Genomic DNA, 72,089 nt, shown 5'->3' on the forward strand with positions numbered 1-72,089 from the left:
CCATCGAAAGGAAACCAGAGACTGGGGAAAGACTACCCAAACAAGGAGGACTCCATTTTTTTTTTTTCTTTTCAAACATTTTTTAAACTTAAAAAAATTTTTTTTTAAAATTTTCACTTCTGAAACATCGTTGGTTTTTTTGTTTTCCATTTTTACCTGTTTGTTTTATCAAGTTTTTTGTTGTTGTTTTGGTTGTTCATTTTTCTGGGTTTTTTCCTTTTTATTTTTTTCTTTTTAAAATAATTTTTCTCTGTTTTGAGCATCTGTCTTCCAGCATTTTTACTTTATTTCTCTCTTTGCATTCTCTTTCTTTAAAAATTACTTTCCTATGAATAACACCTCCACTCTTTTCTGCTAACTCTCCATTGTCTATCATTTTAACCTTGTTCTTTCTACTGATACTACTCTTCTCCACATTTCCACGTCACTGAAACTAAACCAAAATCACCACCCCCCCAATAGATTTTACTCTATTCTCTTTACTACCTCTAACTTACCATCCTGACTTACTGCCTGGACCTCCAGGTTCCATTGACTCCTGCTTATTGGATAGAGGGTATCCCTGCTTAATCCGAGTGAATCAAAGGGGTTCATAGAGAAAGCCAGTCCTAAAAGAACTTAATATAAGAACAAGAATTGCTTACAGGGTTGTAACAGTAAATAAGCAACTACTGAATACAGGGCCCAGGATCAGTTGTTACACTGAAATTGTATTCTTTAGGAACACCAAATCTAATTTTATAGACAGGTATATAAGGTATCTGTATAAAATTGTGTACTTATAAGATTTACACAAGAGTGCTTGGTAAGGGCTGCTTTGGGTTTTAAACGGTGCTCACAGGTGCTGGTAGACTGGCATTCCCAATCCAAATGGGCAGAAAGAACACAAGAAAGATGGCAAACAATGAAGTCTTATACCCCACTCAAAACAAGCAGGAAGCAGAGCAGTCAATTAAAGACAGAGAAGAGAACCCCCAAAATGCTCTACAAAGTCTACTGATAAACATGATAAATGAAAAGTTTGGATCTCTTCAGTAAATTATTCTAAAGTGTGAGGAGGCAAAGCAAAAATTAATGGAGAATTTCATGGCATCCACAAATAGAAAGATTAATGAGCTTCGAGTCAAATGAAAAGATAGCTACCCAGCTTAAAGATTTGAGAGACAACACTCAAAACCAAAGTAATGAAGTTAATGAAGTAAACAAGTCCATACAGGACCTAAGAAATGACATGGAAACCATCAGGAAAGACCAGTAAGAAGGAAAAGAGATTCAAAATCAAGTAGCTATACAGTCCTGACAAACTGAAGCAGAGGATCAAATCTCAGGAGCTGAAGATTCCCTAGATTCTATTGAGAAAGATAAAAAATCAATACAAATACAGTCCAATCAACAAAACAGATCACTACAGGAGATTCAAGACACAATCAGGAAGCCCAATTTAAGGATAATAGCTATTGAGGAAAAATTGGAAAAAGAGGTTAATGGGATTGGCAACCTATTTAACAGAATATTAGCTGAGAACTTCCCAAATATCCAGAAGGAAAGGCCTATACAGATACAAGAAGCATTTAGAACCCAAACCAACCAGACAAGAATAGGACATCCCACCGACACACTGTGATCAAAACAGGATCAGTAGAGTACAAGGAAAGAATCCTTAAAGCTGTTAGGGAGAAGAAAACAATCACATATAAAGGAAAAGCAATCAGAATTACCCCAGACTTCTCAGCAGAGACCATGAAAGCAAGGAGAGCCTGGAATGAAGTACACCAAACCCTAAATAAAAATAACTACCAACCAAGAACTCTGTACCCAGCCAAACTCTCATTCATAGCCAAAGGTCAAAAAAAATCTTCCACAGTAAGGAAAAACTGAAACAATGTATCTCCACTAAACCAGCTTTACAGAAAATCCTCAAAGATGTACTATACAGGGAAAATAATCAAGATCCCGATACAGACAGAGAACGGAACCCTAAAGAGTAAACATCAGATCAATAAATGGGAAGACACAGCTTTAAACAAGACAGTGATAATGAAAGGAACAAACGATCATCTCTCAATCCTAACTCTCAACATTAATGGACTTAATTCTCCAATCAAACGACATAGGCTCATAAGTTGGATCAAAAATCAAGATCCATCTTTCTGCTGCCTCCAAGAGACACATCTATCCAGCAAAAGTAAACATCTTCTAAAAGCGAAAGGCTAGAATCAAATCTATCAAGCAAATGGCCCCCATAAGCAGGCTGGAGTTGCAATCCTAGTATCAGACAAAATTGACTTCAAATTAAAAAAGGTAAGAGACAAAGAAGGTTACTACATACTAGTAAAGGGATCTCTCCTACAGGAAGATGTAACCATTCTAAATATCTACACACCAAATGCAGGAGCACCCAACTTCATCAAACAAACTCTACTGACTCAAAAAACACTCATAGACCCAAACACATGGATAGTTGGGGACTTTAACACTCCACTATCACCTCTGGACAGATCAACATGCCAAAAACTGAACAATGAAACCACAGAACTAAACAATTGCATAGACCAACTAGACTTAACTGACATCTACAGAATATTCCACCCAGAAACAACAGAATACACATTCTTCTCTGTAGCACATGGAACATTCTCCAAAATAGATCACATCTTAGGGGACAAAGAAAATCTGTACAAATTTAGAAGTATCAAAACCATTCCCTCCATTCTCTCAATCCACAACGGAATAAAATTAGAGCTCAACTCAAACAGCCACCAGAGAAAATCCTACAATACATGGAGATTAAACAACACACTGCTGAACCATCTGTGGGTCATTGAATAAATTAAAATAGAAATTTAAATGTTTATGGAATTCAACCAAGATGAGGACACAAAGTACCAGCTCCTTTGGGACACAGCAAAGGCAGTACTCAGAGGAAAATTTATATCTCTGAGTGCATACACCAACAAACTGGAGAAACAGCAACTCAATAATTTAAGGAAGCACCCTAATTTCCTTGATGAGAACAACAAGCCAAACCCCAAGTCAATAGACGGAAGCAAATAATTAAAATGAAATCAGAATTACATCAATTAGAGACCAAAAAAACCCATCAAAAGAATCAACAAAACAAAGAGTTGGTTCTTTGAAAAAATCAACAAGATAGACAGACCCCTGGCAAACCTGACAAAAAACGAAGGCAGCACACTCAAGTAAACAAGATAAGAGATGAAACAGGTAGCATCACCACAGAAATAACCGAAATTCAGAAAATAATAAGGGACTATTTTGCAAACCTTTATGCCAACAAATTCGAGAACTTGGAAGAAATGGATGATTTCCTAGAAAAAGTTCATATTCCCAAACTTAACCATGAAGATTTAAACCTTCTAAACAGACCCATATCCAGTGTGAATTAGAAATGGCAACAAATGATCTCTCATCCAAGAAAAGCCCAGGTCCAGACAGATTCACTGCAGAATTCTACAAGGCCTTCAAAACAGAACTCACACCAATATTTCTCAAACTCTTCAATGAAATTGAAAGAGAACGTTCACTACCAGACACATTCTATGAAGCAAGTATAACCCTCATCCCAAAACCAGGCAAGGACTCATCACGGAAAGAGGACTATAGACCGATTTTCCTGATGAACACTGATGCAAAAATTCTCAACAAAATTCTGGCCAGTCGACTTCAACAGGTCACCAAAACAATCAGACCACCACGATCAAACTGTGTTCATCCCAGGGATGCAAAGTTGATTTAATATACGCAAGTCAATTAATGTAATCCACCACATCAAATGGAGCAAGGTAAAGAACCACATGGTTTTTATCTCTGGATGCAGAAAAAGCGTTCGATCAAATCCAGCACCCATTTATGCTAAAAGCCCTGGAAAAACTGGGATTCCAGGGAACATTCCTGAATATAATCAAGGCAGCTTATGACAAACCAACAGCAAGCATAACTCTAAATGGTGAAAAACTAAAGCCATTCCCTTTAAAATCAGGAACAAGGCAGGGATGTCCACTCTCTCCCCTTCTCTTCAACATAGTACTAGAATTCCTAGCCAGAGCAATTAGGCAAGAAGAAAACATAAATGGGATCCAAATAGGAAAAGATGAAGTTAAACTTTCTCTCTTCGCAGATGACATGATCCTATACCTAAAGAATCCCATAGACTCTACCCCCAAGCTAATAGAGCTAATCCAAACCTTTGGCAAAGTTCCAGGACATAAAATAAACCCTCAAAAATCAACAGCCTTTCTCTATGCTAACGACCTGAAGACTGAGGCTGAACTCAGGAAAGCAACTCCTTTGGCAATAGCCCCCCAAAACATAAAATACCTAGGAATAACCTTAACAAAAGAAGAGAAAGACCTCTTTGATGATAACTTTAAAAACTGGAAAAACGAAATTAAGTCAGAACTAAGGAAATGGAAAAACCTCCCATGCTCCTGGATTGGGAGGATTAATATAATCAAAATGGCAATATTGCCAAAGGCTATCTACAAATTCAATGCACTACTCATTAATATAACAACACCATTTTTTAATGAAGTAGAGGAAGCAATCCAGAAATTCATATGGAACAATAAAAGACCTAGAATAGCAAAAACACTCCTAAGCAGAAAGAACAGTGCTGGAGGAATTACAATACCCAACTTCAAGCTGTATTATAAAGCTATAATAATAAAAACAGCTTGGTATTGGCTCTGGAACAGGCCTGAAGACGAATGGAACAGAATTGAAACCCAGAATTGAACCCACAGAACTACGCCTACTTAATCTTTGATAAAGGAGCTAAAATAATAGTTTGGAAGAAAGATAGCCTCTTTAACAAATGGTGCTGGCAAAACTGGCTCAACACATGAAACAAATTAAAACTAGATCCTTATATATCACCCTGCACCAAAATCAATTCCAAATGGATTAAAGACCTCGAAATCAAAACAGACACCCTGAAAACACTAAAGGAAGGAGTAGGAGAAACACTTGGGCTCCTTGGTGCAGGACAGAACTTCCTTAACAAAGATCCAGAAAGGCTACAAATCAAAGAAAGGTTGGACAAACGGGACTGCATCAAACTGTAGAGCTTCTGCACGGCAAAGGACATAGCTCGCAAGATAAAAAGAAAGCCCACAGACTGGGAGAAGATCTTTACCGGCCATTCAAAGGACAAAGGCCTCATATCTAAAATATATGCAGAACTAAAAAAATTACCTTCCTCCAAAACAAAACCACAAAGAACCAATAGTCCCCTCATCAAGTGGGCTAAAGACTTACAAAGAGATTTCTTTGATGAGGAAATGAGAATGGCCAAGAGACATATGAAAAAGTGCCCTACATCACTGGCCATAAAAGAAATGCAAATCAATACAACATTGAGATTCCATCTCACCCCAGTAAGAATGTCATACAACAAGAAAACTAACAATAACAATTGTTGGAGGGGATGTGGCCAAAAAGGAACCCTACTTCATTGTTGGTGGGAATGTAAACTGGTTCAGCCACTCTGGCAAGCAGTATGGAGATTCCTCAGAAGGCTAAATATAGAACTTCCCTATGACCCAGCAGCCCCACTTTTGGGTATCTATCCAAAAGAACACAAACAAAATCACAGTAAAGCCACCAGCACAACAATGTTCATCGCAGCACAATTTGTCATAGCTAGAATCTGGAACCAACCCAGATGCCCCTCAGTAGATGAATGGATCAGGAAAATGTGGTACATATACATGATGGAATTTTACGTCTCTATCAGAAAGAATGACATTGTCCCATTTGTTAAGGAAATGGAAGGAGTTGGAAAAAATTATACTAAGTGAAGTGAGCCAGACCCAAAGAAATATGGACTCTATGGTCTCCCTTATTGGGAATAATTAGTACAGGTTTAGGTAAGTCATAGCAGAGGATTATAAGAGCCCAATAGCTGTACCCTTATGAACACATAAGATGATGCTAAGTGAAATGAACTCCATGTTATGGAAACGATTGTTATATCACAGTTGTAACTACTTTCAACGTCCCATGTGTATCTGTAGCTTCTATTATTGATGATGTTCTTGTATCATCTTCCTGTGTTTGTACTACACTATCTCTGTAATCTTATCTGAGTATATTGGAAACCGTGTATACTGGTATTAGAATTAGGAAATTGAAAGGGATTACCAAAATTTGAGAGACACAGGGTAAAAAAAGACAAATAACTACAAAAGCAATACTTGTAAAACTGTTTGGTGTAAGTGAACTGAACACCTCAGGGGGGGAATGGGAAAGGGGGAGGAGAGAGGGGGGTATGAGGGACAAGGTAACAAACAGTACAAGAAATGTATCCAATGTCTAACGTATGAAACTGTAACCTCTCTGTAAATCAGTTTGATAATAAAAATTTGAAAAAAAAAGATTTAGAAAATTAATCATAAGAAAAATGATCCATTTAATTGCTTTATCTGAGCAGCACACTAACTATGCCTTGTTTCATTTCATTTTGTTACCAGAGTTTTGCTTGAATAATACAGTTTTCTTCCACCAGGGGAAAGCACATGTCTAAATGGTGAAGAGCATACCCAAATTGACCAAACAAAGATGTGGCAGGCTGTGAACAGATTTGTCAGTGTTGGAGTCCCAACTCCTGTTCCTTAGGCCATACCATTTAAATAAAACTTTATTGGAAAATTTGAAATTCTATTAAGCATTTTCTGACAAAGTATATATATTGGTTTCCATGTAAGATATGTATTATTTTCTATTTCCGAGTCTCCAGAATATTCTAATTTGCTTAGAAATTTGCAAGTTATCGCAGTTGAAGAAATCTACCTTTTAAAATATACTTGGATATCAAGCAACTGGACACAAAATGTGAATTTCATATGATTCACTTCCCACACAAAGTACATTCCCTAAAGTTTTGCCATATAGATTCTTTGGTGTCAGGAGGATTCATCCACAAGTTAACAGGTGAATATCTTTTTCTTTTGTAATTTAAGTGTAAAATCATTTGTGTAAACACAAATCATCTAACTAATTACTAATAATAGTAATCTTCCCAAGTCCCAGCTCCTCTTCAGCTCAGCCTCCTGAGATCTCTTCTCCCTTTGATGTAAAAATTCTCTGAATACATTTTCCTTTGGGACATGTTGGGGATTAGGAGATATCAACAGTGGGAAGTGATTACCCTCGTGACTGACACCTAAGAACTGAAGAGTTGTTAGACAGTTTTGTAATTACCCATGCTTCAAAAACTGTTTCCATAACCGCCCCTTTTAATCCGATTATAACCCCAGTGAGGCAGGCATCTGCATTCCTACCTTTCAAAGAAGGAAATTTAAGGAGCAGTGATGCCAGGAATCAGTTAATTTAGTAATGCCAAATCTAAAAGCACATACTTCAATGTTCTCACAGGGATGCCAACCCATTTAAACACATATATGAGGCGTTACAGTGCACTTGGCTCTGCCTCTTATCCAGCTTTGCTGACAATGTTGGTTCTGTCCAGATGGAAGGCATGGTTCTCTGAGCTCCTAGGAATACACACTGTCATTTCACTTCATTGGGTGTTGTATATTTTTGCTTTGAGTATTTTTAGTTGCTCCCTATTTTCCATTGAGACTCTCATTTCTTTTATTTTTTTTATTATAGTTGTACAAAGGATTTACCATTTAACAAAGCAGTTTTTGAATAAATGCATCTCAATCAGTGTCACCTCTTTCAACATTCTCACCCATCCCTACCCCCCAACCCCGCTCCTCATTCTTCTTAATTTGATACTAAGGACATTGAACTCTTCCTCTCTTTTCTTTTCATTCCTCCACTCCTTTTCCCTTGATCCCACCCCACCCCTTTCAAGTACTAATTTTCTGGTGTTTATTTTGTTGGCTTTGCCTTTCCAAAGAATTAATTACACTATTTGGGTTCTCCCTTCAATCTACTATATTTCAGTTATACACTTGCATACCACCCAATATATTTCCTGTAAGTTTATACTTTATATATCCTTAGGTCCATGATGATATTTAAGACTTCTTTGATTCACTCAAAATACCTATTGATGGAAACAAAAAAATCCCAAAATACTTATTGATTGATTGGCTGATAATGGATTGAGTCTTTCTTTTTTTAAATTTTTTTAAAATTTTTATTGTCAAACTCATGTACAGAGAGGTTACAATTTCATACGTTAGGCATTGGATACATTTCTTGTACTGTTTGTTACCTCCTCCCTCATTCTCCCCACCTCCTTCCCCCTTTCCCTTTCCCCCCATGAGTTGTTGAGTAGACTTACACTAAACAGTTTTGCAAGTATTGCTTTTGTAATCATTTGTCTTTTTTATCCTGTGTCTCTCAATTTTGGTATTCCCTTTCAGTTTCCTAGTTCTAATACCTGTATACACGGTTTCCAATGTACTCAGATAAGATTCAGCAATGGTGCAGGTACAACCAGAGAAAGGGGATACAAGAGGACCATCAACAATAGAAGCTACAGTTTCACATCGCATGTTGAAAGAAATTATAACAGTGATATAACAGTCGTTTCCATAACATGGAGTTCATTTTACTTAGCATCATCTTTTGTGTTCATAAATGTATAGCTATTGGGCTCCTGTGATCCTCTGCTATGACTAGCCTAAACCTGTGCTAATTATTCCCTATGAGGGAGACCATAGAGTCCATGTTTCTTTGGGTCTGGCTCACTCACTTCACTTAGTATAATTTTTTCCAAGTCCTTCCATTTCCTTACAAATGGAGCAATGCCATTCTTTCTGATAGAGGCATAAAATTCCATTGTGTATATGTACCACATTTTCCTGATCCATTCGTCTACTGAGGGACATCTGGGTTGGTTCCAAATTATGCTGCAATGAACATTGTTGTGCTGGTGGCTTTAGTGTGTTCTTGTTTGTGGTATTTTGGATAAATGCCCAAAAGTGGAGCTGCTGGGTCATAGGGGAGCTCTATGTTTAGCCTTCTGAGGAATCTCCAAACTGCTTTCCAGAGTGGCTAAACCAGTTTACATTCCCACCAACAATGAAGTAGGGTTCTCTTTTGGCCATATCCCCTCCAGCATTTGTTATTATTGATTGTCCTGAAAATGGACATTCTTACTAGGGTGAGATGGAATCTCAATGTTGTTTTGATTTGCACTTCTTTTATGGCCAGTGATGTAGAGCACTTTTTCATATGTCTCTTGGCCATTCTCATTTCCTCATCAGAGAAGTCTCTTTTTAAGTCTTTAGCCCTCTTGATGAGGGGGCTATTGGTTCTTTGCGGTTTTGTTTTGGATGAATTTAATTTTTTAGTTCTGCATATATTTTATATGAGGCCTTTGTCCGTTGAATGGCAGGTAAAGATCTTCTCCCAGTCTGTGGGCTTTCTCTTTATCTTGGGAGGTATGTCCTTTGCCCTTCAGAAGCTCTGCAGTTTGATGCAGTCCCACTTGTCCATCCTTTCCTTGATTTGTCGCATTTCTGGGTCTTTTTTTAAGAAAGTTCTGTCCTGCACCAAGGAGCCCAAGTGTTTCCCCCGTTCCTTACTTTAGTGTTTTCAGGGTATCTGTTTTAATTTCAAGGTCTTTGATCCTTTTGGAATTGATTTGGGTGCAGGGTGATATATAAGAATCTAGTTTTATTTTGTTGCATGTATTGCACCAATTTTGTCTTTTTTCCATCCTATTTTTTTTTAGCAACTTTATCAAAGCTTAAGTAGGCATAGATATGTCTGTTCATTTCTAGGTCTTCAATTCTGTTCCATTGGTCTTCAGGCCTGTTCCGGTGCCAATACCACGCTGATTTTATTACTATAGCTTTATAATACAGCTTGAAGTTGGGTTTTGTAATTCCTCCAGCATTGTTCTTTCTGTTTAGAATTGGTTTTGCTATTCTAGGTCTTATATTGTTCCATATGAATTTCTGGATTGCTTCCTCTATTTCATTCAAAAATGGTGTTGGGATATTAATGGGCATTGCACTGAATTTGTAGATAGCCTTTGGCAATATTGCCATTTTGATTATATTAATCCTCCCAATCCCGGAGCATGGGAGGTTTTTCCATTTCCTTAGTTCTGCCTTAATTTAATTATTCAAGCTTTTAAAGTTCTCATCATAGTGGTCTTTCTCTTCTTTTGTTAAGGTTATTCCTAGGTATTTTATGTTTTTTTTTTTTTTTTTTTTTTTTGGCCAGTCCTGGGCCTTGGACTCAGGGCCTGAGCACTGTCCCTGGCTTCTTCCCGCTCAAGGCTAGCACTCTGCCACTTGAGCCTGAGCACTGCTTCTGGCCGTTTTCTGTATATGTGGTGCTGGGGAATCAAACCTAGGGCCTCGTGTATCTGAGGCAGGCACTCTTGCCACTAGGCTATCTCCCCAGCCCGTATTTTATGTTTTTTGAGGCTATTGCAAAAGGAGTTGCTTTCCTGAGTTCAGCCTCAGTCTTTGGGTCATTAGCATAGAGAAAGGCCGTTGATTTTTGAGGGTTTATTTTATATCTTGCAACTTTGCCAAAGTTTTGGATCAGCTCTAGCAGCTTAGGTGTAGAGTTTATGGGGTTCTTTAGGTATAGGATCATGTCATCTGCGAAGAGAGAAAGTTTATCTTTTCCTATTTGGATCCCCTTTATATTTTCTTCTTGCCTAATTGCTCTGACTAGGAATTCTAGTACTATGTTGAAGAGAAGGGGAGAGAGTGGACATCCCTGTCTTGTTCCTGATTTTAAAGGGAATGGCTTTAGTTTTTCACCATTTAGAGTTATGCTTGCTGTTGGTTTGTCATAAGCTGCCTTGATTATATTCAGGAATGTTCCCTGGAATCCCAGTTTTTCCAGGGCTTTTAGTATAAATGGGTGCTGGATTTTATCGAATCCTTTTCTGCATCCAGAAATAAAACCATGTGGTTCTTTACCTTGCTCCATTTGATGTGGTGGATTACATTAATTGACTTGCGTATGTTGAACCAACTTTGCATCCCTGGGATGAATCCAGTTTGATCATGGTGTATGATTTTTTTTGATGACCTGTTGAAGTCGACTGGCGAATTTTGTTGAGAAATTTGCATCTATGTTCATCATGGAAATCGGTCTATAGTTCTCTTTCTGTGATGAGTCCTTGCTTGGTTTTGGGATGAGGGTTATACTGGCTTCACAGAATGTGTCTGGTAGTGAACGTTCTCTTTCAATTTCCTTGAAGAGTTTGAGGAATATTGGTGTGAGTTCTGTTTTGAAGGCCTTGTATAATTCTGCAGTGAATCCGTCTGGACCTGGGCTTTTCTTGGATGGGAGATCAATTATTGCCGTTTCTATTTCAATGCTGGTTATGGGTCTATTCAGAATGTTTAAATCTTCATGGTTGAGTTTGGGGATATAATTTTTTTCTAGGAAATCATCCATTTCTTCCAAGTTCTCGAATTTGTTGGCATAAAGGTTTGCAAAATAGTCCCTTATTGTGTTCTGAATTTTGGTTGTTTCTGTGGTGATGTTACCTGTTTCATCTCTAATCTTGTTTATCTGAATTTGCTGCTTTCATTTTTTGGTCAAGTTTTCTAGGGGTCTATCTATCTTGTTAATTTTTTCAAAGAACAAACTCTTTGTTTTGTTGATTCTTTCAATTTTTTTTGTCTCTAATTCATTTAATCCTGAATTGATTTTAATTATTTGCTTCCATCTATTGATTTGGCTTGTTGTTCTCTTTCGAGAAGATTAAGGTGCTTCCTTAAGTTGTTGATTTGCTGTTTCTCCAGTTTGTTGGTGTATGCACTCAGAGATATAAATTTCCCTCTGAGTACTGCCTTTGCTGTGTCCCAAAGGAGGTGGTACTTTTTGTACTCATCTTGGTTGAATTCCATAAACATTTTAATTTCTGTTCTAATTTCTTCAATGACCCACTTATGATTCAGCAGTGTGTTGTTTAGTCTCCATGTATTGTAGGATTTTCTGTGGTGGCTGTTTGAGCTCTAATTTTATTCCTTTGGGGTCTGAGAGAATGCAGGGAATGGTTTTGATACTTATGAATTTGTGCAGATTTTCTTTGTGCCCTAAGATGTGATCTATTTTGGAGAATGTTCCATGAGCTGCCGAAAAGAACGTGTATTCAGTTGTTGCTGGATGGAATGTTTTGTAGATGTCGGTTAAGACTAGTTTGTCTATGCAGTTGTTTAGTTCTGAGGTTTCTTTATTCAGTTTTTGGTGTGTTGATCTGTCCAGAGGTGATAGTGGAGTGTTAAAGCCCCCGACTATCAATGTGTTTGGGTCTATGCGTGTTTTTAGAGTCAGTAGTGTTTGTTGATGAAGTTGAGTGCTTCTGTATATTCTGTGTAGATATTTAGGATGGTTATATCCTCCTGTAGGAGAGCTCCCTTTATTAGAATGTAGGAACCTTCTTTGTCTCTTCTTACTGTTTTTAATTTGAAGTCAATTTTACTAGGATTGCAATGCCAGCCTGCTTATGGGGGGCATTTGCTTGATAGATTTGATTCCAGCCTTTCACTTTTAGAAGATGTTTACTTTTGCTGGATAGATGTGTCTCTTGGAAGCAGCAGAAAGATGGATCTTAATTTTTGATCCAACTTATGAGCCTATGTCATTTGATTGGAGAATTAAGTCCATTAATGTTGAGAGTTAGGATTGAGAGATGATCTTTTGTTCCTTTCATTATTTCTATCTTGTTAAAAGCTGTGTCTTCCCATTTCTTGATCTAATATTCTGGATTTTTACTTAGGGTTCATTTCTCTGTCTATATTGGGATCTTGATTATTTTCCCTGTATAGTACATCTTTGAGGATTTTCTGTAAAGCTGGTTTGGTGAAGATACATTGTTTCAGTTTTTCCTTGCTGTGGAATACTTTTATTTGACCTTCGGCTATGAATGAGAGTTTAGCTGGGTATACTATTCTTTGTTGGTAGTTATTTTTATTTAGGGTTTGGTATACCTCATTCCAGGCTCTCCTTGCTTTCATTGTCTCTGCTGAGAACCTGGGGATAATTCTGATTGCTTTTCCTTTATATGTGATTGTTTTCTTCCCCCTAACAGCTTTAAGGATTCTATTCTTGGGCTCTATTGATCCTGTTTTGCTCACAATGTGTCAGTGGGATGTCCTATTCTTGTCTGGTTGGTTTGGGTTCTAAATGCTTCTTGTATCTGTATAGGCCTATCCTTCTGGATATTTGGGAAGTTCTCGGCTAATATTCTGTTAAATAGATTGCCTATTCCATTATCTTGTTTCTCCAGGTTTTCCTCAATACTGATTATCCTTAAATTGGGCTTCCTGATTGTGTCTTGAAGCTCCTGGAGTGACCTGTTTTGTCGGATGGATTGGTTTTGTATTGATTTTTGGTCTTTCTCCATAGATTCTAGGGAATCTTCAGCTCCTGAGATTTGATCCTCTGCTTAGTCGGCACTGTAGGCTAGCTACTTGAGTTTGAATCTCTTTTCCTTCTCACTGGACTTTCCTGATGATTTCCATGTCCTTGCAATAATTATCTCTTAGATCCTGCATGGACTTCTTTATTTCATTAACTTGATTAATTTGGTGTTGAGTGCTGTCTCTCAAACCTTTTAGCTGGGTAACTACCTTTTTGACTCTTTTTTTTTTTGGCCAGTCCTGGGTCTTGGAACCAGGGCCTGAGCACTGTCCCTGGCCTCTTCTTGCTCAAGTCTAGCACTCTGCCACTTGAGCCACAGCGCCCCCTCTGACCGTTTTCTATATATGTGGTGCTGGGGAATCGAACTGAGAACTTCATGTGTAGGAGGCAAGTACTCTTGCCACTAAGCCATACTCCCAGCCCTTGTTTGACTCTTGAAGTTCAATTATCTTTCTATTTGTGGAGGCCATGAAATTCTCCATTAATTTTTGCTTTGCCTCCTCTTGCTCTAGAATAGTTGACTGAAGAGATTCAAACATTTCATTTATCATTTTTATCAGTAGTGGTTGTAGAACATTTTCAGGGTTCTCTTCTATGTCTTTGACTGACTGCTCTGCTTCCTGCTTGTTTTGAGTGGGAGATGAGAGTCCATTGTTTGCCATCTTTCTTGTGTTTCTTCTGCCCATTTGGATTGGGAATGCCAATCTACAAGCACTTGTGGGCACCGTTTAAGACCCAAAACAGACCTTACCAAGCACTGATGTGTAAATCTTAGAAGTTTACAATTATATACAGATACCTTTTATACCTGTATATAAAATTAGATTTGGTGTTTCTAAAGAATACACTTTTGATATAACAACCAATCCTGAGCCCTGTATTCAGTAGTTACTTATTTACTGTTACAACCCTATGAACAATTTTTGTTCTTATATTAAGTTCTTTTTGGACTGGATGGCTTTGTCTTTGAACCCCTTTGATTCTCTCCGATTGAGCAGGGATTCCCTCTATCCAATAACCAGGGTCAATGGAAACTGGAGATCCTGGGAGTAAGTCAGGAGGGTAAGTTAGAGGTAGTAAAGATGGCTCCTTTGTCCTTGCTTTTCCTAGCCCCGCTTTAGTTCCAATCTGGTCTGACCCAATGCCAGTGGCAAAGATGGTGCTTTGCTCTGGTGGTGGGGGAAGGGCTACCTTCAAGAAGCTGCTCTGTGGGCATGAGTGAGAGTGTCTTTCGTGGGGTGCTCACACTTTCTCTTCAATTTCAGCCTGTCCATTCTCAGCCTGCGATCTGCGTGTGTCTATCGCCGTCTGGAGGATTTCTCCCTGCTTGTGGTGTGCTTTAGGTGCATGGAGTGTGGGGCACTGTGCTGGCACCGGCACTGGCGTGGCAGCGTGTCACCGCCTGGATCTCAAATCTTTGTTTTCAGAGCAAAGTCGATTTTTCCTTCCTGGCCAGAATCCCTGTACTGTTATAATTTACTTGGGCTGTCTTTCTAGGAGTAAAAGTGTCTCTGGAGTGGGAAAACTGCAATGTTGGAGGGAGCTCATCTAGGGCTCTGCTGCTCCTCCACCATCTTCCCGGAAGTAGGACCTGGATTGAGTCTTTCAAAGGCTATGCCTGCTTGTCCACTATACTGTATAAATTTATTTCTGGACACAGTAGACAAATTCTCCATACTTTCCCTACTGTACATTATTGGAAACTAAAAGTAAATACATGCATTTATACATACAGATAGACAGACACACAATATTTATATACAAATATGCATAGTTAGAAAAATAGCAAAGAGTGGTAAAGACAATACTGAAAGTTAAAATAAGATGCTTGAGAGTGACCGACTCTTCTGTAATTTGAATGAAGAACTGTGAGGTAGCAGCATTGAAGTTGACAATAAAGATCTGTTTATTTCAATTCAATGTATTAAGGTGATACTTCTAATAAAAGAAACGTGAAAAGTATTTATTATGCAATTTTTGTATTTGAAAGGCATGGTCAGTGATATACACAAGGAAGGGATATATTTGGCATCAAGCAAGTATAAACAACAGGTTCAATACTGAGACAATGTAACTCCTAGAGAATCATAAAGTAAGCTGCCCATATGGAAGCCATAACTCTGCATTGTTTCGATTATTTAATTTTGATTTAAGTTTTTGTTTGTTTGTTTGTTTCTTTTTTTGCTGGTATTGAACTCGGGGCCTCATACTTGGTCAGCAGGTGCTCTACTTCCTGAACCACATCTTTGTTTGTCTAATAGGGTGTGGTGTTTTTGTATGGCGATAGTCTTGATTGCCAGACCTTGATCTTCCAATTTCAGTCTTCTTTTTATCTGGGATCACCAGTGCATGCCATTATGTCTGGCTTATTCGTTGAGGGAAAGATCTTTTCTTTTGGCCAGGCTGATGTTGAACTATAATCCTCCCAAACTCTGCCTCCTATGTAGTTTTACAAGTGCAAGTCGCTCTTTCTTACTTTGTTCATTGTTCTTTTGTGTTTTTTTTTGTTTGTTTGTTTTTGTTTTGCCAATCCTGGGGCTTGAACGCAGGGCCTGGGTGCTATCCCTGAGCTTCTTTTTTCTCAAGGCTAGCACTCTACCACTTGAGCCACAGCACCACTTTGGGCTTTTTCTGTTTATGTGGTACTGAGGAATTGAACCCAGGGCCTCATGCATTGCTAGGCAAGCACTCTACCACTAAGCCACATTCCCAGCCCACTCCCTACTTCATTCTAACTAATTGATATACCATTTTCAGAGTAAAATTTTTATCCTCATTACAATCTGATTACCCTATACCTTAGTCTGTGCAAGTACACCAAGAAGGAGGAATAAAAACCAAAATCAGTTTTGTTGCTTTATTTAGAAAGGATGCCATCTCTATGGACTTGCATTTGTATCTTATTAGTTGGAGAGGTAATTTTTCAACTGAATACCATGCTGTCCCATTCAAAATCCAAGTTTTTACCAATAAGCAAGATGGAAAAATCACTCCTGCATTAGTTAGAATAGTAGTCAAATATTCCTCAATGTAAGCCATTCCTACAATTTGGGGAACACACACACACACACACACACACACACACACACACACATTCAGCTTTATGTTATTACTGACATCTTGAGCTATAATCTTTATGAGTACCCCAGAAATAAATCAGGCTAATTTTTCCAGCAAGCTATAACTAGAAAAAAAAACATTATATTGGCATGTAGACCTTGATAACTGGGCCCTGGATCAGTTAATGTTACCTTCAGATGAAACAAGAAGATTCCAACTAGGAGGGAATCACTTTTGTCTTAAGCCATGAGTATGCTTTTCTTTCTTACTCAGTTGGTGGGGGTTTCTGCAACCCAGGACCACTATGCCTTCAGCCTGTCTCCCATTAAATGGCGATCTGTGAAATCTTATTGGTCTGCATCTTTTATGTCTCATGGCACTGTGAAGCTTGTTCTCATGTGCTGAGATTGGGCTGTATGAAGACTCTGATAGCAGTCATCATTTCTTTTTGAACTCTCAGACGACACACTTGTGTATTTTCTGGAACTTTGCTGCATGGTAAGTATTGCATGGGGCACTGTGCATATAAAAATTAATATGTTCATGCAGGAAAATTTTTCTAGTAAGTATTGAATGGTGCCTAACTTTATATAAGAACATAATGTTGGATTACTTAGTTATTATTCATTTTATTATAAGAAACACATGAACATGTAAAAGGAGAAGTAAAAAAACACTGAACATTAAATATTCCAGTTAGCTTTTTGGGTATTCCAAAATACAGACTTTATTTCCAAAATCTAAGACTCTTTATCAGTTAGTTGAAACTACTGCTTTCCTGTACATGTCACTGAGGATTAACTATTTCTGCTTGCCATTGGGAATTAACTACTTTACTATTTATTATCAAGATGGATGGCTTTTAATGTCTCCTTAAATTAGGCTGAGCCACCATCCAACCGCCACTTTCTCATTCAAACCATGTTGGCTGAAGCTTTTGTGTAAGGTGTGTCTCTAACTGAGACTGTCACATTTTTGTACTACTTTTATGAGGCTGCAATTCATCTGTTCAATTTGGGAATGGAAGAGCCCTTCGGGAAATATAGATGTGGTAGAGGTTTTGGTTGGCTGGTAATTTGTTTTTTAAGGGAAAATTGATGTTCACAACAGTCCTTGAGTCAAAACACTGCATTACAACAACGGTCATATCTTAAATCTCCTGCACTCCAAAGGCTTAAATCACTTTCTTAGAGCAGAATAGTTACACCATTCCCTTAAAGCTCTTTCTAGATAAATTAAGCATATGCTCCTCATAGTTAACAGTCTTGGAAAAACAATGGATGAAATATCATCTTCATATTCTGCTGGCTAATAGAGGGGAAGGCCTAATTAACCCTCTTGCCCACCTCCTAGTTACTGTTTCAATCTTCCAGATGAATTAAAATCAAGAGTTAACACTTTTCTCTTTTTCTAATACTTTATCTTTATCCTAATATCATGGTGTCTTGATTATTGCAGCTTCATAATAAGTGTTGAAAGTGATGTGCCTTCTTCCTTTGCTTTGGAATCGTGTTGTTGACTATTTTAGGTCTTTTGCATTCTCATATAAAGCTGGAATCAGATTGTGAGTTTTTACATAAAGCTCTCTTTTCATGGAGATATCATAACTGAAATGTCAATTTGGAGAAGACTAACATCATAAATATTATAGACTCCTCTCACCCATGAATACAGCACTTTTCTATTTACTAAGGAATTCAAATACTTGCCTCAGAACTATACTTTTGAGAGGATAGATTTTATTATTGTTTTTCATAAGATTCAATAAGTTTGGTGCTAATATAAATGACATTAGTAAATACTTTCATTTTCAAATTATTTATTCCTTGTTAATAGAAATGGAGTTTTTTTTTTTTTTTTTTTTGTAGATGCTTTATTTCTTTTTTGTTTTGTTTTTGTTGCCAGTCCTGCACCATGGACTCAGGGCCTGAGCACTGTCCCTGGCTTCTTTTTGATCAAGGCAAGCACTCTACCTCTTGAGCCACAGCGGCACTTCCGGGTTTTTTCTATATATGTGGTGCTGAGGAATCGAACCGAGGGCTTCATGTATACGAGGAGAGGACTTTACCACTAGGCCACATTCCCAGCCCCTGGATGCTTTATTTCTCAGTATGCCACCTTGCTAAATTCGCACTTTATATCTAAACACAGTTTATTAAACTTCTTAGGAGGCTGTATATAGACAATTTTTCCATCTGTGAATAAAGATTGCTTTACTTTTTCCAATGTGGATGTCTTTTATTCATATTTCCAGGATTGCTGTGTTCATAAGAACTTCAGCCCAATGCCGAAGATAAGTATTGATAGTGGACACTGTAGCCTTGCTTCCCATTCTAGAGGAAAGTTCCTAGTCTTTAACCATTGAATATGATAAGCTCAGATTTTTGTAGATACAGTCATCACAATGAAATCCATCTTTTCCTTCTTTGCTAAGAATTTTATTCAAAACTGAAAGGGTAGGCACTAAGTGGCTCATAACTGTAATCCTACCTACTTAGGAGACTGAGATCTGAGGGCTAAGGTTCAAAGTCACCCCAGGCAGAAAAGTCTGTGAAATGCAGTCCTCCAATTACTCAGCAAGAAACTAGATGTAAATGGTAGAGTACCAGCCTTGAACAACAACAACAACAACAACAAAAAAAAGTGAATGTTTGCGGTATTGAGTGTCAGCCCCAGTACCAGCAGAAACAAAACCACAACTCTTTTTTGTTGTTGCTGTTGTAGTAAAGGTGATATACAGAGAGTTACAGTTACATAAGTTAGGTAATGAGTACATTTCTTTTGGTACAGTTTCTCCTCTTCCCTCTTTTTCTGTCAGCTTTTTTTCCCCTTCTGGCCCCCTCCCCCACAAGTTGAATAGGTCATTTTCAACATAGTATCTAGAGAGGATCTGCTGCATTCGTTCCTCCTTTGTGGCAAAATTTCTGTGCTCTCCCTTACCCTCCCCTAAACAGATAAACTTACACACAAGACAAAAGGTACAGAGAACAAAAACAACAACAAAGGAGAAAAAAAATTTTCCCCAAATGCAAAGCAAAATAACAAAAATCCTCTTGTTTCCATTTCTTAGAGTTCATTTAGAAAAAACATCTTTTATATGATCATATGCACATAGCTCATGAGCCTTTCAAAACAGCAACTGTGAATTGTTGGGCTTTGTCAAATGCTTTTCTATAAGGATGTTTGTATGTTTTATTTTTTAAGTCTTTTAATATAGTGAATTTCACTGACCTTCCTATATTAAGGCTATTTGAAGTCAGTTCATGTAGTTCTCTTTTGAAAGATGAGTACTTATTATTTCATTACTTATTTCATGTGCTACTTATTTCATATCTCCTGGGTATTAAAGTATGTCCAATTCCAGGTGCTTAGGATCTATGGTAAACAAAAACAAAGTCTCCTTTGTTGGAGAGATTTTATTCTCATTGGATAAATAGTCAAAAGACCAAAAAGAAAAAAAAAAAAAAAGAAAAAGCCCCAAACAGATAGTTGACATGTCTAGTCTTGGTAAGGGGAATTAAGGAATAGACTGAGGAAGAAGGGTGAATATATCAGAATTGAGGTTGGTGTTATGTCCTCATTACAGAAGGCAGCCAGGAAGTGCATCTGTGATAGTGAGGGCTTTGAACCATCCCTTAGATAAGGCGAGGGGCGAAAACCATCCAGACATCTGGAAGAAATGAATTTCTAGCAGAAGGATGAAGTGAGAAGGGCATGCTTGATGTGTGTATGAAACCACAAAGGGGTCACTGTCGATGATTTAATGTGTGGGAACATTCCCTGCTTGGTTCGTGTTAGTCACACAAATACCAACTGAAGTTGAACAGTGTAGCTCCATGTTTGAAAACCCAAGCAGGTGTCACTAAATGGCATTCAAGTACAATATCCAAATCTGCAGAAAAATCTTGGTATATACCTATTAAGTCTTTCTAACATTGGTATGATTCTTTCAAAGTCTAAAGTTGAGACATGGGCTGGGAATATGGCCTAGTGGCAAGAGAGCTCGCCTTGTATACATGAAGCCCTGGGTTCGATTCTCCAGCACCACATATATAGAAAATGGCCAGAAGTGGTGCTGTGGCTCAAGTGGCAGAGTGCTAGCCTTGAGCAAAAAGGAAGCCAGGGACAGTGCTCAGGCCCTGAGTCCAAGCCCCAGGACTGGCCAAAAAAATAAAAAATAAAGTTGAGACATAAGAAGTAGAGTGTATCAGCATTAATATGTATAAGTATATAGCTGAATTATTCTTGGTCATGCCTTATTACTTAGTTTATAATGTTTGACTATTAAATTTTTCTATATGAGTATTTAGGTTTTCTTGATCAAATATTATATTACTACTACTATTATTATTATTTCAACATCTGGAAGTTTTGATTTAAAGTTGAATTGCAAATTCATAGGATCATTTTTACACATTTCCAAGTAGGATCAATCATTCAGATTGGAAGATGTTTTGACAATAGGAAAGCTTCTCAAGACAAGTAAGTATAATTAATACATATTTTAAAAATGTAATTCTTTTTCTTAGCTGTAACTTTCTGGGTGTTATGAATATTAATTGTGAGTTTTCAAGAGGAGGTGATTCCGCTGGAAATAGAAGGTCTACTTGCAGTTCTTAGAAGCCCTCCACCAGTTCTCAGCCCTCCACCACAACAAACCTAGAGAAAACCTGCCCTGGAAAAGCCAAGGACATTGTGTCTGCAGGCTTCTTTTTCAGTGAGAGGCAGCTGGGGCCTGGATGGCACACCATGGAGTCACAACCAAAAGGTCGCAAATAATACCATTAAAAATTATTAGAGAAACTTATAAATTTTTATCACTCACTGCTTTTAATTAACCTTTAAAAGCCATTCATGTAGGCATGCATAGGTCCTGGCTTCTGAATAGAACTGGATTTAATACAGCTCTGTTTTCTAATGAGGATTAGTGGCTGCCTCTCATACTGGGTGGTTATGACATTTAAATTTCAATAGTTCCCTGACTATTCAAAGTACTATTACCTGAGCTTCTAGATGAGTCCTAGGGAGAAAGTGGGCCTTTTGATTTCTTAATCATTTTTCATTTTCTCTCAGTCATTTCATAAAATAACTAATATTTTAGGTATGATTCATATAATTGCATCAACAATCAGTCCAGTACCAGAGACTATTTTAGGTTTTCTATTCATATAAAATAAATCTCTACAATAAGCTACAGAAATTATCTTCTATTGCTGCATGACAAAGTGCATAACAATTGAGAACAAAATATTTATTATTATTAAGTGGTTCATCATCTTACTTAACTGATCCTGCCTCCCCCAGCCCTCCCCGCCTCTCCCCGCCCCCACCCCCCCAGTGCTGTCTCTTAGCAGATTTACTCAAGGCTAACACTCTACCACTTGAGCCACAGCACCACTTCTGGCTTTTTTTTGAGTATTTTATTGGAGTTAAGTGTCTCATGGAGTTTCCTGCCCAGAAGGGCTGAGAACCACGATCCTCATATCTCAGCCTCTGGAGTAGCTAGTAACTGGTGTGAGCCATGGGTGCCCAGGGTTTTGTTGTTGTTGTTTGTTTGTTTTTGTTTTTAAACTTTTGTACTATTCACCATTCCACTGTCTGCTTCTGAGTTTAAGTGTTTTACATTTGTCATATAATTGGGATCAGAAAGATATTCTGGCTTATTTCACTAGTGCAATATTCTCCAGGTTTACCATTACCGTCACATAATAGAGATTTCCTTTCTTTTAAAGGTTGGATATTATTCTATTATACAGAGAGATGACACTTTATTTATTCATTCATTCACTAAACAGACATCTCAGTTACTTGTATTTGTTGGCTGTTATGAATAATTGTGTAACTGACATAGACATGCAGACTATTTTAAAATGAGGATTTAAACTTTTTGGATAGCTAGAAGTGGAATAGCTGGATCATATAGCAACTCTGTTTTTTATTTTATTTATGTGTGTGGAGTGTGTGTGTGTGTGTGTGTGTGTGTGTGTGTGTGTGTGTGTGTGCGTTACAGCCTATCTTGCTTGGCTTTTTCTCCTCAAGGCTGGTACTCCACCACTTGAGCCACACCTACACTTCTGGCTTTCTGTTGCCTAATTGGAGATAAGAGTCTCACAGACTTTTCTAGCAGCTCTGTTATTAAGTTTTAGAGAAACTCCATAATGTTTTTTTCATAGCAGGCATATTGCTTTCATTCTGCCAACTACATTCTTATGAGTATTATGATTTTTTAAATAATATTTTTTCTGTTTGGTACATTTACAATTTCATGTTGATCTTATACTAATGTTTCTTACTATAAATAAAAACTAAAAATGAACCAAAAGCTTTATTTGCTAATATGTATATACATATATGCATATACACATGTGTAAAACATACTCACATACATACATTTCTCTTCAATCTAGTTCATTTATTGTTTTCTTTCATTTGTGGTGCCAGGGATTGAACACAGGGCACACAGCACATGATAAATAAGTGTTCTAACATTTGAGCTATGATGCCAGCCCTTTGCTTTTATTTTGTTTTTGAGACAAGGTCTCATTGCTACCTCTAACTGAACCGTTCTCAATTTTGTTATCCTTCTGCCTCCATTCCCCAAGTTCAAAGTAAGTTTTGTTTCTGTTTTTGTTTTGCGGATCCTGGGGTCTGAACTCAGGGCCTGGGCTCTGTTTCTTGAACCATAGCACCACTTCCAGTCTTTTCTGTTTATGTGGTACCGGGGAATCAAACCCAGGGCTTCATGCATGCTAGGCAAACATTCTACCACTAAGCCACATTCCCAGCCTTCTCAGTAAATTTTTGATGTGGTAGGTATGAGAGGGATGGGGAAGAATGATGAAAGGAGTGACACTGATTAAGATTTAATGTATTTATATGCTACTTTATTGAATGGCAACTTCTTTGTAAAACAACTTAAATTAAAAAAAATATTGTCAAAGTGAAGTACAGCGAGGTTACAGTTTCATCCGTAATACAGTGAGTACATTTCTAATCCAACTTGTTACCTCTTCCCTAACCCCCGCCGCACCCCCCGCCTCCCCCATGAAGTTGGTTTACACCATAAAGTTTTATAAGTATTTCTATTGCATTGGTTTGTCTTTTTATCCTTTGTCTCTGGATTTTGGTGTTCTCTTTCCCTTTCCTAATTCCAATACACGTATATACAATATCTAGGGTGTTAAAAATCAGCTACAGTGCTATCGGGAAAAAACACGTGAAGGGAGTACAGAAAAAAAAATTAAAAATTTTGCTAATAATCTGGGCTCATATCTTAAAATACACTTAAATGTTCACTTAGCATATTATAACTGATGTAATGTAACAGGAAATCCCACACCCACATATGTTAGAAACTAAATGCACAGCTAAAATAACCTTAGTATAGGGCATGCCAATGTTCCCATGCTCTATGGGATCTAGTAGCCATGGACATAGTATGCATATCGGGATTTCCCAGGAAAAGGGGAACAGAGGCTGGTGTGGCTTATAGGAAGTTTAAAAATGTTAATAACAATGTGGTTTCCACAAAATCTTGAGAATCTGCCAGGGTTCCCGTCAAAGCCTGACTCAGGAAAAAATAGTCTTACAACAATTTCCCAAGACTAATAATTTTATTATCTTTTAGAGTCTTCCCTCAATTCTTCCTCTTTCTATCATTATGATAATACTTACTGAAAAACGAGTGGAGTTCTATTCTGATTTCATCCTGTTTGCATTCTATCTCTTTTTCTATAATATTTTACTACGAGATAGGCCATACTCAGACTGAAGCATTGCACGTTGACATTCTACAACCCAAAACCTTAACTTGTTATGTGATTGTCTCACCCATCTTCCTTCGTTTATCTTACCCTGCTCAGGTTAAAGGCTGAGGCTGATGGAACTTTCTAGGTAAACACACACTTCCTAAACATTAGAATAAGTTAGCTTCTCAGTGATTACTTGGAAGGAATTAAATCTTATAGGTAGGTCTCTGGACTCTGGGCTTAAAATGGATTCAATTTCCACTATTTTAATTCACTTAGCCTTTTGTTGAATATTAGGTTTATATAATGCCAGCCTTCCGAGCAACTTAACATTTTAATATCTTTTAATAAGCTGAATCCTTCAGTCAAAAAAATCTGTCATCATTACAAACATTTGGCATTAGTATTATGCTTATGTGGTACATAGTATAATGTTCATGGCAAAGGGAATGACTTCATGAAGCATAGGATTTACTGCTTTCCCAATGGGAATCCACACATCCAGGATAGCTGTCCCTCTTCCCATATGAGAGGAACACGTGTGAACCTCATTCCTAGCATGCATGCTGCAGTGTCTATGGCTGCATGTCTTTACTGGTGGCAAAGAGTGACTCATAAAAGGGAGATCTAGTATTTATAATTAATCTCAATCACTCATGCAGAGCTGTGTTATTTAAGATGGATGACAATGTGAAAGGGTGCTAGGTAGGACTAAAGTGGATCATGTGGCAGGGGATAAGTTCCTGGGGCAGAGAGTACCATTTTCAGTTTTATGGTAAAATAGTGGAAGCAAGTGTCCATTTGCTATAGCAATTATTACCATAGGTTTTTTTTTTTCCTACGTAGTCTCTGAAGGTATTTACCAAAGATGAATGGCATCCTGATTTTCATCAATGATGATAGTGGAAGAATGAGCACAATGTGTCTATGTGGTCTCTTTCTAGGAGACAATACTTATATATTCCATGTGGTATGTTAAAAGTATATTTGATTACTGTACAGACACTTCAGTGCTGTGTTGATCATAGTGTTCTGTGATTTACTCACTTTCTTATTAAGATCCTATATACACAGTCTAGCAGCAGTCCTTTTTAATCAAGAAAGCCAGACTACCCAAAGGTTAGGAAATGAATACAATTAGTGTAAACTCTTTTAAAACTGAATGAGTAAATTACCATTTAATTGGGTGATTCAGAATCTGGATCAGCGCTCATTCAATTAGTATTTATGAGCATGGAAGGCTTTGCATAATCACTCTATATTTGTAATTCTTGCTTTCTAAAACAAGGTTGAAAGAGTTTTCACTACAGTCATCTCCAAAGAAAAGTACATTTTCTTATTCTTCATTTTCATATTTTTTTAAAGGTCACCATAAGACCCAACCAACAGCATTTCCTTTGTCTTAAAGAGTCCTGGGTATTACTATTTTAAGACATTTAGAAATCCATTCTCCTTCTGTTTTTAATATTATTAATTACATTATTAATCATGAAAGTATCTAAGGCAGGTAAACCCTAATTTCTTTAAACACAGATCATAAAATCAGTCAAGGCTGGCTCAAGTCTAAAAACAAGTCCAGTGCTAGGTATTGGTTGTATTTGTGAGCATTGGCGACTAATTCTATCTACATCCATAGAACCTTCCTCCATCCTTCTTCAGATTCTGAGTTGACAAATAAATATAATCCAAGCTTCATAGTTATTTTAATTCCCTGTCTGCTTCCACCTAAAAATAGTACATGCTATCTTTGAGGAATGCAAAAAAATAAAAGTTAGTTATAAATTGGGTAAGGAGAAAAGAAGTGGATGGAAAATAAGAAGTTTTCATTTCTTGGTATAAAACAGATGCACTAAAGCTGTGCTATTTCCTGGACTTGACAGAATTGAGGTTAGAAATTCATCTCTGTGCTTCCTAACCACCAGTGAGAAGATGGAGACACAATCTTTTATATATGCTCAGTATTCATCAGAGGAAACAACCCAGTGGTTAGAGAGAACCATAAATATCTCTGGTAGATCTTTGTCTCATGGGAGGTGAGGATATGAGAAACAGAGCCCTGCTCGTAAGCAGTGAGACTACAGCAAAACAATGTCATGGGCAGCCATTGCTTTCAGTTGAGCTTCTAAACTAGTCCCCCAAAGACTATCTCAAATGGAGTTGTCTGGGTCCATGCTAATGAATTGCCACATAAACAAATGAGAACTTTAAGCTAAAACAGAGAAGGTTTTTTTTTTTTCTCCTAAAATATGAGATTCAAGTCTACCTGTGTCAGTATAATAATGAAGAAGAAAAAGTAACCTATGGTTGACCTTTTCTTTTTTGTAATATTTCCTCTCCTTGTCCTAACCTTCTACATCCCATTGTTCTGCAAGAGCTATAATAAAATAACACATGTGAATTTTCAGGTAGTTCATTTAGCCTTGCAGGAGAAGCCTGTTCTGTTCCAACCCACTACATGCTTTTGGTATCTGAAATTGGAGAGTAGTCCTGTGGGTTTAAACTCTCAGTCTGCTGGATACAATGCTGTTCTTCAGGAAAATAAAGTGCAAACCAAGCTGAATATGTAGACACCTAGATAGAAGAGCTGATTGATGAGTGGGGAAAACCCTCCATGTTTTAAGTTTATGGTGAGTCAGAGTGAGAATGGGAAGATTTCCTTCTTTCTATTTCAGAGTTTAAATTGAAAACAAATGATTTCTAACATGCAGTAGTATTTCCTCCTCTACTAATGTCTGGATTCTATTCTTATGAATTAATAAATTAATGAACTCGTGAATAAGAAAAGCTTTTCTTATTATAATTAGTAACAAATGAGAAGGATTTTTATGTTCCTATAAGATATGAACATTGATATTAACAATTCAGCATTCTATCTGGGAAACCCCACCAACTAGAGAAAATTGCAGGCAATATAAAGGTGTGTTAATTGCCAAGTTACTAAAATTTAATCTAGAGTGATAACCATTTGGTTTTTATTTATTTTGTAAATGATTCACATTTCACAAATATGCCCTCTGCTCGCTATAAAACTCCTGTGTTTTCTGTCTAGTTGTCCTTGTATCTGTCTCTGATACTATAAATATTTTTTCTTGCCTTAAATAAAACTTTCATTGTCAAAGCTCTTTCTACAAGATTGTTGCTATGATCCTTTAGCAATTTTGTGGGTTTGTACAATTCCTTTCAAGATGAGTGGAACACAATTAGGATGCTCTCATTCTAGAAATAATTTAACAAATTCTTAACCTAGACAGGTGAGAAATCAATTCCTGAATAAATGTCTTTCACTTTATATATATCAATACCTAAGTGCCAAGTTCAGCATTACCTCAAGCATTTAGAAAAAAATTAAGATAATTAGAAAAAGTACATAAAGATGCTATTCAGGCAGTGATCCAGAGATGCTTCAGTCCTGTGTACAGCTGTATTTCTTGCTTGAGAAAATCCTGAGGAAAATGGGTGAGTGAGAAAAACAATAGTAGCACTTCATTAATTTGTGCACCAGAGACACACATTCAATGTAGTAAAGCTTAACAACACATTTCGGCAACTCAATAAATCTCAGCAACTTAGTAATGAAGTAAAATATAGTATTTCATTTGGATTATTCCTTTTTCTAAACTAGCTGGTATTTAGTGGCACTTGTCAGAATCAAGATGAAGGTACCAGAAGATAGAAAACAGCACGAATATAGTTTAGTTTGTTCTGAAGGTCTAATACTGATCTGTGCTGGAAATTTATGCAGGGGGCAGGGAGGGAAGGAAGAGAGAAAGAGAGGGAGAGAAAGAGGGAGGGAAAGAGAGCGGGAGCGAGGGAGAACTAGGGAAGAAGAAAAGAGAATTGCAAGTCAAGGCTGTCCCTCTGTCCATGATAATGTCCAGCAGGTGTCGCTGTGGCGTGAGTCCCCAAAGGTTCTTGCACTGATAGTTTGGTCTGCAGATGGTAGCATTAAGGAAGTGGAAGCTTTTAGAGCTGGGACCTCCTAGAAAGTGGTTATGTCATTGAAAGCACCATTGAGACAGGGTAGCACAAATCAGATGTTGTTCTCCGGAGACCGTGGTTAGTGCCAAGAAAGTGAACTGTGTAAAAAGAACAAATGTAGCCAACTACATCCCTTCTTCTATCACTTTGTAATCTCTCTGCTTGAATCCCCAGCACCTCTAGGAACCACCACCTTTCGAATCCTTTCTACAGGCCGAGTAAATGTGGTCTCTCAAGCTCAGATTCTATTCATGTTTGTTTTCAGATAGGGTCTCATGCTTTTGTGTGGACTGGCCAGATTATGATAATCCTCCTACTTATGTCTCTCAGCCCTAACAAGCTCAAACCACAGTTCTTATCTGTACCTTACAAGTAACTGAGATTACAAACATGAACACTGGATTTGATGTGATTATGGATCATATGTATACAATCCTCCTGTTTTCTGTTTGACATATCTTCTCTATTTTCCTTTTTCTTCTCTTTTTGGTGTATAAGTAAAATACTTTCATCATGTCTTGGTAATTAGTTCCTTCAGTGACTACTGGATTATTATATCTTTTATCCTGAAATTAATTATTATATTACATTATATTATTATTATCATTATATTATTATTAATTATTATATCTTTTATCCTTAAATTAATCTGTTTAGCAAAGATTGATGATACTAGAACCTTAATGTGTTTTAACATGAGTTAACTCCAACTATCTCTACATTTTTGCCATCTGCATTTTAGTTCTAGATATACTGTAAATCTTAGAAAAAACTAAAGTCAGTCTTTATATGGTCAACATTCTTTTACAATTACCAGAAAACACACACGTCCTGTGTTCCTTAGTCTTCCACAAACTCCTGGTTTCATATGGAGCTATCTTCCTCCCTGGTGAACAGCATCTTCTGTTTACTAAATTCTGCTGGTACTAATAATGTAAGTTCTTATTTCACTCATTTTTCAGAAATTGTCTTTATTAATTTTAAAATTGATATTCTTACTGGGGATAGAATTCTAAGGTGACAGTCATTTACTTTCAACATTTTAACAATGTTACATAATACTGTAAAAAAGCCTACTTCATAATATCTGTTGAGAAGTAATCTCAGTTTTATTATTTTATTATAGCTAACATTTCATTTTTTGGCTAAGTTAAACGTTTTTTTGCCCTTTATTTAAGGAAGTTTTCCTATGATGTACCTAATATAATTTTGTTTGTATGGATCTGACATAGAACCTCAAAGGCTTCTTGAGTCTTTGAGTTGGTATCTTAATTTAATTTGTTTGAGAAAAGTATTATCTGCTATACTTCAAGTATTGCTTTTGTCTGTATTTCTCTATTCTGTGTGACCTTAGTTAATTGTGTATCAATCTATTTCACATTAATGGGTTTTTAATCCCAACCTTCTGGGGTTTTGATTAGTTTTTTCATTTGTTTAATCTAGTGAGATTAACCAAGAGCCTCTCAAATCCATGGAAATGATATGTTTCTATTTATTCAGGTCTTTAAAATCTCCCTCAATAATATTTTATTCTGTAGATATTATAAAAATTTGATTATCCTTACCTTTACTTTACATTAGTGCAAATTTCTTTAATGTCAATGTTTGATTTTTTGAGAGTATTTATAAATGTATTAACATACTAGTCTTTTACTTTTCAATTCTAGTAAAACTTATTAGCTCCAGTAACTTTTTTTAACATCTGAATTTTATGTACATAAGATCACAGAAAAATTAGGATAAATGAAGAATGCTGCATGTGGCTCAGATCAGGGTGGTAAGCTGCTCTGAGTATCCCGATTTCGGATATAGTTTGCAGATAAAGTCTACTTTTGATGGATTTAATGAGAAATGTGTAAAAAAAAGGGTGATTTTTTTGCCTGAACAACAGGGATGAGGAAAAGTGGCTAAGGAGGTGACAGGGGAAAGATTGGGGTTCATTTTTGGCTATTTATTCTGTCTAGACTATACCAAAGCAGAAATAATATGATACGTAAGTCTAGAGTTCAAGGGAAAAAACTGGCCTCCAGATTTGCATTTGAGAGTCATGATCGTATAGCTACTACTGACAACCCCTTGCCTGGCTGAACTCATCAAGAGAGTTAATTTGTGGACTAAGGATTGAGTGTTGGGTACTCCAACATTAAGAGTCAGGGTGAAGAGGAAGGTCACCCGAGAAACAGTAATCAGTGACAGAGAAGAAAGGCAAAGGAACACAGTCACAAAGAAGAGCATTATCAAATGGGCAAATCTATGATAGGTTAAGTGAGAAGGCACTGGAAAAGTTAGCCCTTGAATTTAGTGATAAGGAGTTAGTCCATCTACAGATGCAAATATTTGTTGTGGCATTGGTGGCATCTTCTAACTTGTCATTCTGTTTGTAATATTAACTCTCTGATCTTTTCTTCTATGACTCTTACCGCCACTCCCCCCACAGAGCCATGCTCTTCCTTGAGTATGTTGGGCACACTCTCACCTTCGCACGTTTCTTTGCAGTAGTTATGGCCTCTGCTTGAAGTGCTCTTACCACAGTCACATAGTTGGCCAACTTTCCCAACCCTTCATCTTTTTCAATGCTGCAATTCAAGCACAGCCCATACCTTTTGCCATTGAAAACACCTCCTTACTTTGCTGTACATTTTCTTTTGGCACACAGAACTTATAGCTTTTTAAAACACTACATAGACAGTATCTGTTACTGTTTGCTGAAAAGAGACTCATGAGAGTAAATGTATTTGATTATTTTATTCCCCATTATATCCTAACAGAATTACATTGAATTATGTGTTGAAATTAATTTGCTTAACTTCATATAATGACCTTACAGGACCATAGTGAATACATATTTTCATACCACTTGGGATGACTGAACACATCCCTCAGATAACATGTACATTCAGTGTGGGCTTAGGTTCGCCACTTCTGACTTAGCAGTCCCTGGATGCTAAGTTCTAATTAGAAGCTCAATAACTTATATAACATATTAACTTATTAAACATATAGTCATATTCTAGAGAGTAATTTTCTAAAAACTTATGTTATGGACAGTATAGCACAAAAACACAATCTCTAAAATCTTACTAGTGCACTAAAATATGAATAAGAGAACTTCCAAATTTACAAGTACATTTACTAGTACTATGTACTAGCATATTTCTTCTAAGCCTTAGACCTTCATTGAAATCCCAAATACAATGATATCTTTTTGAAGGAAATTCAGGTCATAAGTGTTTCATCCTTTCTTTTCAGAAGATTTTTTGGAAGAGGAGCAAATGACATGTCTCATTTCTCTTTTGAATATGTGGGACCACAAATTCAGGTTTTTTTCTGGCCTCTAAGGAATTCTTTGGAGTCTAAGCCACAGTGCTGAGTTAAAGTAATAGGATTTTAACATCTCTATGTGGTACACATTTTTTCTAATGCCACTGGAATCACAAAAGTGGTTTACAAAGTAGATAAAATATTGCCATTCCATTAACATATGTTGTGCAGTACTAGAATATCTTTCAGAAAGCCAAATGGTATTTTACACAAAGTAATAAAGTGCATAATCTGCTTTGGGTTGCTACAACTGGATATATAGCTATAGAAATGGAACTCATTGCCCATGAATGTTAATCCACCATCCATTTTCATGGAGGCATAAAATTAAAATCTCCATCACAATCACATGTTTTGCAAATGCAATCTGTGTATAAAGCTCTAAGTGGATAACTTGCTATTTTAAAAACATGTTCAACTTTTTTCCTTATTATTTGGATGGTGGATATTGATGTCTTATCTTTTTCAATCTTAGAATTTGTGCTTGGACTTGTCTCTACTGAACAGAAAACAGCAAAGAACGATGGAAATTCCAGTACTGGTCAGGATGTAAGTACTACTCCAAAGCTTATATGCCTTGATTTAAACAGTAATGTATGTTCCATATGCAGCTCACTGCTCCCTCTCAATCTAAGTTACTACTTTTCATTTCATCATGATTTTGTGAATCCCTTGTTCAAAATTGAGATGTCTTAAAATGTTTTCAGATACTGCTGGATGGCAAGAACAACCTTTGCAAAAGGATGTTTGGGGGAAAAATGTAGGGAGGCGAAGTCCTTTTACAAAATGATGTAGGATAATACTGACTTACACGTACCTCTCTACCTATGTTGATATCTTCACCTATTCCTACCTGCACCCATCCCTACACCTGTCTACTTCATGTCTATATCTGTAATAACCTATATGTTAATGAGAACCAATTAAAATGTAGGCTTTTAGAAAGCACACTTTTTTCTTACGCAAAATAAAAATCATTGCTCCAAGTTCTATAGGGAAATCTCTATTTATAAATTAGATATCTTTTTTGTGGACCATAATGAATTATTTAATGGAATAAAAGAATTCCATGGGAGAAAATATTTTTAACATGTTAGCAACTTTAGGGTACTTTTGAGAAGCCATCATGAGTAGTGGTGTTATTTCCACTCTGTAACTAGCTTTAGAATAGGTTAACAGGTAGTGTTACTTGACATTGATGCATGGAATTGAGCTAGAGAGTTGGAGAAACCCTGTGGTCTCCCATCATGTCACAGAAAGGGCCTGGACACTGACTGATGGACAGAAGGGCTGAGGGGGCAGGACTCCTAAGACAGCTCTCACCCATTTATTCAACTTTTAGAATCCACGTCTAAGATATCACACACATTTCTATTATTTTAGTATATGATCTTGATATGAACTCTTTTACTTTGTTAAAAAAAGATATTTATCTCATAGTATAACAAATGGAATAGAAACCTCTCTAAGGAGCACATGTGTGAAACTCAATTTTTTTTTTTTTTTTTTTTTTGGCCAGTCCTGGGGCTTGGACTCAGGGCCTGAGCACTGTCCCTGGCTGCTTTTTGCTCAAGGCTAGTACTCTGCCACTTGAGCCACAGCGCCACTTCTGGCCATTTTTTGTGTATGTGGTGCTGGGGAATTGAACCCAGGGCCTCATGTATTTGAGGCAAGCACTCTTGCCACTTGGCCATATCCCCAGCCCTTTTCTTTTTTCTTTTTTTTTTTTTTTTTTTTTTTTTTGCCAGTCCTGGGACTTGGACTCAGGGCCTGAGCACTGTCCCTGGCTTCTTCTTGCTCAAGGCTAGCACTCTGCCACTTGAGCCACAGCGCCACTTCTGGCGATTTTCTGTATATGTGGTGCTGGGGAATCGAACCCAGGGCCTCATGTATATGAGGCAAGCACTCTTGCCACTAGGCCATATCCCCAGCCAGAAACTCAACTTTTAAGAGAAACAAAAGCAAGTACCACTAACCTTTCATCAAAATAATTGTATTTAGGAAACAATATTACTGTGATCTTTGTCTAAGACAACTGGACAGTGAGAAATTCTGCCTCAGGATGAGTTCAGGGAAAAGAGAGTTTTGGATAAAGACTAATATCAGGCAATTAATTATTTGAGGAAGTGTTCAATTGCATGTATGAATTATTTTTATGTATAATGAATTCCTAACATTTAAGCTAATTGATGATGAAAGCCACATCTACCCATAGGTAGTTGAAAAATATTTGTGAATATTCAATTTTCTCATTCCAGAACAAAACCATTTATGATTTAATAAAATGTTCCATAGTACATATCTGAACAATCATAGAACTCTAATTGCGGGTAAAATGTATGATACATATATTATATAGTATGTAATATTAACTATTAGTACTGACTGTCTCTAGTAGCATAGTATTTCCTTGTGTGTAAGTGATTAAATGCAGAAAAGTATGGTCCATGAAATGTTGATGTTTTAAAATCATCCCTAGTGTCAATGTATGTATTGTTAATGGTCATACAAATACATGTAGGTAGGAATATAGATATGCCTAAAGGTAAAGTTATACATATAGATACTGGTCACTGTTATTCTATACCATTCTATATGATAACAATTATAAATAAGACTTTTTACATGATTTAAATATAAGCATCTTCAATTATTTTACCTCCCTTCTGTGATACAACTGTACTTGTAAGATCTTATAATTCGAAGTGTGAACCCTCAAAATCTACAGCTTACTTGGGCTGATGCTATCAATATTTATTTATTCATTCACCAAATCATCTACTTTACAGGAAACATTGTATCAGTCTCTAGGAATGCAAAAGTAAAAGTCTTATTTCTCTGATTGGCAGAGAAAACAAAAATTAAAACAGAACATATCACAAATAAGCAGGGAGAATAAGGGCTATGATTCTGTGCCTGGACTTTAAAAATAGACTCAAGTCTACCAAATGGAAGGGGCAGAAATATTTTCTTCTTGGGCTGGGGATATGGCCTAGTGGCAAGAGAGCTTGCCTCGTATACATGAGGCCCTGGGTTTGATTCCCCAGCACCACATATACAGAAAACAGCCAGAAGTGGCGCTGTGGCTCAAGTGGCAAAGTGCTAGCCTTGAGCAAAAGGAAGCCAGGGACAGTGCTCAGGCCCTGAGTCCAAGGCCCAGGACTGGCCAAAAAAAAAAAAAAAGAAATATTTTCTTCTTGCAATAACCTTGGTGTAGTAGGTATCACACTCACTTTTTGGGATCCAAAAATTTCCCTTTCCTCTAGCCAATGGATGACAAAATGATATCACAATTTGGTGAGATCATTTTCTCTCTTCTGAAATGGTTTCATAATTGATTTGGTAGGTCTGGAACTTGGTTCTGAAATCTAGCTTTCCATCCTAATCATATTTTCACTCCAAGTTCTTTACTTGCAATAAACCATGACTAAAAACATCAATAAGGATGAGAATATATTTGCAGTTGTAGCTCACCTGACTTCTTAGACTCAGTGTAGAATCCATTACAAGCCATAAATCAGAGAAAACTTGTCAGTGGAATCATCTGAATAATTCTGCATGGGGCCATTCTCCCGTCAGGCTGGATGGTGACTCCAAGTTGAGTTAATTCAAGTTGGCTACGTCCCTGGTCCCCGAAGAGATAGTCTATGAATCAGGGATTATAGCAATGATCTCTGAGTGACTTTTGTGAGGAATCTAATGTACTGGCCATGTAATATGGACAAGTACTAAGTCATATCACCCCCCAAAAGTGCAGTCACCAATTCCCCTCCAACTATGTTTAAGAAGATGGGATTTCCAAGTGATGAAAACACAAATGATTGCAGATTATGAAAATAAAGCATGAAGTTCATTGCATATAAAATTGTGTATATTGGGTGATTGTCATACAAATGACTTATATGGCCGATTGGTAGAAACACAAGTAATGGTTTGATATAAGAAAAGCATTTCAGTCCTTCATAATTATGATCTTGTATTAATTGTTATGACAAACAGATTCATTACTTTGTTCAGTTGAACACATTTCCAACATGATTTAATCTTGACCTTATCTAGTCAACTTTCACAAGCTCTGTTCTAATGAATATTTATGTCTTGCACAGTCTCATGGGGTGAGGATGTCATTTATGAGATCGTGTAACTGTCTTTGACTTCCAGGATAAATGTCAACAAAAGTAACAGCCCTATGAAGTGGGAGGCACATGAACTGTTTTCCTGAGAAGAGACAGGGAGGTCATTCGGGGAGAGCCAAAGCTCTTTGGTGACCTGCAGAAAACAGCCACATAATTCAAAGGAAATGTGAATTTTGGGCTGTCTTTCTAGGAGAATACATCAATATTTCATTGAAATTAAAGATTGAATCTGTTGTCATAAAAGAAAACCAGAACAGGAGAGCAGGTATTTGTGGCCTGGGGAAGAAAGAAGTAATGGAAATGCAAAGGGCGAGGACAAAGAAGATTGCTAGGAGTGACCCTTATTATCTGTCATTTGCCATGGCATTGAACCTGAACTTCTAATATTCGATTTCTGGAAGGTCAGTGCTACTGCTCTCTGTTCAATCTTAAACTTGTCTGTTATATACTTGACTTTCTTATAAAAAGAAAGCAATGAGAATCTTTCAGCTCTGCAAAGTTTTATGAAAGTACAATTGTAATGGCATCGGAGGGAGGGGGCGATCCCCCATCCCTCCAAGAGTCCACCACTCAGAGACAGTCTCAAGTAAAAAGATGGATTTATTGGGGGGAAGTTCTGGTTGGACCTGTCCCAGGTTTCAGTAAAACATATAACACAGGACAGTACAGTAGCACAGAGACTTACTTCTGGAGAATTTCCAAGTACCAACACACCAATTCAGCTCCAATGGAGAGCTGAATTGGGACGCCATGGGGATGACAGACACAAGACTCAAACATGTGGCATGGTGTAATGGCGCCTGAGCTGGCCTGCTCCCAAATAGGTTCAGGCCAGGGGGCTGGGTCACAGGAAGCTCCCAGTTCCAAGCACTTGACAGACATGTTCAGTAACCTATAGGCCATGTGCCCATCCCTGTCTCTTGGGATTCAGGAACTCCCATTACCTGGGGATGGGGTTTCCCTGGGGCTTCCCTTCCTGTAGGAATCCAGGCACACCCATCAAGAGTTGGCAAGCTCCACTTTTGGGCATCTACCCAAAAGACCACAAACAAGAACACAATAAAGCAACCAGCACAACAATGTTCATTACAGAACAATTTGTCATAGCTAGAATATGGAACCAACCCAGATGCCCCTCAGTACACGAATGGATCAGGAAAATGTGGTACATATACACATGGAATTTTATGCCTCTATCAGAAAGAATGACATTGCCCCATTTGTAAGGAAATGGAAGGATTGGAAAAAATTATACTAAATGAAGTCAGCCAGACCCAAAGAAACATGGACTCTATGGTCTCCCTCATAGGGAATAATTAGCACAGGTTTAGGCTAGTCACAGCAGAGGATCACAAGAGCCCAATAGTTATACCCTTATGAACACATAAGATGATGCTGAGTGAAATGAACTCCAGGTTATGGAAACGACTGTTATATCACTGTTGTAATTACTTTCAACATGCCATGTGAAACCATAGCTTCTATTATTGATGATCCTCTTGTATCCCCTTTCTGTGGTTGTACCTGCACTATCTCTGTTTCTTATCTGAGTACGTTGGAAACTGTATAAACTGGTATTAGAACTAGGAAATTGAGAGGGAATACCAAAATCGAGAGACACAGAGTTAAAAGACAAATAATTACAAAAGCAATACTTGCAAAACTGTTTAGTGTAAATGAACTGAACAACTCATGGGGGGAAAGGGAAAAGGAGAGGAGGAAGGGGGGAATGAGGGAGGAGGTAACAAACAGTACAAGAAATGTATCCAATGCCTAATGTATGAAACGGTAACCTCTCTGTACATCAGTTTGGCAATAAAAATAATTTTAAAAAAAGAGCTGGCAAGCTGATTTGGGGGGGAAGGGGCACTATTGTTTACAGGGAGAGGGAATCTTCCCAGGCCTCTGAGCAGAGGGGGCTGGGGAGATAGTGGAGATGGAGTCAGCTTCTCTCCTTTTTCACTGGCCAGATCTGACCTCCATATTACATAATCACCAATTGGAAAGCAACATTCTTGATTTTATCCCATCCTTTATTTACCAGGCCAATGCTTTGATTGAGATTTCCTTCATCAAAGCAGTTCAGGCTAGGACTTGAACTCAGGAACTGGCCAACACACAGTGAGGCAGGGGAAGCTATGAAATGGCAAAGAGAAGACAGGTGATACTAGTGTGTTGTTATCATTAGGAACTTCAGGGCTCTATTTTTCTGGTGCTCTTCAAGAAGAATGGACAGTCTGGGCCTCCATCTCCCTTTTTCCTGAGGATATTTCCTGAGGATATTTGGTAAGGGTATGTCCTAGTGCAAGCTGGCAAACCCCTTGGGGTGTTAGAAAGTAGAAGCAAGCGTGAAGGGAGAGGACAGAGACCGGAGACTGAGACTGAGATAGAAAGACAGACAGACAGACAGACAGACAGACAGACACACACACACACACACACACACACACACACACACACACACACACCAGGTCCTGGTAGTAGAAAACTATTATTTGAATAGAAAGTCAGGCAGACAGAGGGCCATATAATTCTAGATATTTTTATCCCCATTACTTTTTTTTTTTTTTTTGCCAGTCCTGGGCCTTGGACTCAGGGCCTGAGCACTGTCCCTGGCTTCTTTTTGCTCAAGGCTAGCTCTCTGCCACTTGAGCCACAAAGGCACTACTGGCCATTTTCTATATATGTGGTGCTGGGGAATTGAACCCAGGGCTTTATGTATATTCGGCAAGCACTCTTGCCACTAGACCATATCCCCAGCCCCTCCCTATTACTTTTAAGCACAATTAGAAGAGGAGAATTTTCTAATTCTTCCCTGGTTCTGGTTTCTGCTGTTGGACAAATCATATAAGTGTTATTCTCTAAATGCACATTTCTTTTCATTTAATAGTTCTGTGACACTTTTCACTTCAAGTTTCTCATCTGTAACATGTAGATAAGGAGTAACATATAAACAGGGCTGTCAAGTGAAATACAGAAAGCAGTGAAAATTTGAATTTCATACAAGCAACAAATAAGTTTCAGTATAAGTATGATCCACACAACATTCAAGATTCCTAAAAAGGAAATGTTGTTTATGTGAAATTCAGTTTTAATTGGACTTTACATTTATTTGCTAAATCTGAAAATTCTAACTTCAGTCACACTATATAAAATATTGGTCTATAACAAATATTACTGAGGCTGTAATAGAAATTATTGTGTACTGAAACTAGTATTGCTTTAAAATACCCTTGGGATATTGAGGATTTTTTCTGAATAATTATTTATCTGTTGTCAAAGTGATGTACAAAGGGGTTACAGTTTCATACGTAAGGCAGTGGGTACATTTCTTGTACAATTTGTTACCTTCTCCCTCATTACCCCCTCCTCCCTCCTCCTTTCCTTCTCCCCCCATGAATTGTTCAGTTGGTTTACACCAAATGGTTTTGTAAGTATTGCTTTTGGAGTCATTTGTCTTTTTATCCTTTGTCTCTCGATTTTTGTTATTCTCTTTCCCTTCCGTAGTTTTAAGCATCAATATTCTTATCTAGAAAAGAGTATTAAAACAAGCCTTGGGAATTTACTGATAAAAAGTTTAGGACAAAGTTAACCAGCACTACCAAAATAGGAAAGATTATGTTAAATGTTTGTTTCCATTCTTGTTGGAAGGAAATTATCTCTGATCAGTAACTCAAATATATTTTTGCACATTTTCATTTGATGATTGGGAAGATAAAACTTGTTAAACAGAAGAATATTTACCTTATTTTCTTTGTTAAATATAGTTATCTTCCCATGAATTTACTACATAATTGATTTCTATCTAAATTATTTTGGTCAAAAATCAATGTCTTGGTTTAATTTATTATAATCCTCCTCCTCCTCCTCCTCCTCATCAGTATGAATTATTGTTGATTGCGGGGTTTGAACTCAGGGCCTGGGCACTATCGCTGAGCTTTTTCACTCCAGTCTAGTTCTCTACCACTCTGAGCTACAGTGCCACTTCTAGTTTTCTTGTGGTTAATTGGAGATAAGAGTTGCCCAGACTTTCCTGCCCAGTCTGGCTTTGAACCACAATCTTCAGGTCTCAGCCTCCTGAGTAACTAGGGTTACAGGGGTGAGTCACTAGCTCCTGGAACTGGCTTGGTTTTTAATAGATTTGATAAACTGTTTTTATTCTCCAGTGACATGGTTGTAGAAAATACCAAAGTACTTGACATTTGGTATTAGGAAATATTAAAAAGTAATTCCTTCATCTGTCAGTGAAGCATAACAGAGCCACAGGAAGTGAAAATGGCCAACAGACACATGAAGAAATGCTCAACATCTCTGTCCATGAAGATAAAAGCAATTTGGGGTGTTATGCAAGTATACACAAATGTATTAACTGAAATATTGTGGATTAAAGGGAGAACTCAAACAGTGTAATTTCTTGGAGAAGCTAAGTCACAGCCAAACAATATAAACACCAAGAAATGTTTACTCAGAAGAAGGGATTAGGATCAAATTAGGGGAGTAGACAAATGAAGAGTGGAAGGGGAAAAGAATGCAGTCATAAAATTCAATGCATATCAACAAAAATAAAAAAAAAAACATTGAGGAAAGGGTTGGGGTTAGGATGGATGGGGAAAAATCTGAAAAGAAGTGACTTTGATCAAGATGCACTTCATTCATAAACTGCTTTGTTGAATGGCAACTCCTTTGTACAACTACTTAAAGATGATAAAAGTGTGTTAAAATTACCAAACTTCTTTTTCTTAAGGTAAAATGTAGGGCACTGAGTTGAATAGTCCATTGTTCTTTCTGAAGGCTAAGCAAAGGAAAGAGATATGGAAAAGAGTTAAAAATTTAGAAAGTATCAAGGATATAATTGGTCATTTTATAGTCACAGAGATTTCCGGACATTTTTGTAGGACAAGGCACCTAGACCTCTATGAAAGAACCAATGTAATTTATTCATTCTAATAGTTGTCTTTTAACTGTTAATATAATGAAGCATAACTACGATAATATTATATTCCTTCAAAAATACTCTATTCTATAGATATATTGAAAGTAGCTCAAAATGAAGAATGGCTGAGTAAACATTTAATGGAGAACCTGTTTTGTGCCAAACATTGTGTTGCATTAAACTTACAGAGTAGATCTTACTCTACCTTTAAGGATCTCATTGTCTCTTGGATGAGATCAGCCCATTAACATGTGATTATTACATGAGATAACAAATGAACAGTAAGAGATGTGCTTGAGGTACTAAGAAAACATGGTATGGGCTACCTCTACTAGGTTTAGGTCATCTTGGGAGAAGTAAAGACATATGTCTAAAAGAATAGGTAGCAAGTACTCAGGTTAGCAAGAGGGAGCCAATGGCAGCAGAAGGAGGATATTCTTGGCTGCTTGACCTCTAAGAGTCCTTGGAGGCCCTGCACTTCTAAGCACATCAATATAATTAATTTGTTTTTGTATTCCCCAAAGTCCTACTTGCTAATAAGAAAAGTGGGAAAAAGTTAAAACAATTAACATCTAAAGAACTCAAAGCCTAAATTAGCAAAGGATTATTAATAGATGTATATGCTTCATTTAGCTAACTCCTTTGCAGAGTAAGATACACTATGCAAATAATATTTCCCATTTAATGAATGTTGCTTATTAAAATAACACTGATATATTTCTTATTATACATTTTTAAAATACATAATTTTATGTCTTGTATGTTTCTACAGAAAATATGTCCAGGAAATTTTTGCTTTCATAGATGTGTCAAGTTGAATACTTGTTAGTTTACTAGTGTCAATCCATCCATCCATCATTGGTTCCCTCCCTCAATTGTAAGCCACCTCTCTTTCCATTCATGCTTGCTTAGTCTCCAATACTCTTCTACTACTTTTTCCAGGTTGCTCTTTCTGATCTATGATGGCATTGAAACACTGGAAAAACCATTAATTTTGCTTTTTTGATACCATTTATAAAGATCTAACATTTGTAAGGATAAACAAGGAAGAAGAGCTGGCATAAATATATTATGCCCACTATATGTCAAGCCTTAGCTCAGCACTTTCCTGGTGTATTAGCTTGCTTGAGCTTCCCTAACTAAATGCCATAGACAGTTTATATTTTAAACAATGGAAATAAATATTTACAGTCTTCCAGCCTGGGAGTCTCAGTTTTAGGTCTACAAGGTGATTTCTAGTGAGAGTCCTTCCTGTTGAGTGGATGGGTAGGCTTCCTTCTACATGATGGGGAAGGGTAAAAGAGAAAGGGGGAGGGACATAGGGGCATTAGGAAGAATAAAGAGGCAAATATAAAGTGTGGAGGGGGAGAGAGAGAGAGAAAGAGAGAATGAGAGAGAGAGACAGAGAGAGACAGAGACAGAGAGAAGCTCTCTGGTTCTTTATAATGAAGACACTATTTCTGTTGAATCATACTTCATCTTCGTAACTTCATTTAATCTTTTTCTCCTCTTTGCATTAATATCTATTAATTGTGAAAAATAATGGGGCTCATTTTGACAATTTCATACATGTATATGTCTCTTCGCCTAAGAACATTAATCCTATTGGTCATGCTCTGCCAATATGACTTCATGTAATCTCAAACATAAATGCCTTACCAACCAAGGTAAGTGATGTGGTGGGTTTTTTTTCATTTCCTTATTGTTAAAATTATGCACAGAGGGGTTACACTTTCATACATAAGGCAGTGCGTACATTTTGTGGTAGGTTTTATTATTGTTATTTTTCTCTTTTTTTTTAATTGTGCATGGTAAAGAGTTTCATGAGATTTCCATATATACACACAAAGTACTTTGATAAACCTGTTGTATTATTTATTCTATCTCACACTTCCATTAATCTTGAGATTCAGACATCAATATTTGCATATTTAGATGATGATTAGAAAGTCAAAGAGTGTATTGATATTTATAGATGCATTTTGAGTCAGACTAAGGGTTAAACCCCGAGATTTCCCATCTCTCTTTGTCTCTTATTTTGCCATTTAACTAGACTTTTGGAATGGCACTAAGTTTTCCAGTTGTTTAAATTATTACCCATAGCCTTAGCTTGGCCTTCTGTATTGCTAATCTCTCATCTTAATCCGAATCTGTCATGACGTCAGATATCCTATCTCTAAAGTCACTCTCCAATCAAACCTATGACTGTCACTTTGATCATGCCTAACTTCTTTTCTATGTCAAGTGCTTAGTACTGAATGCAGTTTCTTGACTTCTGGCTTATATAATAAAGTTGCCAGAAGGTTGACCTTCAGATAAATTTGGGCAGTGAAAAGAGTTCTATCAGCTACAGGGCTCAGTTTGCTTTCGGTTCATGTATACTAATTTTGCTAGTGACTTCGTTTATTTAAAATTACATTCTTTCCTTCCTCTAAAAATGCCACAATGAAAATTTCTTTCCCATGTTTGTAGCCTCCAATTTGCTTGGAAATGATGCTGTGGTTTGGTGTAAAGTCTGCCTTCTCTCTTTGAGTGATTCCTTTGGGACTGGTTGTTCATTAAAAAAAGAAGAACATTTTGCATTTTTACAGCACTGTGCACTGGACCATGGAGGGACAGCAGATGTTGCTTGCATTTCTACTCCCACACAACCAAATGTGAATAATCTTGGTGCTCCTGGCACACTTGAACCTCATATAGCATCTTCGAGCAGTGACAAAGACTTCAACCTACCAAATGTTCATGAAGAACAAATTCAAAGAGTAACAGTTATTGGTAGGATGAACTTCCTTTAGTGAAAGAAGCTCTAAAATTGAATTGGGCAATCCTTGTTCTGTCATAAACCAATGTGAGATTGGGTAAACATGAAATTGTTTTGTATGCTTCAATTTCCTTGTATGTAAGCTAGGGATAATTGTATCCATTATACATAAAATGGCACTTGATATATACTTGGCACTCAACTATTAAATTTGAGTTTTATAAGAAGCACTTTCATAAACTAACATATTTGAGATTAACAACCTTTGACACATGCTTTTATTTTGACTTCAAGATATAAGTTTTCTATCTTCTCACTAACATGCTAGTTTTAAATTTTTCTGGGAATAATCCTGTCAGGGATTATTTACTTGCCTGTTCATCTTTTGTAGATAGACAAATAATAGTGATAGATGATATATAGATGGTAATTTATTAATTTGTATAGTTAAGCACTTTCATGATGTTCTTCTAGGTGTTGGGGGTAAGGATATATAAAATTTGGGTTCTATCCTTCAAAATACAATGCTGCTGATAATGATACTATGTGCCAGGAATTTATTTGCACAATTTCATTTCATCTTTTCACCATTCATTTAAAAAGGCATTGAGCTGATTTTTGCTAAAGACCATTTGAAGACATTGATTTAAAAGGGCATTGAGCTGATTTTTGCTAAAGACCGTTTGATTTCATACTTCTGCTTTGACTTCATACTTTTGCTTTCCCATGCTAGACCCGTAGTTTAACCACTGCAAGTGCTGTCTTGATTTTTCTCTTATTTTTCCTGAATTGTCTATGTATCTTTATCATTTGGATGACTTATTTTCTATCATGACCTGTTTTAACATTCTTTTACTATTGAACTTTTTTCTATTAGGTTCAAGTTAGATTAAAGTTAGTTTAGCTAACTTGAATTTACAATTTTACCTTAAAAAAGTTCACTTCCAGATTTTTTTATCCTAATGTAGCTCTTTAGCATTTAGATTTTCAACCTCAATGATTTCCTTTTTATGCTTTTAGTGAAGTTTGTAATCGTCTGCCATTGTCTGCAGTTTAATTCTTGGACCACTGTTTCCTGGCTTCTCTCTGGATTTCAATGCCTCTCAACTTTCACTGAAGCAGTATGTACAAAAACATTAAGGAACCATTCTACTTCTGCTATAATCTTTATTATTTTTTCCTATTGGCTATTTTCCAATGTTACCTTATTCTTGCTTTGCTAGGGGCATTTGATACATCATTAGCTTAATTACTTGAGATGCCTATACTTGTTTTGGTTTTGTTATTCATGGGGCTTGAACTCAGGGCCTGAGAACTATCCCTGAACTCTTTTGTTGTTTTTTTTCCAAATTTTTATTATATAACTGATGTACAGAGAGGTTACAGTTTCACACGTTAGGCATTGGATACATTACTTGTACTGTTTGTTACCTCGTCCCTCATAACCCCCCACTCTCCTCCCCCTTTCCCTTTCCCCACATGAGGTGTTCAGTTCACTTACACCAAACAGTTTTGCAAGTATTGCTTTTGTAGTTGTTTTTCTTTTTTTACCCTGTGTCTCTCGATTTTGGTATTCCCTTTCAATTTCCTAGTTCTAATACCAGTATACATGGTTTCCAACATACTCAGATAAGATTACAGAGATAGTGTAGGTACAACCATGGGAAGGTGATACAAGAACATCGTCAATAATAGTAGCTACAGATACACATGGGATGTTGAAAGTAGTTACAACTGTGATATAACAATCGTTTCCATAACATGGAATTCATTTCACTTAGCATCATCTTATGTGATCGTAAGGGTATAGCTATTGGGCTCTTGTGATCCTCTGCTGTGACTTGCCTATACCTGTACTAATTATACCCAGTAAGGGAGACCATGGAGTCCATGTTTCTTTGGGTCTGGTTCACTTCACTTAGTATAATTTTTTCCAAGTCCTTCCATTTCCTTACAAATGGGGCAATGTCATTCTTTCTGATAGAGGCATAAAATTCCATGTGTATATGTACCACATTTTCCTGATCCATTCGTGTACTGAGGGGCATCTGGGTTGGTTCCAGATTCTAGCTATGACAAATTGTGCTGCGATGAACATAGTTGTGCTGGTGGCTTTACTGTGATTTTGTTTGTGTTCTTTTGGATAGATACCCAAAAGTGGGGCTGCTGGGTCATAGGGAAGTTCTATATTTAGCCTTCTGAGAAATCTCCATACTGCTTGCCAGAGTGGTTGAACCAGTTTACATTCCCATCAACAATGAAGAAGGGTTCCCTTTTGGCCACATCCCCTCCAACAGTTGTTATTGTTAGTTTTCTTGATATATGACATTGTTACTGGGGTGAGATGGAATCTCAATGTTGTTTTGATTTGCATTTCTTTTATGCCCAGTGATGTAGAGCACTTTTACATATGTCTCTTGGCCATTCTCATTTCCTCATCAGAGAAGTCTATTTGTAAGTCTTTAGCCCACTTGATAAGGGGGCTATTGGTCTTTGCGGTTTTGTTTTGGAGGAAGGTAATTATTTAGTTCTGCATATATTTTAGATATGAGGCCTTTGTTTGTTGAATTATCCCTGAACTCTTTTTGCTTAAGGCTAGTGCCCATTTTCTGGTGGTTAACTAGAGATAAGAGTATTACTGGCTTTCTTGCTCAGGCTAGCTTTGAACTATGATCCTCAGAGCTCAGCCTACTGGTTATCTAGGATTACAGTTGTGGCCACCAGCACCCAGTGAGATCTCTCTTTTTAATATATTGGCACTCATAGCTATGAAGTGTTTTCTTTTTATCATTTTAATTTATTGTAAAGGTGATATATAGAGGGGTTATGGCTAACTTAAAGTGATTAGTACATCTCTTCCTTATTTTCTAGGGCATTTTTCATTCTTTTTTTTTTTTTTTTTCCAATGCAAAAGCAAAGAGTCATTTATTAGCAAGCTCGAGTTCGGACCTATGCCCACAACGACACAGCCAAGATGGATGAAGGCCATATTTTTCATTCTTAAGGATTAAAAAATGTATCAGAAAAGATATTTTTATATGAAAGTCCTCAAAATAAACCCAGATATTTACACAAGCTGTATTTATAGTTTCATCCATTTTCTAATGACTATATACATTTCACATTTATACTAAATGATGATATAACCCAGCAATGATGTTTTTAAAATTTACTTTTATTTTATTTTAAGGGGGATGTATAGGGGGGTTATAGTTACATAAGTAAGGTAATGAGTACATTTCTTGTAAAACATTTTTATCCCCTCCTTCATTTTCTCCTACTTTCCTTGTACCCCTATCCCCCACTCCCCTTCTTCCCAAGTGGTAAAGTTAATTTCCAACATAGTGTCATGTGTCACTGTTACATTGGTTCATCCTTTGTTTATTGTCTCACCATTTTGTTAATCTCCTTCCCTTCCCCAAATCAGATAAATGTAAATATAAGACACAGGCTACCACAATCAAAACCAGTGACAATGGGGGATAACCCAAAGGTGGAGGGGACTGAAGAAAAAAAAGAAATATCTTCACACAGTACATTAAAAAACAAAAACAAAACCTTCTTGTTTCCACATCTTGGAGTTCATTTTGATCAGCATCATTTTATATGGCCATATGTACATAGCTATTGAGCTATTGTGATCCTCTTCTAGGATTATCCTAGACATACACTACTTATTACAAATGAGAGAAACCATGGGCCTACTTTGGTGGGGGTGGGGGGGGGTCTGGCTTACTTTATACAACCACAATAAGGCCACACTAAAGCTACCAGCACAGTTATGTTCATTGCAGCCTATTTACTATAGCTAAGATCTGAACCAACCCAGATGTCCCGCAGTAAATGAAAGGATCAAGATAATGTGGTACACATACACAATGGAATCTTATGCTTCCATCAGAAAGAATAACATAGCCCCATTTGTAAGGAAATGGAAAGAACAAATACATTTCTTTTTGCATAGTGTTACTCCTGCCCTCCTTTACTCCTGCTTCGCCTTACCCCATTTCCCTCCTCCCAAGTTGGTAAAGTTCATTTCCAACATAGTGTCTAGTAAGTATCACTGTTGCATTGGTTCATCTTTTTCCCACCATTTCTGAGATTTCCCCTTTCCACCCCCAAATCAGATAAACATATATACAAGACAAAGGATTCTGAAGTTAGAAACAATGACCACAGGAAATAAGCCAGTGGAGGGGGAAAAGAAAGACAAAAGAAATAACCCCAAACAGTACACTAAAAACAAACAAAAACAACCCTCCTGTTTCCATATTATGGAGATTATGTAGATTAGCATCATTTTATGTGGTCATATGTACATAGCTATTGGGTTATTTTGATCCTCTGCTAGGTCTGTCCTATGCATATATTGTCACAAATGAGGGGAAAAACACGGAGCCTATGTTTCTTTGGCTCTGGCTTACTTCACTTAATATGCTTTTTTTCCAAGTCTTTTCCTTACTAATGGGGTGATGTCATTCTTTCTCCTGGAAGCATAGAATTCCATATATATATATATATATATATATATATATCACATAAACTTTTTTCTTAGCACTAGCTTTGCTGTGTGTGACAGGTTTGATAGGTTGGGCTCTCATTTGCTTATGCTTTCAAAGCTTGTAATTTTCTACTTTATTTCTTCAGTAACTTACTGGTAATTTAACAATGTGTTTTTTCAGTTTCTATATGTTGAACCTATTTGTAGTTTCTTTTGGTTTTGAAGTGTGTGTTAACTGTTTTATGGCCTGATAGAATACAGAGCATTATTTCAATTTTCTTATATCTGGTAAGACTTGCTTATGTCCTAAAATATATATTTTGGCAAAAGTATATGGTGTGCCAAGAAGAATTTGTATTCTGCAACTGCTAGGTGCAATATTCTGTTGATATATCTCCAATCCATTTGATCTATGGCATCACTTAGAAAAAATTCTAATTAAAATAAACATTGAATACTATATTTGCCTCTTTTAACAAACTTGAACGAATATAGTACACTAGTTGTTTTAAATTATATTATACTTGACCTTGAAATTATAACAAAGTTCTACTTTTACACTAAAATATCCCATCTACATGAATGGCTCTGAGATTTCCAAAGATTCAGGTTGCATTTTTTTTTTTTTTGCCAGTCCTGGGGCTTGAACTCAGGGCCTGAGCACTGTCCCTGGCTTCTTTTCACTCAAGGCTAGCACTCTACCACTTGAACCACAGCACCACTTCCAGCTTTTTTCTTTTTTCTTTTTGTATATGTGAGGCTGAGGAATCAAATCCAGGGCTTCATGTATGTTAGGCAAGAACTCTACCACTAGGCCACATTTCCAAGCTCAGGTTGCATTTTTATAACATTCAGACATCTAAATTCCTTCATTGCTTCAGAGCAATCCTTTAGTAATATTTCTGTGATGGCATAATTGATGTAGGACTCAACAATTTTCTATTTTTGATTCATGAACTGGCACTTGTCAACATATTAGCATTCTATGAAAACTATTTGGTTTATAATCACCAAATATTTCTATTTCTCTATATTGAAGTAACTTAAAATCATGGGGTTCTTTTGAGATTGTAAATCAGATTGCTAATGTAAGGTTTAATACATGAACCTACATAGACTAATACCCTACCAACTACTACCCTTGCATACTTTAATGTTTTTATCATTGTGAGTTTATACATATGTATGTGAGAGCACATATGTGTGCATAAATAAAATTACTTACATTTAGTACATAACATAAATGTGAGTAAGCCATTTGTCACTTAATTTTCTCCATTTATTACCAGTGTATGTACCTTTCAACTAAGAGTCTTTTTTGATCATGATGCAGAAGTTTAAGAAAACATACTAGATGAAAAAATTGATGAAAATTCATTTCATTAATCAATTTCATTATAATGAAAATTAAATGTTTTTCTCCTATGGTAAAACTCAATACGAATTGTTTTTTTTTTTTTTTCATTTTCTTCAAGAAACGAGACAACTTTATTTGCAGGAATAGTTTTAGAAGATAATTTTTGATAACTTCAAGATCTGCTTTCAGTGTGGATGTAGTGGTCATGTCCTAGGAACAGAATGAAACAAATACCCCTTTCTTTTGTTCCTGTCTGTTGATCTGGATGTTAGCATAATACTAGTTTATTGTAAAATAGGATCCATTGATAAGGTTGAGGTCAGAAGCCACCAAACTCACAGAGCCATCCATTTAAGAAGGTGTGTGGGAAGAATGAATGTTGTCTCTGGGACAACAGTGAAGCAGCCGTTTACTTGAATCCTTACTACTGTTTTCTAGAGGATTTTAAGATGTGACTGAAGTATCCCTCTCTGGAGAAATTACTTCCTATAGACTAAGTTTCAGATGTGCGACAAACCCACTGTGTTTGCTCTTACGGTCAATAGAAGATCAAAACTCAATATCCATTTGGAAGTATAAGCTGGCCCAGGAAATGCCTAAACAGTTTCTTGTCTGTCCAGTTTGCATTTATTAATGTAGTTCACATTACTTATACTGTTTTTGATCACCATTAAAAATAACATTATTTTCCCAGTACTTAGTGTCCAGAGGTGTTGGTAGAGTTAATTGCCAAAACTATACAAATGTAATGCTATTAGAAATACATTGGAAGTATACAAGAATTTTCTGTGTTTGATACAAAATAAGGTGGGGTTGTTGTTACTATTGTTCTTTTCCCCACTTTTTCTGTGGTAATATTAAGTCAGCACAGGTTACCTTGTAGCAGTGTTTGGTGCTCTGGTGTTTCTTTAATCTCTGGCTTTGTAAAATATCTTTTCTAATTCTGTTCTGTCCTTTCCTTCTCTCTGGAGTCTCAGTTTCTGCTGGATATTGTCGTTCTTGCTGACTTTTTCTACAAATAACAGGTTTCACTATCTTAGAACAACTGTCCCACATGTCTGTGGTAGTAGATTCTTTAAATGGAGCATTTGTAAAACTTCCAAGCATTTTGTTTGCCTATCTTCAGATATTACCAATAAAATTTCAGGCTGAGTGAATCTCTTTCCTCAAAGATAGATAAGAGGAAGTAACAGAGATGAGAAATACAAAAATATACTTCTTGTCAGCACATTTAAGAAAATCTTTAGAAAGAATTCAGTATCTGCCACCCATAGTGCGTGTGTGTGTGTGTGTGTGTGTGTGCATGTGTGTGCATGTGTGATTGTATTCCTTGTAAAGGTTTGAGTTTTATGGAATAAAGGAAATACCTTATAACATGTTAATTAGTATCCTATTTTGACCTAGAAATGTGTGAAATCCAAAATGTTTCCAAACATAGGATATTACAGATAAGTTAGAAAAAAATAGAGAACAATAGTCACATTAGAAACCAAGAATTTTTCAAAACTGTTACAGCTGTATAAATTCCATATAAATCATACTTTGGAATGGTCATACTTGAGGGTAAAACCTCAATAATCAGCACTTTTTGATCCTTAGGTATTAGAAATTCTTTATGTGTAGTACTTACATATGAAAGTTCACCTATACTAGCATATTAACCCATATTCTTCCCAAGGAATGTTGTTGACATATATCTTCTTAAATATGAGAATATTTGAACACAAGTTAGCATCCTCTCACCTTTGAGGACCACTTTGGAAGCCAATGCAAAGGGATTACCAGAGATGGCTCTTCCATAAACCAAAGCAGGACAAAGTTTGTGATTGATAGCAGACATTAAGAAGAACCTCCTTTTTCTCTGCAATAGGGACCACATGTAGGAGAAAAGTAGCAAATTGGAATCAGGGGAGGAATCAAAAAGTGAATGTTAAGATTTCTTTTTCAGCTGCTAACCTCACATGTATAACAAAGGAATAGGAGACATATTATTATAAGCTGCTTAAAAGACCAAAGCAGGTGCACCAATGAGGATTCGCCTTAGCTAAGTGGTAAACTGCTAGAAAGGCAGTTTGCTAATGAATAGCTGAAGTTTAAGAGACAATTAAGCATATTCCAATCTAATTGGTATGTAAAGCTGATAATATCATTAAGAAAGGTTGCAAGGGTCAATGAGTTGTACATATAAGAGATTGAAACATAACTTGATTGGTTCATTTTACTTTTTCTGCTTGTGCCTGTCAGGCAGTGTGAAGAAGAGAGACAAGTGCTTAATTAATATTTGTGTCAGAGAAGGGAATTAATATGGCTGTTATTAGAATGCCCAGGAAACTTTAGGAAGAGCTCAAGAGCTGAAAGGGCAGCCTTGCTAAGAAGCAATTTAAAAAGCAATAGCATATTAATCAAGTAGTTAAGAGTGCCAGGAGACTTTTATAAGTTGTAACAATTAAATTTTAGGATATCCCTCTTGTTCTTTGAGATACAGTCAGGCCACTTGATCAACATAGTACTAATTTGATTTGTTTGTTCACTGACAGAGAAACAAAACCCCACTAAAATGTGTGTATGCAAGGCTAGGTTGAACATGAAGTGTCATAATGTAAGGAAAGGGTTGGCTCTAATTCTAGAGATAAGCTATTGTTCATTAAAACACATATGTTTGCCCTCTTTATTATATAGCTAGCCCACTTGTCCTTTGACGCCATGATAAAGTGGGGACATGTAATGGAGATCTGTTAGTGAGAGTGACATCAATGTTATCCAGTACTGGCTCAAGATCCTCCTCCTCCTCCTCCTCCTCCTCCTCCTCCTCCTCCTCCTCCTCCTCCTCCTCCTCCTCCTCCTCCTCCTCCTCCTCCTCCTCCTCCTCCCCTCCTCCCCCTCCTCCCCCTCCTCCCCCTCCTCCCCCTCCTCCCCCTCCTCCCCCTCCCCCTCCTCCCCCTCCTCCCCCTCCTCCCCTTCCTCCCCCTCCCCCTCCTCGCTAATCACCCCCAGGGCAGAAGCATCGAGAATGTCTACTGGACTGCTGAGTGGAACAGGTCTTTGTTGTCCTAAATTAGTCTTTCTGGAATGCAAAAATAAAATATTTGTCCTTGATATTTTTCAGTATAGGGTTGTATGCTTACATTAACTGATACAACTGGAATCTCCACTATATCTTTTTAGTTTCTCATCTATTACTCATCTTTTGTGCATCTACTGAACAATGTTTATTGAGTGGCCTCGATATGTCACAGACTGTACTAGATAATAGAAATATGAGCTGGCTAGTGACACTGAAGCAGAAAATTCACATTATATTTTTGGAGTCTTTGCAATGTCCAGGGGCCTAGGATTTAGTTTTGAGACAATTTACTAACCTCCTTTCTAATAAAAAAAAAAAAGAATTGAGTAATTCCTGCCTGTCTTCATTTGCTTTTCACATCATTATGCAAGAATTTGATAGCCTTTGTGTAGGCCATGCCAATCAGTTATTTATTTCAGAGATAGGTAGATAATACCTAAATCTTTTTAACCTTTTGTCATATTCACATTATAGAGAGCTCTTCTTCTTCTCTTCTTCATTTTTGTTCAAGAATCTGTCTTTGTTGACATAATACTTTTTTAACTAGACATACTTTCTTTTATCATTAACACAGTATCACAGACTTATGAAAGACTGAGTTCCATCCCTTTACACTTCCATTTACCATCTTCCTCCTGTTAGAACTGACCTCTGGGCCTTGACAACAGCTAACAATGGAGATTTGTGTTTCCAGGATGAATATTTGGTGTAATTTTGGACACAAAGACTCTTCCTTATTATGGAAGAACCTATGATACTAAGGTGATAGATTTGGATTGGATGGTATTTTTGTGGTCAGAGTTTGCTATTTCCTGTCCTTGATATAAATTTTATATTTGGCTGATGTGACCTTTAGAACCCAGCTTCTTATATAAATTAACAATGATGTGCATGGATGTGCTAAGCATTTTACTTAAGCAGGCAATAAACTAACAAATTTAAAAAACCCTCATGATTAAAAAAGCTGGGGAAATATTTTAAGAGCTACCTCTTGTTATTAAGCAAATGATCTACTTTTCTGGCCATGATAATTGAAGTCTCCAATAGAATTAGTTCGTTGTAATTAGATGAGCTAAATTTCTGTGGTCCAGTGAGTCTTAGATTTGAGGAGGTTGGAGTCATGTGAGAATTTGATGAAAGCTATAGATCTTCCACTCAGAAATTTATGTACACTCCATTTTTTAGATGTGGTTTAGGGAATTCTTCATCTGCCAAGCTCAATATCTCTGAAGTAGTAAGATATGTCTCTTTCTAAATAAGCATATGAAAGGAAGCTATCTTCCAAATGATCACCAGAACTTCCTGGGAGCCAGAGGTTAGCATTCCAAAACTCTATTGTTAAAAAACAATAGATAATCTCAATGAATGGACAGTAGGACAAAACCTCTGTGGAAAAATTGGCAAGATTCAAGTAGTCTCCTTCCCCATTAAGGGCTGTTCCTTTTCCACATCATTTTATGGTGGAAGGATAAAGAAAGTGAGAAACAAAGAAAGAAAGAAAAAAAGAGAGAAAGACAGAAGAAAGAAAGGAAGGAAAGGAGAGAGAGAAAGAAGGAAAGAAAGCAAAAGAAAAGGAAGAATGAGGAATGAATGGTTGGAGGGAGGAAGGAAGGATGAAAGAAAAAAACAATGAAGGAAAAGAGGAAAAATCAGTATTTTTTCTGGATTCTACTGAAAAAATAATTTTAAACAAAGTACAAGCTTCCAAAAGTAGAACTTCTATTTTCAATAAATTTTCTTTTCTAATCATTAGATCTCAGTTGATATCTTTCAGTTCAAAAGAATATATATAATTACATCTGTTCTATACCATTATCGAGATACTAATAAGTATTGTATCAAATACCTTATATTAATATAGTACTAAATTAATCAATGTTACCATCACATTGCATGAAGAATAATCCTTAACATGATAGTAATTACTGTATCATCATTTTTATAGTTTATTTCCTCTGTTATCTTCAAGAATATTTAAAGAATAAGCATCTTACAATGCAAATCAAGAATATAAAACAAATTCTTCTTAACTCTAAAGAGTTAAAACCATAGGAATATCTTACTTGACACATAGTTTCTTCACAACCACAGATTTGTCCTAAGGAATTAACTCACCAAAGAGATTTTTTTTTTTTTTTTTTTTTTTTCCAGTCCTGGGCCTTGGACTCAGGGCCTGAGCACTGTCCCTGGCTTCCTTTTGCTCAAGGCTAGCACTCTGCCACTTGAGCCATAGCGCCACTTCTGGCCGTTTTCTGTATATGTAGTGCTGGGGAATCGAACCCAGGGCCTCATGTATGCGAGGCAAGCTCTCTTGCCACTAGGCCATATCTCTACTAAATATCTAATAGTTTCCTAGATGGCAAGTGTAGAAGTATAGAAAAGGGAAACCATGTTTGATAGGACTTATTACAGCTGTGAGGAAAAATACTATGGAGGCTACTCAAAAAATTAAAAAAAAATAGAAGTACCTCTTTAGCCAGCAATACTATTATTGAAGATCCAATGGAGATGGAAGGGAGAAACATCACATGAATATATGTGTTCACTTGTGGTTTTTTTCCCCCCATGTTTTTTTGCAATTGGCATAATTTAGATTAACTACTGATCTGCAGTTGGACAGATATTCAATTTTTCCAACCATTGTAAGCAAAAACCAAATCATAGAGTCAACTGATTTAAAGCCTATACAATTTAAAATTTCAGTAATGTTAACAACACCCATCACTGATGATTTTATGACTGAACAGTTTAATCTATCATTACTTACATTTTTCTAAGCATAAGCATTGGTTAATACCTGCATTAATATTTTGGTGCTGTGCTAATTTGTGTTCTCCAAGAAGACAGAGTAAGGTATTGCAGTGGCATCTTAATCTGTGTTGCATGAAGCTCAAGGGGAGACTTGGGGCACCTGCATACCTGAGAGTCCTATTCCATTTGATGAACCACAGCTATTTGAATTTGGAACATCTGCCTCCGAAACAAATTTAAATTGAAAGAAGTGATTTTCTTTTTGGTCGTTCAACACTTGATGATCCAAATAATGCAATTCCTCTAAGTAAATAGAGACGGGGGATATTTGTTTTGGTGGGGAAGGGGGAAGGATTCTAATCAGGCGGTGATATTTACAGAAGATTAAAAGAGAAATGAACTCATTGCAGGCAAGCGAGGGCAAACAGCCTGCCTGGCAGGGTAAACACTCAATGCCAGAATTTCTTGTTACTGAAGACAAGTTATTTGTGCTTTCCATTTCCAAAAGGAGTCAATTCCACCCCATTTCCCAGCAGAGAACACACTGAGGAACTGTCACTGCTCTCCTCATTCAGGGGTCCTTTCCACAGGAGGGGTACCGACATATCTTATCAGTAAGATGATGAAAAGGGGCCCCACCATTGAAACCATTTTTTCTTGCCACTCATGGGTTTTCTTCTCAAAGTTCCTACATACAGACTGAGAAAATTCTCTCTATTCTGGTCTCAGGCACAGCACAGGAGGAGGGGGTACAGTAAAGCCCTCTCCAATCCTACTGATCTGTACTTCTTGAGTACCTTTGGTATGACACATTGCACCCAACTCTCTTCTGTAGAAATTTCTAAGTTACACATTGTACTTCCTGCAGGCTAAAAGGATGGCTCCTAGAGTACATTGCGGGCAATAAGAATGCTGGTCTTTGCTTAGGCAAAAGGTATAAGGTTAGAATTAAGACCTTTCCTTACCATATGAGTACCCTCAGCACTCTCAACCTTGGAACGTTGGTTGTGCCATGGGCCATTTAGATATTTATGACATCATTCACAGGCCATACAAAATTATCAGTATAGGCAGATAGGCAATGAGTACCTGACAAGGAGAATGCAAAGTGCATATATGACTTATACTAAGTGATTATATGGGCATTATGCAGCCTGTTGGCAGATATTCTCCATCCTTGTTAGAGATTCCCTCTGGGTGAAGTACTCAATAGAGCAATTAAATATGTGATTCTAGAACAGAATGAAAATGTTGAAGTTGCAAACCCACCCACCTACTATATACATAAATATGAATTTAAACAGTAACTATTATGACTACCATATCTTAATTAGCTGCTTGCTATGATAACATATATGTGAAGACAGTTCATGATATTTAAATGTCAGCTCTGTTTGCACAATAAACCAGCTGAATCAGAAGAAAAGTGAGTCCTAAATTATAAGAAAAACATATATGTATAGTTACATTTATTTGTATGAAGGCAGTAAAAATGGACTCTAGCCCATCTAAATGAAATGAAAACTTATTAGTTATGTTTGGAGAGAGGTATGTTCTGAGACTGAAGACCAAATAATTGCTAGAGATTTTAGAATAAGACTATGTAATGCCATAATAAATCAAATGTAGTCATTTGTTCTATCCTTCTGTTCTTATAATCAGTGCTAAATTTATAGGAACATGCATTTGGTTATTATTTTTTTGCCAGCACACACACAGGTAGAAGATGGTGACATTTAATTACTGATTCTCAGTTTCTGCACAGTTTTCCAAGTAGCAAATGACCTAGAACATTGTCTGAGTGTCAAAACACACACACACACACACACACACACACACACACACACCTCTATATGACTAGTGAACATAGGTACTATAGACTACATAATAAATATAACATTTATTTTTTAAAAGTTAATTGATCTTTCTGAGATACTTGATAAATTCATTCTGTGGGTGTGGGATATTTTGGCATAATTGCCAACAGAATAGACTAAATGTTTCTAGCTTCTAAGGAATGAAATTTTGTTGCCTCTGCTGAGTATGTGTTTAATTTTTTAATTGTACTATGTCACCTGTGTAGATCAATTAGATTCGTCCCTGCTATGAGTCCATGCATTCAGCATATCTCTTTTGTTCTCCCCATCCTGTTTGGTTTGTGTAGTATAAGTTACTTATGTCCAAAGTCATGTGGAAAAAGAGAAAATTTGGAGAAAATTTAGCTTTATAAGATTTATAAGACAGTGGTTAAGCTCTGGCTTCATGTGCAAATCCTACTTGAGCTGTGGCCATGAAGAGGCCACAATCTCAGCAAAACACTAGTATGAAGTAGGAGATGGTGTGTGTATATGTGTGTGTGAGAGAGAGAAAGAGAGAGAGAAGGGGCAAGGGGAGAAAAAAGAGAGAGACCAAATTCAGTCTTTTTAAGACAAGTAACATGGTTCTTGGAAGTGAGCAGCCTTCAACAAATGGTAGCTGTCAGCATTACTGTGCATTGTTATTACCTATCCCTTGCACTCAAGTCTTGCATTGTTCCCCATTTCACTGTTTTTGAAATCTCTTCTCACCCCTAAGCCTGCAATCATTTAACACAGTGGTAAACTAGGTGCTGTTGATTTGTTTCTGAAACAAATCTGTGGCTTTTGACAAGTGTTCATTCTAAGTGATTTGATATACCTGCACAGATTAAATTTCTCTTCCATGATGCACAACAGATACATTGAATTAGTGATTCACTAGGCCTACTCTGTGAAAGAATAAGGAGATGGAAAATGTATTTTCTAAGGATGAAAATATTGAGGAAGAAAACAGATACAAGAGATACCGAGAAAAGGCAATTTAAAAAAATATACAAGTCAATTTATGTGCACAATAGATGTTGAATTGAAACCTTTATGTCCTATGATTTAAAGATAGTAACAACTAACTTAAAAATGAATATTCCCTTGTCAAAGAAAAGTGTAAAGCAAAAAGTGCACACAAAAATGATCAGATTGTTACTTCATATGTACAGATAACAATAAAGTCAGAGGTTGTAAGGATATTCCAAGTTTCTTTCACCTATGAAGAACAACAAGGACCATTCCTTTTCAGAACTAATACCTGCTTACAAAATGAAACATGATCAGAGAGCAGAATTCAGTGCCTGAGTAGACATCGCTCTCATTTTTAAAGACTCACAAATCTACTGGGAACTGTTTGGATTTGTAATGAAAACAATTTATCAGCGTGCAGAAGACGTGTCTGTATTTCTGATTGATAGGTTCTCCTGTGGGCTTTTTTTTTTTTCTGTTATGAGGACTAATGCTGATATGGTTTTAGAAAGTCAATTGAGTAATTTTACTTAGAATTACCTACATTTTTCTTCTAATACTACAGGAGCTTATTTGCTTACATCTAAATAAAATGGCTCTCCACTAACTTTGTTCTAGAAACTTGAGTATCTCTTTCACTATTATTTTCTTTATATTTAAAGAAGAGAGCATATGTTTGGGTAGATGTAAGTCAACATTGCAACTTATTTTTCAGGAGCATTAGAGATACCCAGACTAATTTCGGTTTCCTTTTACTCCTAGCAGAGTTCTCAAAGTATATGAAAACATGGTATTTTCATTAGTAATGGAAATAAAATTAACTAATATTTATTAAATGGAACATTACACATGATCATAACAATCAAATCATTCTTAAATGATAGAGTGAATGCATTGTGCATGTCATTTGTTTGAATTCTCTCAGTTAATCCTCATAAATTAAAAGAGGGTAAATCCATCCTAGGTGAGCATTTTGCTTGTTTTATCAATGAAAGAAACAAGCCTGAGAGAGATAAGGTACCAGACAGGAAAAACTGCTAATATACTGTGTTTTTGCAATGAGGACCTATTTCGATGAAATCAGGCCATGGAGAATGAGAGAAAGAATAAAAAAGAAGCACAATTTACATGAAAACCAGCAGCAGTAATACTGTACTGATCGGTGCATGCACAATATTCACTTTCCCCTCCCCAACATCCTTGAGAGTTTTCCGTCCCTCCATCATGACAGGCACGTGGGGCCGTCCAATGTGCAATTCACAGCCCATTTTCCAGTGTCTGTAGGAACACTTTGAAGTACTTCTTCAAATAGTCACTGCAAAGTAGAGCAGCCAATTTTATTTATATCCTAAGCTGAGATAACATTAGAAGTATCACAGCTTTGTTATCCCCTTGCTCTGAGTAATCAGCTATCGAGCCAAGAGACCCTTGAACCTAAGTCTACAAGTGGAATGACAGAAATGAAATGAGGGGTGTAATTTATGGAAAATCCACAAAGAAATAATCTTGAATAAGAAAGGGTTTGCAGGCTGGGGATATGGCCTAGTGGCAAGAGTGCTTGCCTTGTATACACGAGGCCCTGGGTTCCATTCCCCAGCACCACATATACAGAAAACGGCCAGAAGTGGCGCTATGGCTCAAGTGGCAGAGTGCTAGCCTTGAGCAAAAAGAAGCCAGGGACAGTGCTCAGGCCCTGAGTTCAAGGCCCAGGGCTGTCCCCCCCCCGCCAAAAAAAAGAGTCTTATTGAGCTGGGGATATGGCCTAGTGGCAAGAGTGCTTGCCTCGTATACATGAGGCCCTGGGTTCGATTCCCCAGCACCACATATACAGAAAATGGCCAGAAGTGGTGCTGTGGCTCAAGTGGCAGAGTGCTAGCCTTGAGCAAGAAGAAGCCAGGGACAGTGCTCAGGCCCTGAGTCCAAGGCCCAGGACTGGCCAAAAAAAAAAAAAAAAAAAAGAAAGGGTTTGCAAAATAAGTTTTATTGTGTGTTTGTGTGTTTGTGTGTGTGTGTGAGAGAGAGATACACAGGGAAGAAAGAGATACAAAGAAAGTGAGAAAGGAGAGAATAAAATTCAAATATAATCATTAAGACATCCAGTTGGGATATTTAATGACAGGTTGCCTTGATAAAGAGAGAGACAGAGAAATAATGACGCCATGGTAGGTTTTGCTACTGGGAACAGATTATTAATAAAACATTTTTTTGTTAAATTTCATCTCATTTATCCTACTGTGAGCGTCCATGAATGGGACAAATATTTTCTAAAGAGACTGTAATGATGATTCAACTACTTGTTATCTAACACTTGCATTATGTTTTATACTCACTGGACTAGAGAGCATGGAAATATCAGTCTCTAATGCTTTAAAATGCATCCATTTCTCCTCAGTATGTATAGATTGTATATTTAATCAAGAATGAGGATCACAAGCTCTGTGTTCTGATCAACACCTCCTTTGCTTCCTCTGTTTTTGCTTCTCTTTTCAGTTGTGTGCCTCCCTGGCCTATTTCCACCATATATAACAACCTGGTGGTGGGGTTCACTGTCCATTAATCCACAGGTGTTCCCTAGGTGTGTGGCTGTGCTTAGGATCCAGTGTTGAATGAGTAGATGAATGTTAAATGTAGTCATTACATCTAAAATACTTGTATTATATGATGAGCTCTGTTTATTACCTCCTGCTCTTCCACTGTTTCCTCCCAGGTGGCTCAGCATTATTCCCTGATCTTTTCTTATGTGGTATTTGGCTACACTTGTTGCAATGTGTGCTTTCTGCTCTTGGAAATCCAAGTGCTGATAGGGCTTCGGGTTTTGCTATCCTGCCCAATAACTGATGATATTGCAGCTTCTGTTACATCCTGGACTATTATTTTTTTCCAGCTGAGTTTATGTTTGTTGATGGATGATGGAGCCCAATCCTTATTTTCTCTAGAATTCCAGTTAAAGTATAATTTCTGCAATTTGATTTCCCTGAAATCATATTTGACAGTTACTAACAATGTTTTGAGTCTTGCCTCTAACAGAATAGACAACTTTATTTTGAAAAACATACTATTTTCAGTTTTATAACTATAAAAATAACTTGTCTATTATTTTTTAAAGAATATGATGAGGCTGGGGATATGGCCTAGTGGCAAGAGTGCCTGCCTCATATACATGAGGCCCTGGGTTCGATTCCCCACCACCACATATACAGAAAATGGCCAGAAGTGGCGCTGTGGCTCAAGTGGCAGAGTGCTAGCCTTGAGCAAAAAGAAGCCAGGGACAGTGCTCAGGCCCTGAGTCCAAGCCCCAGGACTGGCCAAAAAAAAAAAGAATATGATGAAACCAAAATTCAGAACAAAGTATCTTGGTGGGTAATATATATATATTGGGTGACCCTTTTGTAGCAATGTGCATTTATAACAACAGAGAAAGTATTATTTATTTCTTCTAAATATTGATTTTGACAAAATTCTCCTAGGGGATATTTACTTACACTCGGCAGAAGGATGTATGTTTTTATTCAGCTACTTTCTGGTGAGTGATTGTTGGGCCTCATCTCTCTGGAAAAGATGAGTGTGCATGATGTGCACTGTGTCATTTGTGGAAAGATAAGAAGGAAATCCACCAGGCTTGCAGAGACTGCTTGACTGCAATGCTGGTGTGTTGACCAAGGCTGGTCATCAGCCTTGACCATCAGCTGGAACCAACCATCATATGATCAACTGACTCCAGCATGTACTGGTGTGGGCCAAAGAAGTCAGAGCACATTTGTAGATGAGGAGGGTCTGGTTTTCAGAGGGAAAGTTTATGTCTCCAACATTAATATGGGGTTGTAAATTAATGAACTTTTCACCAGGAGATGATACTGTTGTTCTGTCTTAGAGTCCAAAACAGAGTCGTGAGACCAGCAAACTGCAGTATAGGGATACTTTGTAAGACCTCTGATATGTTATTGCATTGAACCATCATCATGGAGAGTCCATATGAAAAGCCATGATTTTATTATACACGAGAAAGACCTCGTGTGTCTATTATTCCCAGTGCAGTTGTATAGAGATATCTGTAGGACCGTGACTGAGAAAGCAGAAAGTCCTTCTATGTATCCTATTGTTCTCTTTAAAGCATCTCTTCGAGTGGGAACAGGGTCAATGTAAAAATCCAACCCCCGAATGCTAGGACACAATCCACACTGGCAAGTGTCTGCTGTGTCCATGTTCCATTTGTTCTCTGTGGCATCTTCTTTCTTCTTCCTTTCCTGATATTCTGTTTTCCTTTTCTCCAATTATTTTCCTTTCCTTTTCTTCTGACGTTAATCCTTTCCTTCTATGCCAGTTTTAGAGTTCTGAGAAGATAAAATTAGATGTGAGAGAAATTTATTAGGAGAAACATCTGTGAAGAATAAAGTGGAGATGGGGACCAGTAGGCAGGAAGGATAACTGCACACTCTTGCAGCATAAAATGGAGTGGGAAGTGCTTTAGACTGTAGCAGGGCTGTGGTTGTCATGGCCAGGCTGATGGAAAGCCCAGATGAAAGGATCACCATTAGGAGAGTCTTTTATTCCATAAAAATGGCATCGGAGGATTCTATTTTGCGAACATTTTCTTTTTAGTTGTTATTAGTTGTATAATAAGTAGATAATAAAAAGGACTTTTTGATGAACGAATATTTCCATGAGTCATCAAAGAATATCATAAAGTTGGCTAGCTGGTCTGCACTAACCTAAGGCTGCCATTTTCTTCTCATCTTCCCATTTTTCCTCAATTCTCCTATACACCATTTCCAGTCATCTTTGTTCTGATTCTGTGTGGATACATCACCAAATAAAACTGCCAACAAGTTCACCTATTATGTGTAACACTTTCAACTTTTCAAAAGGAAAAAGAGAATGCATTTATAGTAGTCAATATTTTATAGTTCCTACAGGAAAATAGCATGAATCTACCTAGACGAGACCAGACAGAGTGTGGGGAGACTGGAGGAAGTAGTGGAGGTAATGCACACAACTTCAGCATTTCCAATAAACCACTGTATTGCACCTATCCTAATTTTAAAAAGCCATTTACATTTATTATACACACAAATTTGTAAGACAATTCCTTTACTGCTATTCACAAAGAGATTTCAACTCATGTTCCTCAGAGGTAGAAATTACAGAGATGCTCCTGGAGTTCCTAATCGTACTTACTATTTAATAGAAGTGGAGAATGTTTATTAACATGTTAATAAGATGCTCAGCCTCTGATTGACCTTATTATTTGGACAACTTAGCTGCTAGATAAGTTTAAGTATCTTTGGAGAATTAAGTTGACTAATGCAACTATTCACCCCCAACTTTGGCACAAAGGATAATTTGTAATAATTAATATCCACTGATGATGATTTCTATGGAATAGTGATGATTTCCATGGAATACTAATGATTTGAAACTCCTTAAACCTTTCGTTATTAAATTATGAATTAATTTGCATCTAACCTTGAGTTATACCAAATCAAATACAAGTTACTAATCATGTCATTAATCATGACAAAATTTACTGAGATAAATCTCTATCATTAAATTTTTCTTTAATATTGACATTGAAATTAGAATTCTGGACCTGCCCAATAAATGCTAAGTTTTAAGAATACATGTCATATGTTGGCTACTTGCCAGTATTTTTTCCAGGTACATATATAATTTTCACAGGATTCAACAGTTTTTGCTTTGACTTTAATCACTATATTTTTGGATATTCTCATTAACCAGTTTTCAAGCAATTAATTCTATCACAAATGAAAAATATTGACTGGAGTAGTTAAAGGCTATTTTCAGAATTAGATTATGGTCATTATTTTCCTGGTTTCTATATTAATAAGGTTAACACCTTATTAGATTGTGTGGCAGACATTGACTGGAGTCTAGAGCAGCCATAAGAATGAGCACAATCCTGTTGGCCTTCCTGTTGGAAAAAATAAGACAGAGCTTTAAAAGCAAATGATGAAAAAAATCAGACACCTACAGTTTTGACAGGGAGGGAGACTGTTTCCTTACTCTCAAAGATATCCCATTGCCAACAACTGTCAAAGCTCTTTCCAGGTCATCAAAATTCAGTTTACAATATCTTCTTGTCTGTCCTGAGTTTAACCAACTATGGTCCCATTTCAACATTAATTGAAAGTTACATGATATTAAACATGGGAAAATTCTATGGCCTGGATTGTTTAACTCTGCTCTAAAATATATATTGATATTAGAATCTAAAATACTCTAAAAGCAAGGTATTCAACCTGAATGTTATAAAATGTGAGACATGCATTTATTTTAAAGTGGTATCCACCACCATACATTCCTTAATTTCTTCAGTTATGTTATTTCTTATTTTTCATTTCTGTTAAATCTATGTAAGTGATAGCTGTTCATTTCATTCTTTCATGATTTAAGATTCATTCATCTTTGATAATCTCTCCAGAAAAGGTAATTCCCCTTAGATTGTACTTCATTATTTTAATTTTGGGTGTTCATCCATAAAACTTGCATCATACCGGCTCTCTTTCCTTTAAAGCTCTGGTATACAATCTTTAATAAGTTATGACCAAGTTTCTTTTTATATTTGTTTGGCACTTTTCAATGTTGCTGGGAAACTTTAATGGAGGTATATATAAAATTCTTGGACATGATGTTAGGTATGGATGGTAAACTCAAGCTTTGTGCTTTATAGACAATCTATCCCTTGTGTTATACTCAGACTAACTTTTACTTTTAATTATTTTTTAAGGTAAATTCTCACATTTTTGCCTGGACCAGACTCAGATTTTGTTCCTTTTACTGATGGCCTCCTTTGTGGCTGCAATTCCAAGTGTTTACCACCATGCCAATTTTCTTTATTGAAATGGGGTCTTACCAACATTTTTCCTGTTCTGCCATTAAATCATGTTTCTTCTTATTTTCATATCTCAAGTAGCTAGGATTAAATGTTATTTTTATTAACAAGTCCTCATTAGCATTGATTCTAAAATACCTGAGGAGAAGATAGTTACTAGTTCTACATTTGTCTTTTCATTTACTATATTTCCATTAAATGAAATTAACTGTCAATTCAAGCCAATGTTTATTATAATATAAAATGAAATAGCTCTATACAAATAAAAGTAACATAAAGATACACAAATACATATTGTCTCATCTACAATTTTTTGTTGTTGTTGATTGTGGTGTTTGAACTCATGGTTTGGGTGCTGTCCCTGAACCTCTGTGCTTAAAGCTAGTACTCTGCCACTTGAACCACAGTGCCACATCCAGGTTTTAGGTGGGTAACTGGAGATGAGTGTCATGGGCTGCCTGGGCTGCCTTTGAACTGCAATCCTCAGATCTCAGCCTCCTGACTATCTAGGATTACAGGCATGAGCCACAGGTGCCCAGTTTAACCTGTAGTTTTAATGGCTATATTTAAGATATTGTTTTGAATAAAGCATTTGTATCATTTATTTCAATTCGGCAAGCCTTTCTGAGAAGAGAATCCAGGAAATGTGGATATGTATTTTAGGAAAATGTTTGAAAGAATTATTACATGATTGCTGAAATAGACTGATACTTAAAGACCTTGAGAAAAAAGGGACAATTGCTTACACAATGTCAGCCTTTACTTGAGACACTAGCTTTAATTGAAGCATTGAATTAAGTAAATTACATAGTTAAAAATAAGTGCCAGTTGAGCACTGGTGGCTTATGTCTGAAATTTTAGCTATATAGGAGTTTGAGATCTGAGGATTGCAATTTGAAGTCAGCCTAAGCAAGAAAGCTTGTGAGATTCTTGTTGTTTGTTATTTTTTACCAGTCCTGGGGCTTGAACTCAGGGCTGAGCACTGTCCCTGGCTTCTTTTTGCTCAAGGATAGCACTCTACCATTTGAGCCACAGCACCACTTCTGGTTTTTGTATGGATGTGGCGCTGAGGAATCGAACCCAGGGCTTCATATATGTGAGGCAAGCACTCTACCACTAGGCCATATTCCCAGCGCAAGATTGTGAGATTCTTATTTCCAATTACCCACCCCCAAATCAGTAGTGGAGCTGTGGCTCAGGTGATAAGAGTGCTAGTCTTGAGAAATAGAGCTCATGGATAGCTCCCAGGATCTGAGTTCAAGTCTCAGAACTAGCATGCATGCACACACACACACACCCCTCCGAAGAAATGAATACTTATGCAGACTAAAGCTCAGTTTTGAAATCATGTCAATTTGAAACAAAATGTTCATGCCTTAACGACATTTCAGAGGGAATGGCAAATCATCTTTTAAGGAAGACAGTTTCATCAAGAGTCACTGTAGTTTATTTCTTTTTAATTAACTTATAATAATTGTAAAATTAAATGGGAGGCTTCATTTTGATATTTTATGGATATGTACTGTCTGATTTATTTGTGCATTTATTAACCCAGTTATTTATCCTATTGGTATATTTTTTTAAATTCTTTATATACTTTGGATATTAACTTAGTCCAGTAAATAGCTAGTGAAGATTTTCTCTCTTTCTATAGACCTTTTAACCTGGTGACTATTTCCTTTGATGTCCATAAATTTAAAAAAAAATTAATTTGATGCAGTCACAGTCATAATTTAAAGTAGATATGTTTAAATGAAAATTTATTTGAAATTAATGTTATTCAAATTACAAGTAATTCTAGTAGCCATGCAATTAAGTCAGCCATTATAGCAATGATACCACTGAGGTCATGACAATTTGAAAGATTTATTTAAAAGTTTATGATGAAAAGTCATATTTTTCAAACATCCAATTTTACCCAGATTGAAAGTAATAGAATATATTATTGACCTTTAGAATTCAAAATTTTTCTGAGTTTTTACAGAAACCACTGATTACTTACCAAAAATACCCATTCTATTTTTCGGTCTAACAATCTGATTATTATTTGTGTGCTTTTGTTTGGTATATTCTCATGTATATTCCATGAGTATCTTCACATTTTTGTTTGGTCTGTGATTTCCAAGTGACCACTGACAAGGCAGGTTAAAGGATAATTGTACAGCCAATACTCCTTGAAAAGTCACAGTAGTCTATCACCTAGAAGAGATTTAGAGATGACTCTTCCAAGCAACAAGAGCTCACTTTATGGGGGAAGAAACAGATATTTAACCTATCCGTCTTCTTCCCAGAGAATATTTCTTTGCATCCTAGAGTAAAAGCATCTTTCCTTGTAGAGAAGAAGGTTGATCATTGTGCTGTAATTCTCTACACAAATCCCGAGTGTCATTGTGTTGCTTTCCTGAGATGAAATGCCCTGTGTGAGCAGGTAGGATCTGTTTAGCAAGCATCTTGTCTTGTGAGGATTTGAGATGTGAGGACTTGACACAAGTCCTGAGTAATACTTGTTTTAATGTATGATTTAGAAATCTTGTGGCTCCTGCTAGTATTTTTTATATAAAATGTAGGCAGGATAGATGGTTAGCCTGTAAATAGGGTAAAATGGTGCTCTTATGCAGTTTTTGAGTGAACAATAGCAATGTTCAACTAAAATAATGTTTTCTTGAGTTCCATTGCAGCTAAATTCATCAAATTCACACCAATGCCATGAAAGCAGAAGTTATTGTTAGGCTGCCTCTCAATTTTCCTTTTACCAGAACCATGAGATCTATCTGTCTATCTATCTATCTATCTATCTATCTATCTATCTATCTATCTATCTATCTACCTACCTATCTATATTACATTTGTTGTGATGGCTAGTAATACAGCATCCTTCTTTTACAACAAGGTAAATTTATATGGTGGTGCTTGGGTTTGAACTGAGGGCCTCCTGCTTGCTTCACAGGTACTCTCCTACTTGTTTAATGATCACAGCAGTCTACAGGGTTATTTTGAGAATGGAGCAATGATTATTTGGATATAGTAATGAGAAAAATGTTATCCAGAGTCAACAAACATACCAAAAAGGTAAAGAGACATTATGTTATACATTCCTTCAACCAATATTGGGAGAATATTGGAAGAATATTGGGAGAATCTGTACTGAATGCTAAGGATGGAAAGATAAATGAACCCTAGTTCTTGTCTTATAGAGTTCTAATACATATAAAATAATGTTAGAAATGACTCAGTACAAGTTAAATAGCAGTACTTAGAGTATTCTAGAGTATTTAGAGTATTCTAGAATACTTAGGGTATTTAGGCTTCCTAGTTACCTATATCTGCAGTTCCCTGTCTTTCCTTAGCTTCCTGGTATATTCCTAGCTAAACTGATTTTGTTAAAATGTAACTTTTAATGCCTATTTCCATGATGTTGAAAGTGGCTGGAAAGTACATAGACATTATTCTTACACTTTCATAGTTCATATATGTACTTACTCATAGATAGCTACTTTGCCATTTTGTTTCCTCACTTCATTTTCTCTACGCTGGCATTAGAATATACAACTCAAAGTCCTGCATATGGAAAGAAAGCAATCTATCAATAGCATATCTCCCCAGACATTGTTTTGGAACAAGGCATAAGCATGTAGCCCAGGGTAGCTCAATTCTACATCCTCTTGCCTCATTCCCTTAAGTGCTGCCCTTATGTCATAAATTACCAGGTCAAATGCTTTTCTAATTTCTAACATCATCTCTCCAATCCTGCATTACTACTTCCCAGCAACTCCTGAAGTATTTTTGTTTTCTGTCAACTGATTAACTTCCTTACTATTGTGTTGAAAAGTTAAAGCAATTGGAAACAAACTTTCACAAGTTCCCATAAACACATCCAGAAGGATCACCTCTACAAAACGATACCTTCTCTTAAGTTAATATAGCTTAAATTTTTCTCTCTATACATAGTGCTAACCTCTCCACTTACATACTGTTTTATATCTCCTCTTGAAAATGAAAGAAATTTCTTTCTAAATAAATAATTTGCTACTTCACTATTAGATCAATCTCAATATCAAAGGAACCTCAGGTATATTTAATTCAAGCATTGGGAAGAAACAGAATGATAGAGATTTATCAACAAAAGGAGACAGGAGGACAAACCAGTGTACCAGAAAATGTTTACAGGTGCAAATAGTGGTCAAACACTAGTCTGATCTTTGAAATGATGCATATCTTATTCAATCTACTGACTACTCTGGCACTGAAAGGGAGAGATTAAACCCTGAAAAACACTTTTGGCTCAATTTCAATTGGTTTATCTTCAGCCAAAATGATAGTTAACAAATATCTATATTCAAATGAAAGCAAATTATCATTTAAGCAGGAGAATCCCTGAATTTATAATTTCATATTCTATTTATACTGCAAATATTACATTGGAATTTTTCCAGTTTTTATTGTAGGATTTGGAATTTTAATAGAAAACCATGTAATTAAAGAGTAAAATGTGAAAATCTTCCATAAAAACATTAATCAAAAATAAGATACTTTATTTAAAATTTTGTTTATCTGGTCCATTCATCTTTGAGAGGTCATTCCTATCAATAGGTGAAGTAATAACTCTCAGAACTACTTAGGAAATCAGATTTTCATCTTTTTGGAATTTAAAATGTAGACCATGTTGGACCATCTTGGTCCCCATTTTAATTGAAACTAGGTAAGTATCACAAAGGAGTATCAACTTATTGGAAGCCGCATATTTCAAGCTCCTAAGGGTCTGTCTTGTTTTCAATTTTTACCTTTCTTTGCTTAGTCTAACCTTGAGTGGAATACAGAAGGTATTTACTTATAGAGAACATCCCTAGGTATTCAAGACCACTGATTACATCTTTCCATTCCCTAGGGTATAGGATAACAAGAAGCACATCTAATTGTATGCTTTCCTTTATTGTTTGACTAGTTTGCACAGCTTGATGTGCCATACATTTCAAGATGCTTCTAAATTTAGTAAATGAGTTTGACCATAACTTGGCATTGATGAGATCACTTTCCTTTTAGTTTCTGGGAGCATGATTGCTGAAGCAAATAAGGTATTATCCTGCTTACTTCTAAAAAGAGACAGGAAAGAAGTGGAAAGCACGTTGACTATTTTAGCTTTTTAAAAATATACTCATGGGCAAATCATTGTGCGGTCTGCTAATGAGCTTCGGAGTCTAATCTGACACTGATGTTCTTTATGCATCATTTGATTGTTTCATGTTTAATTGCATTACAAGAAAGCCAACATCTGTGGCAATGAAGATATAGAGGATAGTTTGTAAAAATCTGAAAAGGAGAACAGAGACACAGAGCATATTTCCCCACAGGGGACATATTCCATACAGTAGAATAACTATCTAGTCTAAGGACAGAGGAGACTTTACCAAAATAAAATTAGTAAAAAAGAAAGGAGAAAATAATAGATTAATTGGCGGCATAAGCCATTCATTCCCTTTGTTTTATAAGGAGAAGAAATGTTCTCCATTTTAGTCTCATCTTAATAACATTTACTGCTAAGGGATACCACAAATACTTCAAATAATAAATGAAGGAATTAGTGTTTCAATTTCTTCCTCATAAAGTGATGAATATGTTTTCAAATGACCTACATACATTTGGCAATTGTAAGGTTAAAGTTCACTTTTAAAAATACTTTGTATTAAGATGCACAGAAGAAATGTTGAGTATGCATGAGATAATATATATTTCATGAATGAAAAAACGTATTCAAAACTTGTCTTAGATGTTGTCAGCGTATACTAGAGTGCATTTAGACAAAGGTATTGCTTCTGGAAATAAAGAAATCCTGAAAGTTAAGTTTGCATTATTCAAATTTCTACAAGGACACAAAGTATTATTAAAATTCTTCTTAAATAACTATGGTACCCACAAAGAAGAGACTTGAGTTCAAATACGTGATTAGTTGATTTGTTATACAATGTTAGCATTTGTGTGATCCTAGAAAGTTTGTTTCCATATGAACATCTTCCCATTGGTAAGCAAAACTAAGACATCCCTCCTTAGACACAACCAACAACCAACAATCTAGAGCAGAAGATAGATGTGGAATAAAATGAAATGTGTGCTGAATATTCAGCAGCTTTAGGCAGTTAGATAGAACACAATAACTAACTCAGTCTAAGCACTTATGGGAACACCATGAAGATGTGATATTTAAGGCTTGATAAATGGACAAGACTTAGCTAGAGCAAGTTCTAACTTGAAATAGGAATGACAACAGAAGAAAGAATAAGGTGAAAGTCCCAAGACAAAGTTTAAGAATATGGTATTTCCAAGGGATAAAAGGAAGGAAATCTGGCCTGGTTAGTGCATAGACAGCAGAAGTAGATAGAAAGAAATACCATAAGCAGATGCATGCCACTGTTTGTAAACAGTGTATTGAATGGAAATCACAAAACACAAAATGTTGTATGATTCTTACAAGAATGGGGATCGTTTCCTGTATGTTGATAATGGCATTGGAAAGGTAAGAAGAGCCTGGGATGAGATATTGAGGGTCATATTGTCAATTGTCAGTTTTTCTGTCAGTGTCACTGTCCAACTTGGAATTTTATGTTGTTGCTATTAATTACATTTCTAATTTTCAGCCAGATGTGCTCCTGTGTACATCTTGTGTGAGGTAAAGGGCATAAGGGTCCTTTAGTTCCTCTAAGATTGATTACAAAGAAGTCTTTTGCTTCCTTATTTTTGGTGTTCTTCACAGCCTGAATATTACACTACGTACATATGATTTTATGTACATGTGAATTAGTGTTTGTGTTTCACTTTTGGGTGCCTTTCTTCCAAGGCTGATCTTTTTTTGTTTTTTAACAAAAAAGATTTTTGACAGACTGTTTTTCCCCCCTCTCTGTGTGACTTATCATTTCTGTTCTGGAATGCCACTTTATCCTTCAGGCAATGTCCTTTTAAACAACTTAAATGTCATCTCCTTAGAAAGTCCTTCCCTGTTCCCTTCTGGAAAAATTAGTTATTTCTATGGCTCCTAAAAACGTCGTGCGTTGACCATTTAGCACATTTCCTGATTATTTATTGTTTCTATCTCCAAATTCTTTATGAGCCTGGGAGCTCTGCAAGAACTCTGATCTTATCATATGTATCTATTTTTTTCTCACATATAACAAAATGCTATACACAACACACAGAAACATGAATATATGGTGTGGAATTCATTCAGAAGTCTGAGAATCTCTCTATAATTTATAATGTGAGATTTTTTTCAGATCCATGACTTTCCATGTCTAGGTGTCACAACCTTGTATGAATATTCACTTTCATTTTACTTTTGCCTTCCAAATTATATGGCTACTATTCTCACTGTAAAATAGTGAATCAGAGTCATAGATACGGGTTAGAAGATTCTTGGACTAGAATTGACACTTTTAGAAGTGAATATAGATGGCACAAAGTAGGTAACACATGATCATCGTGAGATTGAC

This window comes from Perognathus longimembris, chromosome 16, assembly GCF_023159225.1.
Source record: "Perognathus longimembris pacificus isolate PPM17 chromosome 16, ASM2315922v1, whole genome shotgun sequence".
NCBI classification, from domain to species: domain Eukaryota; kingdom Metazoa; phylum Chordata; class Mammalia; order Rodentia; family Heteromyidae; genus Perognathus; species Perognathus longimembris.